Source organism: Peromyscus californicus, unplaced genomic scaffold (assembly GCF_007827085.1).
Source record: "Peromyscus californicus insignis strain IS unplaced genomic scaffold, ASM782708v3 Scaffold_15__1_contigs__length_86483966, whole genome shotgun sequence".
NCBI lineage: Eukaryota > Metazoa > Chordata > Mammalia > Rodentia > Cricetidae > Peromyscus > Peromyscus californicus.
Genome location: NW_026294447.1, coordinates 74,980,711 through 75,052,454, shown reverse-complemented (window position 1 = coordinate 75,052,454; position 71,744 = coordinate 74,980,711). Strand labels below are relative to the sequence as shown.

Genomic DNA, 71,744 nt, shown 5'->3' with positions numbered 1-71,744 from the left:
CAGATGCATTTGCCAGCCACAAGAAACATTATAGGAACATAGCTGGATCTTATTTCATAGTGGTAAGGCCGAAGGTCTTGAGGGTGGAGCCCTGAGGATGCACAGCTGTTAGCCCGCAGCCACAGTATGGGCCAGAAGTAGCCGCCTTCCAGTAGTGCAGGAGCCCCCAAGTTGACCTCAGTGAGGAAACTGGGTAAGTGCACTGGAATTTTACCAGGTACAGTTGAAAGTCCCCTTTTCAATGTAGTGCTTTTCCAAGAAACTATCCTCTGTCATTAGTGGTAATTAACTCCTGAAATAGGCAGGTGTCGGTTTTCCCTTTCGATTTAGCAGGAATTACATCCTCAGGACCAGAGACAGCACAAGAGTGGTTGAATACAACCATTGATGAAAAATGAACGAAAGAAATTCTTAAGATGAAGATGGGATGAACATAGAAGAGGTTCATCTATCAAGCAAAATTATGCCCTTTTACAAAATTATGCCCTTTTACTTTACTTTTGAAAGTCCATATTATAACCTTCTAAACTTACTAAAAACTCACCAAATCCAAAAAGAAGAACTCTAATGGAATATACTCCTTTAAATAGGAAAATAGTAATTTTTGTTTGTTTGTTTTGTTTTTGTTTTTGTTTTGTTTTTCAAGTCCCAGCACTTGGGAGGCAGAGCCAGCTGTATCTCTATGAGTTTGAGGCCAAGTCTGGTCTACAGAGTGAGTACCAGGACAGCCAAGGCTACACAGAGAAACCCTGTCTCAAAAACCAAAAAAAAAAAGGTTTTATCCTATGCATACAGTGGTGCATGGATGTAATCCAAGGACTTGGGAAGTAGCAGTAGGATAATCAGGAGTTCAAGGTCAGCCTGGGCTACAGGAGACCCTGTCTCAAAACAACAATAAAGTTTTATTTATTCATTGCAAGGTTATTTCCCATCTCAGTTCCTTTGCCTGGCATACTCAACTACACATTAAAAAAGTACCCTCTGGCTGCTTTGAATTAATAAGCCATCATTCCTTCCTGCCTTATTTGCTTAGGGTAGGGGAGAGAGGCCTAGTAATGATGTGTCTGAGGTGGCCTTTACTCTGTCAATATGTAAGGCACACCCTCTTCTCCCCCTCTTAAGTACATACTCCAATCCGCTATTTTAAATATGACTCCCTTTCCCCCCAGTCCCTGGAAAAACCTCAGCCTAAAAATAGTTCAGGATCTGGTCATAAGCTAGCTCAATTCTAGGGCTTTGCTGGAAAGTTCCCTAACTGTTCATTGACCAACTGGAGCAAAGATATTGGACCACCTAGTCTTTATAGGCCGTTGCTATTCTGGACAGATTTTATTACCTCTTTTTGGCAAATCTGGAGACTGAATCTAGGACTTTGTGAATGCTAGGCAAGTGAGCCAGACCCTCAGCTTCTCTGGATTATCCCCTTTTCTATAAATAGGGTTGCCAGGGAGAATAAAAGGCACTCATTCAGTTAAGTATGAATTTCAGATGAATGGGGAGTTGTGTTTTAGTATTAGTGTGTCCAGGAACTATTGGGGGGTATACTTTTTAAGTAATTCATCATTGTTCATCCGAAATGGAAGCTCAGCTAGGGTATCCTGTAATTTTTATTTGTCAAATTAACTACTTATAATAGCTGACTTCAGGAAGTGAAGCACCACCACGTTATTTGCCTATATTAAGAGTGTAGAGGGCTGGAGAGATGGCTCAGCTGTTCAAAGCACTGGCTGCTGAGGATCCACAAGCAATTCTCAGCACCCGCATGGCTGCTAACAACCAGCTGTAAATCCAGTTTCAAGAAACTTGATGCCCTCTTCTGGCCTCCACAGGCAATGCATGCAGGCAAAGCACTTATACACATGACCTAAAAATAAATCTTGTTGTTGTGTTTTGAGATAGGGTTTCTCCGGGATTGGGGATTTAGCTCAGTGGTAGAGGGCCTAGCAAGCGCAAGGCCCTGGGTTCTGTCCTCAGCTCTGGGGAAAAAAAAAAAGAGAGATAGGGTTTCTCTGTGTAGCCCTGGCTGTCCTGAAACTCACTCTGTAGACCAGGCTGGCCTCAAACTCAGAGATCTGCCTGCCTCTGCCTCCTGAGTTCTGGGATTAAAGGTGTGCAACACCATGCCCAGTTAGAAACAAATCTTTTTAAAAAAGAATGTAAATGACTGGCTGGTGAGATATTGCAACAGGTAAAGGTACTTGCTACCTGGTGGTTGAAAGATTGACAGCCTGAGTTCAAACCTCAAACCCACATAAAGTTGGCAGGAGAAAGTGACTCCATTAAATTTTCCTCTGATCTCCACTGGTGCGCATGTGCACCCCACCTCCACCATCCATACAGATCTTTGTGAGTTCGAGGCCAGCCTGGTCTACAGAGCGAGATCCAGAAAAGGCACAAAGCTACACAAAGAAACTCTGTCTCGAAAAACCAAAATAATAATAATAATAATAATAATAATAATTTTAAAAAAGAGTTCAAGAATGCATATTTAGTTGCCAGGGCATAATGATGCATGCCTTTAATCGAAGCTCTCAGGAGGCAATGACAAAAAGATCTCTGAGTTCAAGAACAGCCTGGTCTCCAGAGAGAGTTCCAGGACATCCGGGCTACACAGAGAAACCTGACTGGAGGAAAAGAAAGTAGCCTAACACACATCCCTTAGGGCTCACTTCTCAATGTTTCCATAACCTCAAAGACTGACACACTGATCTTTGTAGAGGTACTGAGAAGCCACCATACCCTGCTCTGGTGCTGGGGATTCAACCTAAGACCTCAAGCATGCAAAGCTACACCTCAACTCTGAATGTAATCATGAAAAATTACCATTATACAGGGTTACATAAGATCATTTTTATGCAGATATATGTGAGCTTTTAGAAATTAATGATATATATGTTGTTTTGAGTTTTGGGTATTCTTTTTTGTTTTTGTTTTTTGTTTGTTTTGTTTTGTTTTTGTTTTTTGTATTGTTTTGTTTTTTGGTTTTTTGAGACAGGGTTTCTCTTTGTAGCTTTGGAGCCTGTCCTGAAACTCACTCTGTAGCCAAGGCTGGCCTCGAACTCACAGAGATCCACCTGCCTCTGCCTCCCAAGTGCTGGGTTTAAAGGCATGCTAAGTTTTGGGTGTTCTTGAGACAGGATCTCAGTATGAAACCCAGGCTGACCTTGAAGTGTCACAGATTATAGGATTACAGATGTGAATCAACATGCCTGATGACATACTTATCAAAAAAAAAAAAAAAATGGGCCGGCGGTGGTGGCGCACACCTTTTTTTTTTTTTTAAATGCTGAATGCTGTTTATTGAAGGAAGGAAGAGGTCTTAAATACAGGCTTACAGCACAATGGGAGAACCCCGGAGGGCTACAGATGTTTTACAATCTTGCATCTAAGCTGTTAATGCCCATTATGCAGTATACACAGACAAGGAAATTCCCTTAAGCATTCAGGAGGGTGGAACCCGGCAGGAAATTAGCATAGGGAGGATATCAAGATCAAGGTCAGCAAGCAAGACAACAGTTACCCAAAACGGGGGCCAGGGCCTACAGGTCCCCCTTTTACTAAAAAATGAGCTTCTGACTTAGGTTGCATGGGACGTCAGCAGGTCACCTTACCCATCATGGAGATGCCTGCCCAGGCCACACAGGCGCTCTGCCTTAGGTTGGTGACTGCCCCCCAGGCATTACCCGTCTCTGAATACTCATTATCATACAGGCTCAATCATGTGTGAGCTGCAGAGTTAACTGCTGCCAAAGATCTCAAAGTGGCGCTGGACTTGCAATCTGTGTGTTCGACACAGAAAAGACCAACAGAGGTCCTATCCCACCCATAGCCATTAGGCTAAAGGCAACTGAGCCATTCCCTTCCTTAACAAGCCTTACTGCAAATTGGAGTCCTTGTAAGATGGTATCCCAAAAGCAAATGGAACTTGAGTTTATAAATTTATAATTTTCAAAGGGTGGCCCACACCTTTAATCCCAGCATGGAAGACAAACCCTTCTCTGTGAGCTCCAGGCCAGAGATCTAGGACAGGCACCAAGACTACACAGGGAAAACCTGTCTCAAAAAAACCAAAAAAGAAAAAAGAAAAAGAAAAATAAATAAAAAGAAAAATAACTTCAACTATAATCCTAGAACTACAGAAGTGGAGACAGGAAGACTGTGGCAAGTTCGGGGCCAGTTTTGTACTCTGCACAGTCAGTTTGAGACCAGCCAGGGCCATACAGAGACCATAGCATTTTTTAAAAAATAAATAAACAAAACAGAAAACATACCATAATGGAAATACTTCTAAATATCATTTTTCAAAATATTCTTTGGAACAGCTTTTGAAAAGCAGTTGTTTTCTCACTTGTCAAAATGCCAAGCCTACATTGGAACAGAATTTAAAAATATTGTTTCTTAGTATCTGCAAAGTAGTGTACCACTGACAGCTGCCTTATTATCATTGACAAAGTCAGCAGACTGTTGATGCTTGACTTTTTGTAAAAGCACAAGTTATTTATAGATTCTGACAACTATTTTAATACCCTGACAAGAAGCACCTATCAGAGCCCTGGATCAAACCAATCCCTTCTTGATGAACCAGTCCCCTTGCAGATGACTGTAGTGCAGTGGTTCTCAACTTTCCTGATGCTGCGACCCTTTAATGCAGTTCCTCATGTTGTGGTGACCCCCAACCATAAAATTATTTCATTGTGTTGCTACTTCATAACTAATTTTGCTGCTGTTATGAATTGTAGTGTAAATATCTGATATGTGACCCCCAAATGGGTCTTGACCCACAAGTTGAAAACCACTGCTCTTGTAAAGATGCTGCAGGTGCTGAAGAGGTGGCTCAGAGGTTAAGAGCACACCGTTCTTGCAGAGGACCCAAGTTAAGTTCACAGCACCTATATTGGATGACTCTCAACCCCCTGTAAGTCCAACTCTGGAGGATCCAACACCCTCTTCTGGATTTTGAAGACACTGACATCATGTACACATACCCACATACAGACACACATAACTAAAAAATAAAATCTTCTAAAGAAAAATCCTACTATGTAAGATTTATGTTTCTACAAAAATTACCATCACATCTTGGCCCCACAAAAATATTACTCAGGGAGCAATAGCTCCCATCTGAACCACAAGACTGTTATGTCTTGAAAGACACCAAAATGGCTCAAAACCATCCAGACAAAATAGGGATAAGAGCATCTATCTAGGGCTGGAGAGATGACTCAGAGGTTAAAAGCACTGACTGCTCTTCCAGAGATCCTGAGTTCAATTCCCAGCACCCACATGGTGGCTCACAACCATCTGTAATGAGATCTGGCGCCCTCTTCTGCATAGATCTTTTAAAAAAAGGAACATCTATCTATGTAGTAGATAGCAAAACTGAATTATTTTGTTTTTTTTTTTCCTTAGATTTAAAAACTACTATAATCTGAACATTCCAGAGGCAGACAAAAGAGGATCATAAGTTCAAGACCTATGTGAGACACTGTCTAAAAAATAAATAAATAAATAAATAAATAAATCTTTCAAAGTTACACACATACAAAATTATACACAGATGGAGAAGAGAAATATCTTCCACATTCAAATGACTCATACATCCTGTGGATGTACCCTTCCCACTCTACTGTAAGGTTCACATATTAGAGGATGAGGTGGCTTAGGCCCTGTCTGTGTTACAGAAGAATGTGAGATATACACAGTTAGGGAACTGAAATCAGAAAGGTCAAACTAGAACCCCCCAAATGGCTCCATCACTCATCAGCTGTGTAGTCTTGTGAAAAGTAGGTAACCAGTGAGCTGGCACATTTTAAAGTGGAATGCTATTGTAAAGTGGAGATAAAAACATCTCCTTGGACTGAACTAACATTAAAAAACAAGTTTTCAATGAGTGTGACAGTATATGATAGTAAACACTTGAAATCTCAGGATTTAGGAACTGGAGCCATGAGGATCAGGAGTTCAAAACCAGCCTCAGGTGATTTTGCACACCTTTAATCCCAGCACTTGGGGAGGCAGAGGCAGGTGGATCTCTGTGAGTTGAGGCCATCCTGGTCTACAGAGTGAGTTCCAGGACAGCCTATGGCTACACAGAGAAACCCTGTCTCCAAAAAAGGAAAAAAAAAAGACATTTCTAAAGCTTAATAGATCAAGCACACTTCCAAGCTATTGTCCTCAGCCTTGACCTCCCTGCCATTTCTCAAGGATCATACGGTTGAGACCTGCCTGAATTTCAGGTCTCCCCACTGCAAAATTCTTCTCTAAATACCATCTCATCAAAGAAGCTTCCCATTTGATCTTTTCATTGGCTTGTTCCATTAGTCACCTGCCCCTACTTCCTCTACTATGTTAATACGGTGTATGTTAGTGGCCTTTCTCCCAAAGTTAATAAATATGTTCAAATAATTCTCAATATTAAACAATGTTTAGCACACGTTAATCCCAGCACTAAGGAGGCAGAGAAAGATGGATCTCTATGAGTTTCAGGCCAGCCAGCACTACACAGTGAGACTTTGTGTGTATGTTATGGGGGGAAGATGTTGAGGGAAATGGTGGGGCTGGTGGCTGGAGGGATGGCTCAGCGGTCAGCGGTTAAAAGCACTGTAGATTGTTCTTTGAGAAGACCAGGGCTCCATTCCTAGCGTCCACTTGTTGGCTCACAACTCTCTGTAACTCCAGTCCCAGGACATCTGACAGCGCCCTCTTCTGGCCTCCAAGGGTACCAGGCATGCAGACAAACCAAGTGCTCATACACATAAAATAATTTTTTAAAAAAACCTAAAGATTTAAATAAGATGAAGGAGGAACAATTTTAGTTATTTAGGGAAGAGCATTCTTTTTAAAAGCTACCTTTTTACATTTATCTATTTATTGTGTGTGTGTGTGTGTGTGTGTGTGTGTATGTGTGAGAGCGAGACAGACAACGTGGAGGTAAGCCCCTTGTGGGAGTCAGTTCTCTCTTTCCACATTGTGAGTCCTAGGGGTCTAATCCAGGTCACCAGGTGTGTGGCAAGTGCTCTTACCTGTTCAGTCATCTTGTCAGCCCTGGGATGACCATTGTAAGTAGAGGAAACTTGCACTTATTAGTAAATTAGAGTATCCATCTATAGGTAATGTTATGCCCAGATGGCAGGGACCCCCAAAACCACCACAGAGACCAAATCCCACATGAAAAAGCAGGGAGCCTTTATTTCAAGCTCTGGGGCTTGGTCCCTCTGTCTGTCCAACACAGCGGTGAGAGCAGAGAGCCCTGAGCTCAGGTGGGGCAGAGTTTTTATCATAGCAGAGGTTGAGGTGAGGGGATTTCCAGGGTCCAGGGACCCTGATTGGTTGACAATTGTCTAGGGATATCTGTAAAACAAAAATAGGTGTGTGCTAGACTCAAGGACATCTGGCCACCTTATCTAATGGTTAGAATGTTTGGTGGATCCCTGGGTGGTATCAGTTTAAGGCTTTTCCTGGATCTGGGTGTTGCCTGCCAATAAGCCTGTCACAGAAGCTGTGTCTAGGCCCCTAAGCCTGTCATGGCTGCTGTGTGGTCAAGCTATTGGGGCCCCTTCACAGTAAACACACACTTGCAAACATATATATGGTATTTGCTCCTCCCATGACCTTGGGCTATAGGGCCCGAAGGAGGTGGTGCTTCCTGCAGTTGTAAGTGACCTCTAATGAGGGGTTGGAGAAGGGTCACGTGTCCCTCCTTCCTGCTCCTGCCTGTGAGGTGGATTTGCTCCTGGTCAGATCAGAAGACGACTTCAGCTGTCTACTCCGTTCTGTACTCATGAGTGTATTTCCTCAATTTACCTTAATAAATTTCCCTAATACTTCTTAAACAGACTCCCATGGGTTTATTGCTTTATATATACACATCCATAGACATTACACACACAAAAAGAAGAAGAAGAAATTGAATTAGGAGAGGTTTTTTTTTTCTTGAATATACATAAGAAATTAGAAGAGGAGCTGGGCAGTGGTGGCACGTACCTTTAATTCCAACACTCGGGAGGCAGAGCCAAGCGGACCTTTGTGAGTTCAAGGCCAGCCTGGTCTACAAAGTGAGATCCAGGACAGGCACCAAAACTACACAGAGAAACTCTATCTCAAAAAACCAAAGGAGAAAAAAAAAAGGAAGTTAGAAGAGGAGCCAACAAGCCGGCTCACCAAGTATAGGCACTCTGGCTCAGGATGACCGTGAGTTCAACTCCTGAGACTGTAATGGTGTAAGGGCAGAACCAACTCCTGTGATTTACCCTCCGACCTCCCATGCATGGTGTGGCACTCCCCACTCCCAGGTACACATAAGGTAAACGAACATGTTTAAAAGAAGGAAGTTGCACAGCTGTTCCTGTGCTAGTTTCTGTGGGAAGTAATGAGGCCAAAGGTAGGAAGCCAGAGCGGGTGGATGACTACAAGAAAATAGCATCTTCCAGACACACAGTGGGGGTGGACACATGAAGTCACAGAGACTATGACAGCATGCTGAAGACCAGAGAGTCTTTGATTCCAGAGAAACTTGGGTCCTGGTCCCCATCAGGTAACAGAAATTCAGAGGCCGGAGAGGTGATCCAGTCATTAAGAGCCCCTGCTGTTCCTCCGGAGACCTCGAGTTCTGTTTCTAGCACCCATATTGGACAGCTCACAATCATCTGTAAATGCAGCTCCAGGGGATCCAAGGCTCTTTTCTGGTCTCAGCAGGTGCCTGCACACACACACACACACACACACACACACACACACACACACACACACACACACACGCTCTTTAAAAAAGAAATCCAGGGCTGGAGAGATGGCTCAGAGGTTAAGAGCACCAACAGCTCTTCCAGAGGTCCTGAGTTCAATTCCCAGCACCCACATGGTGGCTCACAACCATCTGTAATGAGATCTGGCACCCTCTTCTGTGTACATAATAAATAAATAAATCTTAAAAAAAAAAAAAGAAATCCAATCCCCATATTATAATTAGGATCAATTGCCCCATTTTCTTCTTGACTACTGGTTCAGGGCTCAAACTGGCTAGGTAGTGTCTCAATTTTTTATTCAAGGGAACTGTTGTGTTTCAGGGCAGAAGCATTTCTCTGTTGGGAACTAAGACAGAGCTGAAGGAGTCAAAGTTGCAGAAATGGAAGTAGACATCATGGAAGTGGCTATTTAGAGACAATTCATTTCCATCTTTAACCCTTGATTCCTGGATCCATGTATTCTGCCTGTGGAGAAGCAGCAACATATATGGAAGAATGTATGTTCTTATTGGACAGTTATGAATTTTATGATAAGAATCCCAGTTGTTCAAGGTGCTCTCTCCCTAGCACTGGCATTGAAGCCATAGCCATTAGTCAGCTAGTTCACCATCCCAGCAGGTTATGGACAATGATGTGTGTGGAAAGATGGATGAATTCCACAGATGCAACACTTTTCCCCACTCTCATCTACCTGTCCTTCCTACTCCCTCCTTCTTTTTCTTCTTCCCCAAAGATGCACTATAATCTCTGCTGAACCTTGAATTTAAGTGTTTTTTGTTGTTTTGTTTTGTTTTGTTGTTTTTTGAGACAGGGTTTCTCTGTGTGTAGCCCTGACTGTCCTGGAACTCACTCTGTAGACCATGCTGGTCTTGAACTCAGAGATCTTCCTGCCTCTGCCTCCTGAGCTCTAGGATTAAAGGCATGTGCCACCACTGCCCTGCATGAATTTAAATATTTTATAAAGCTAAGAACTTTTTCCCCCTTCAGTGCTGGGGATAGTTATAGTGCTTCTGTGAAGGAGAGAAAAGCCACTTTCATTGGCACTGGAAGTTTGTGAAGAGATTTGGTCATCACTGCATCTTAACTCTAAATTGACCTAAGACCCTTGTCCCAAGCTTCAGTGTTACACTGTCAATCAGTGCCTGTGGAATATTCCTTTACACTGTGTGAACATATGTCACTGTGATTGGTTTAATAAAGAAGCTGACTAGCCTATAGCTAGGCAGGATAAGGTTAATTAGGAGAAACAGACTAAGAGAATGCTGGGAAGAAGAAGGAGGAGGAAGTCTGGGGAGTCGTGAGGAGACATGGAGAGGAGATGAACTTGCCATACTGAGAAAAGGTACCAAGCTACATGGCAGAGAGTAGATAAGAAATGTGGGTTAATTTAAAATGTAAGAGTTAGGTAGTAACAAGCCTGAACTATCAGCCAAACATTTATAATTAATATTAAGCCTCTGGTTTGTAGTGGGTAGCCATTCCAGCTTTGATCTGGAAGTTCCAACCCCCATTGAGACTTCAGCAACTGTCACGCCTACAAGGTGGGGCCAAGGGAGGCTCCTGGAGACCCGAGGCACCTGGGTCTGGATGAGTGAGGGCTCTCTCTGTTCCAGGACCTTGGACAGTGAAGGTGGGCCAAGCAGAGCTCCAGAGAACACCACTGGACTGCGATACACCTTCCCCAGACCCCGCGACCTTAATTTGTAAGTTATGCCATTAAATAAATCTCCTTTTAACTACGTGGATTGGCCTTAATAATTTCACCAATACTGGTTATTTGGAAGTGGCTGCCAGGACACAGAGAAACTCCACCTACAAATGGTGCCCAAATGTCTGGAGTATACATCCACATAGGACCCGAGAAAGGTTTAAAAAGTTCTAAACACACAAAAACAGAGCCAAATGTGGCCTCCTACTCTTGATTCTCTCATGCTTGCTGCAGTACAGAGACATATCTCCCAGCAACTGCCTGTGGGATGGAGCCAGCATACGTTAGCACCGTTCATTAAGCCGAGCACTGCCGGTGGCTGACCTAGCAGTTTAAGATTCACCTCATGCAATCCAAGAACAACACAAATGCTCAATAAAGACATATCTAGACGGAAAATAGCCTCTAAATGGGCTACAGTGTGTTTAAAAATACACATAGCTTGGGAGAGAAAAGAAAAAGGGTATGTACAGTCATAGATTAAAAAATAGTTTAAAAATAAACCGGGCGGTAGTGGCACATGCCTTTAATCCCAGCACTTAGGAGGCAGAGGCAGGCAGATCTCTGTGAGTGTGAGGCCAGCCTGGGCTACAGAGTGAGTTCCAGGAAAGACGCCAAAGCTACACAGAGAAACCCTGTCTCGGAAAAAAAAAAAAAAAAAGAAAAAGAAAAAAAAAGTTTAAAAATAATAAAGTTCTTTAAAAAAAAGGAATAAAGTAATAAAAAATAAGCCACGTAAAGATAGGAAATACACAGTCAGGATCCTGTATGCTATTATGTTGTCTTTGAATTTTTTGACTGCTGAATGAGTGATGGCTGCTAAGAGACATTGGATTATGAAAACTATTATATTAAACCAACCTATGTATTTTAAAAATTTCTTGACTCCAAAATAGAAGTCAAAAAGTGTGTTGCTTTGGGGAACAGTTTATGCTCTTATTTCCACAGGAAATGAGAGGCTATGGATTCATTCTAGGTTGATATGGATCAGGTTTGATCAGGGAAGACCCCCCCTGAAATCCTGACTACAGACATAAAGTAATAAACCTAGAAAAACAACAAAACACATAATGTATATTTTACCTACTCAAACATAAAACAAAAAAATTATTGTTGGCTAATTTGTGTATACAACACACAGTCTATACTTGTATTAATATAAAAATGTATGTTATCTTCAAAAGTTAATGTTTTTGCTGGGTGGTGGTGGCAAATACCTTTAATCCCAGCACTTGGGAGGCAGAGCCAGGCAGATTTCTGTAAGTTTGAGGCCAGCCTGGTCTACAGAGTGAGATCCAGGATAGGCACCAAAACTACACAGAGAAACCCTGTCTCGAAAAACCAAAAAAAAAAAAAATTATATATTTTCAGAACAAGGAGATCAGACACCAATGAAAACAGATGACCCAGGTGATTCAGCATCTCAAAATGCCTCTGTTACATTTTCCAAAACAGCTTCAAGGCTGCTGGCTGAGATAGCCCAACCTCACAAAATACTCCAGCCAAGACTTAATCATTATCCTAAATTTTCTCAGGGTCCCTCAAAGATGCTAGCACCTCCAGACAACAGGAAGCAGTCTAGAAAAAAAATTCACATTCCCAAAAGATTAGTTATGGATGTTTGTCATCATTTAAAGTGGGTTGGCTACAAGTTGTTATTAGTCATAGTCAGGAAGAAAGCCAAACAAAGGAGTTAAATTCAAAGATCTCTCTCTAAAGGAAAAAAGGAGGATATGCTATAGAAATGATGAGATAGAAGGGTATATAATTGAATATATTTTAATCCAAAAAGTAACTATTAATGTAAAAACATTTTAGAATGGTATGAATTTTGATTTGTTGACACAAATTTAAAGTTAGTTTTGTTATACTGTATGTATGTTTCTACTCTTATTTGGCGTATTGTGCTTATGCAGCTCATTTAAAAATGTAATGTATAATTAAGAAATACAGATTAATAGCCATCTATAATAATCAAACTTGTAGTCATATTAGGTATGTTTTCAAGGTTAAACAGATATATTTAGATAGATGGTCTTCAAACACTTCAAAGACCTATACAATATGATGTTTTAATATGTTTAATAACCTAAGGCTTTTCAAGACAGTGAGACACGTCTGCTCCTGACAGCACCAATTCACTTCAAAAGAAAATGATGGACACTGAAGAACCTCCATATGGAGTTTGCTTTCTTTATGGTAAAAGCTAGCCATTTGGGAAAAAAAAACTCCCCTTGCCTCAATTCCTGACAGTATACTGTCCAAACTGGACAGGCAGGATGCAACTGCCAAACTTTGCCAAGACAAGGCAGAACAATCCTTTAAAATTCCTGCTTTACAGAAAAGTCTGTCAGATATTCTAGGTCTGTATGCCAAAGATGGATGCCCCAATGTTGCAGAGGAAACTTGGGTGACTATCCAGACATCCAGCTGTTTCTGTCATTTCTATAGTTTTGGAAGTTGTTTGCTCTTCGCTTCCTGTTTACTCAAGTAATATTATATCCTTCTCAGATCTCTGATAGGGTTGAAGACTAGATAATAATAGTTTTCCTTATTGCCAAATTCAGAAAAGAAACTCACAGAAGAGGTGTAAAGTGTATAAGATCGAGAGACATAAAAGGATAGTTTCAGGTTGGTATTACAAGTTAGGATAGAAGTAAATTAGATATATAAATTTAGACTCACAAAGATGAGATAGCTAGTATAATATTTTTCTTAAATTTGCCAAATACAAATGGATTGGATATTGTAACTGTAATTCTTACTTGATAACTGTTTTTGTTGTATATAATTTTACTATGTTAAAGCTATAACCTTTTTTTAAATTTAGACAAATAGGGGGAAATGTGGAATATTTTTTACACTGTATGAATATATGTCACTGTGATTAGTTTAATAAAGAAGCTGACTGATCAATAGGTAGGCAGGATAAGGTTAGGCAGAAGAACTAGACTAAAGAGATGAACTTGCCATACTGAGAAAAGGTACCATGCCACATGGCAGAGAGTAGATAAGAAATATGAGTTAACTTAAAATGTAAGAGTTAGGTAGTTGTTTAACAAGCCTGAGCTATCAACTGAACATTTGTAATTAATATTAAGCCTCTGTGTGGTTATTGGAGGGCAGCTGTCAGGATACAGAGAAACTCCACCTACAAGTGCCCTATTTTTCTCTAGAGAGATTTAGCAAGACTATGAAGTTAACTTACTTTGCTATTCTGAGAAATGTATAAGTCAATTTTGTGTTTGAGCTTTCCAAAAAAAAAAATTCATCTGTAAAGACAAAAATCAGGGATTCTCTTAGAGCTGTCATGAAAATTTTTGTTTTCTTTGACATAAACCAAATACTTAAATCACCTGAATGTTTCATTTCTTCAAGTCTTCAGTGTGTTTAAATGAAGCCACCTTCAATCTGCAGTTGTAGAAAGTATTATTAAAAAATCAAATGTTGCTCCAAAGTACTTCTTTTTATAAACACTTCAATACAGTTGACTAAATGTGAGCAGTTGATTATTTGTGATGCTAGTCTGGTCCATGTCTCATTGATAAGTTACTCAACACCACATTTGAATGTAACAGTACTATGGTACTATGTATAGAAGGCATGAGTGCTTGTATATAAGCATTGGAGAAACCAGGAATTGTTTACAATTCAGGGTTGTTTCCTCAATGGAGGAAACGAATACCTGTTTTCCATCCAGAAGGTTGGGAGTGGATGTTGTTAATGATCTGGTGAGCTTTGCTATCTGTAGAGCTAGGCCTCACCCAAATCCCCTAGAATGTTTATCCTAGACTCTCCCTCCCTAGACTGTTACAGGATATTTGATCACACTGTGAACCCTGAGATTGCACTATTTAGTGGGAAAACCTGCTTTTAGCTATGGTGTGGCTCAGCCCTAGCACACATCTTTAATCTCTGAGCTTTCTGCTTGAATATTGTAAACAGGATTAAATAAAATCAACCATAGGTCAAGAGGTGGAGCAAGCAACCAGTTCACAGGGGAAAAAAAAACATAGAATGTAAAAGGAAGCAGAAGGAAGGAGCATCCAGTTGGAGGAGTTTTATTTCAGAAGATGTAGGAGAAAGCTCTTTTTCTGGTATGACAGTGGAGGAGGAAGCATCTGGGTGCTTTCTCTGCCTTCTGAGCTAGCAGGTTTTCACCCCAACATCTGGCTTTTGAGTCTTTATTGATAAAATCAAACCACAGAGACTCAGTTAAAAACAACACTAGACCTTTATCTTTAGCTTTGTTTTTCAAAACAAAGAACCCATCCTTAGGGGAGATGTCACATGTACTTTATAGCCTGCTGACCTCTATGATAGCTTGGTCAGAGACCACACCAGATCCTAGGCCCCTAAGCTATAGAACCCATCTTCATGGTCACATGTACTTTGCAAAGGAGTTTTAATGTAGTCACACCTTAAGTTTTATTGTGCATGTTGGGTTGGGATGGTTGTTACCAGGAAACTTATTTCCAAAATTATACTTTACTTAAATATATCTAAAATAAGGCACTGGGGAGATGACTCAGTGGTTAAGTGCATTGGCTGCTCTTCCAGGGGACCTGGGTTCAATTTCCAATACCTACATGGCAGCTCACAACTGCTTGTAACTCCAGTTCTAGGGAATCTGGCACTCTCACACAGACATATATGAAAGTAAGACACCAATGCACATAACAAATAAAAATAAATAAATCTTAAAATATGTCTAAAATAAACCACCTGTTGTTAGACTCCAGAAGTTTGATCCAGCCCAGCTAAGTCATGCTGAACCTAGTTTTCCTTCTTACCTCGACCTGGTCATTGCCCTGCCAACAGTAGAGCTTTCAGGGACCCCCAAGTTATGAGTAAGTCAACTTGAAATCTCAATTTAGAATACGGGGTTGGGGGTACAGCTCAGTGGTGGAGTGTTTGTCTAGCAGAAGCAAGGCCGTGGGTTTAATCCCCGTACAGAGAGAAAAGAGTTGCTGAAGATACAATAAAGGAGAACTAAAAGGGAAAAGCCGAGAAAGAGGTAGTCATTGTAAGAAATCAAGGAATAGGTGGAGGTTGGAGAAATGACTCAGTGGTTAAGAGCACTGACTGCTCTTTCCTTTTTGTTTATTTTGTGGGGTTTTTTTTTTTTTTTGAGACAGGGTTTCCTGGATCTCTATCTGTAGATCAGACTGGCCTCAAACTCAGAGATCTTCCTGCCTCTGCCTCCCAAGTGCTGGAATAAAAGGTATGTATAACCACTGCTCCTATAGAGGATCCAAGTTTGGTTCCCAGCAACTATGTTGGGCAGCTGCCAAATGTCTGTAACTCTAGCTCTAGGAGGATCCAACACCTCTGGCCTCTGAGAGCGCCTTCACTCGCATGCACATAATCAGCCACCAACACATACACACAGATAATTAAAAATATTTTTTTTAAAAAAAGAAATAGATGGGAAAATAAAAGGTTAAAGTTGAGACCATTGAGCCGGGTGGTGGTGGTGGTGGCGGCGGCGCAGGCCTTTGCCTTTAATCCCAGCACTCAGGAGGCAGAGGCGGGCGGATCTCTGTGAGTTCCAGGCCAGCCTGGGCTACAGAGTGAGTTCCAGGGAAGGCGCAAAGCTACACAGAGAAACCCTGTCTCGAAAAACCAAAAAAAAAAAAAAAAAAAGTTGAGACCATTGAAACCAAACAACTTGAAAGAGAAGCCTTACACACCAGAAGCCCACATCCAAAAGAGAATGTGATGTTCTATTTATAGTGGTACCCCAGTAGCTCAGAGGAGGGTCCCTGCATTGTTGTGACCCTTAAGATTGACTGCTAGGTGACAGGTGGTGAAAGTATCTCAGAAGGAATATGATGACGGTGCAGGGCTCTGAGCTGGATCCAAGAGCTGAGGTTGGCAGGAAGAGCTGTTGCCTGGGTGACACTAATAGGAACGGGAAGCAACAGGAAGGAGTAAGTCTTGTCTCCCTTCATAATCCCTTTAGATCCTCCAGTGTTGGCAGCACCTGACAGAGCAGGAAGCAAAGGCAGACTGCAGGGATCCCAGTATAGCTCCACACAGCAGACCACAGAGGGTGGCTTTGAAGTGGAGCAATGACTTCTTCATCGTTGGACAACCATTGTTCAGATGACCTACAAAAGTTGAGGAAGAGTGGGCATGCTATGGTACAGGCCTGCGATTTTACCAGACAGGAGGACCGCAAATTTGAAGCCTGCCAGGCTACATAGTCATACTCTCTAAAGGGAAAAAAAAAAATAGAAAATAGAAAAATCATGGAGGGACAGCAATTTAGGACATTTCACATGGTTCTAGCTTGCTTTTTTATTTTTTAAAGACAGTGTTGCTTGTAGTCCAGGCTAGACTGGAGTTCCCTATGTAGCCAAGGATGACCTTGAACCCCTGGTCCTCCTTCCTCCCCAAGCATGTGCCACTGTGCCTGTCTGGACAGGGTCTGTCTTTAATAGCTAGATGAATAGTGGAGAGAGTTACATAAATATGATGTGGAGAGTAGAGAGGAGGCAGTTTCTAGCATAAGGAAGATCTACTGAGGTTGATCAGTTTGAGAAACCTGGAGTTTAATAGAGTGCCATTCAAACTGTATTCTTTTGACTGGCCAATCTGAGAGTAAGCTTTCTATCATTGTGAGAAAATTCCTTATATAATAGTCCATAAGGGAGAAAAGTCTATTTTGCTCTGGGCATGCTGACTCACACCTATAATTCTAGCATGTTGGAAGCTGAGACAGAATGATGACGACTGCTATGAATCTGAGGCCAGCCTGGATTATAAAGTGAGTTCCATGCAAACCTGGGCTACAGAGTAAGATACTATCTCAAAATTAAAACCAACCATCACCATCTCACACAAATTTTGTGATTTCATTTTTCTTTCTTTTCTTCTTCTTCTTCTTCTTCTTCTTCTTCTTCTTCTTCTTCTTCTTCTTCTTCTTCTTCTTCTCCTTCTTTCTTTTCTTTCTTTCTTTCTTTCTTTCTTTCTTTCTTTCTTTCTTTCTTTCTTTCTTTCTTTTTTAACAGGGTTTCTCCATGCAGTCCTGGCTGTCCTAGAACTCACTCTGTAGAGCAGGCTGACCTCAAATTCACAGATACGTGAGTGATACTCCCAAGGCTAGTAGTAGATTTCATTTTTCTTTAGAGCTGAATATTCAATTTCATATATATACCAGATTTTCATTATCCATTCATCTGCTGATAGGCATCTAGGTTCCTGCTCTGGTAAATAGAGCAGCAATAAACGTGGGTGTGCAGCTATCTCAATGAAAGGATATGGTTTCTCTGGGTATAAGTGCTATGGGATATCTTTCTGTACACCATTATATGCTATTCTCATTGGTTAGTAAATAAAGCTGTTTTGGCCTATGGCAAGAAAGTTTACAGCCAGGTGGGAAATCCAAGTGGAGGGACAGAGAGAGAGAGAGAGAGAGAGAGAGAGAGAGAGAGAGAGAGAGAGAGAGAGAGATGCCAGCCACTGCCAGAGGAGCAACAAGATGCCAGCAGACCAGTAATGCCATGGCCACATGGCAACTTATAGATTAATAGAAATGGGTTAAGTTATAAGAGCTAACTAGCAAGAAGCCTGCCATAGGCCATACAATTAGTAATTAATTTAAGCCTCTGATTGATTGTTTTTGTAAGTGGCTGTGGGATCTCAGGGCCTGGCAGGACCAGAGAAACTTCCAGCTACATAAAGTCTAGGAGAGGACCCTCCAAACTGATTTCTATAATGGCTGTATTAATTTTCACTCTCATTAGTGATGAATAAGGGTTCCTCTTTCTCCACATCCTCAACATTGTCAGATTTCTTGATATAGTCATTCTGATTGGGTGTACTGGTATCTCAAAGTAGTTTCAACTCATACTTCGATGACAACTAAGGATGTTAAATAGTTTTAAAAATAGATTGCTTATTCATCCAGGCTAGAGATATATAATTCATTGGTAGAGTACTTGTCTAGTATACACAAGACCCTGGGTTCAATTCCCAGCACTATAAAAAAATTTAAAAGTTACTGGTCATTTGTGAAGGCTTTGTTTTAGTTTTGTTTTTTTTCCAGAGGGGTTCTATGTAGACCTAGTTGTCATGGAACTCACTTTATAGACCAGGTTCTTCGAACTCAGAGATTTGTCTACCTCTACCTCCTGAGGGCTGGGATTAAAAGCATGCACCACCACTGCCTGGCAGTGAGTTTTTTGTTTGTTTAGTTTTTTTTTAACCTATTTAATTTATTAGAACATTTGTTATTCAGCAGTTGTATTTCATTGGTATTTAATTTCTACCATTCTTTATACATTTTTAAAAGATTTATTTATTTATTATATGTATGGTGTTCTGCCAGCATGTATGACTGCAGGCCAGAAGAGGGCACCAGATCTCATTAAAGATGGGTGTGAGCCACCATGTGGTTGCTGGGAATTAAACGCTGGTCCTTTGGAAGAGCAGCCAGTGCTCTTAACTTCTGAGCCATCTCTCCAGCCCTCTTATTAATTCTGGATATCAGCCCTTCATCTGAAATGTAGCTGATAAAGATTTTCTCCCATCCTGTGGGCTGTCTGTTTGTTCTGATGGTTGTTTTCTTCATTGGGAAGAAACTTTATTTTCATGTAGTCCCACCTGTTGATATTTGGGGCTGGTTTCTGTGCTGTTGCAGTTCTGTTCAGAAAGTTCTTGCCTGTCTTGAAGAGCATTCCCTGTACTTTCATTTAATAGCTTCAGCATTTCAGGTTTTTAATTAAAGTCTGTGATCCATCTCAAGTTGAATTTTATACAAAGTGAGAGGTGTTAATCTAATTTCATTGTTTTTCAGGTGGAGATCCAGTTTTTCCAGCATTGTTTGTAAATAGGTTACCCTTTTCTGTTGTTCGAATCTTAGATGTTCTTTTTTTTTTTTATGTGCATTGATGCTTTGCCTGCATGTATGTCTGTGTGAGGGTGTCAGATCTTGGAGTTAAAGGCAATTGTGAGCTGCCATGTGGGCACTGGGAATTGAACTTAGGACCTCTGAAAGAGCAGTCAGCGCTCTTAACCTCTGAGCCATCCCTCCAGCCCCTTAGATGGTCTTTTAATAAAAAACCCAGAGCCAGATATTGGGGTGAAAGTTGAAAGATGAAAAAAGCAGAAAAGCAGCCACTAGTTCTCACTTCTGCGAAATCCTCAGCTTCAAGAGAGTGAATTCCTGTTTCCTCAGGCCTTATATGCCTTTCTCTGCCCAGACATCACTTCCTGGGATTAAAGGCATGTGTGCTTCCCAAGCAAAGGCATCAGATCTCAAGTGCTAGGATTAAACGTGTGTGCCTGGCTCTATTTCTAATCTAGTGGCTGGTTCTGTCCTCTGATCTTCAGGCAAGCTTATTAGAGTACATAGTATATCACCACACTTTTCCAAATGTATGTTTTTGCCTCCTTTGTTAAAAATTAGATAATTTGAGCTTTGTCAGTTTGTTTCTGAGTTCTCTACTCTGTTACATTGGTCTACCTGTTTTTATATCAATAACAGGCTTAGAATGTATACTTTTGTCAACTAATGTTGTCATTTTATTTAATTGTTGCTGCCTTTTAAGCCACAGCTGTCCAAAATGGCAACTGAAATTCTGCAACTTTACCACTACCAGCAGCCGTTAGGCCACAAGGGCTGTAGCTGGAGGGAATTCTATTCCCTCAGGCACTGACTCTTTAAAAGCTATGAAGGGAACTTAACTAAATCTCTCTCCCTCTAAAGAACTCAAGATTCAATGGTTAAGGTAGAATTTGGCTCTTCTGAGAGGCTCAATAGCAAGTAGCTCACCTCCTCTCCTTGCTCTTGTTATCCAAAAATCCCTCATGCTTCTCCTCGCCCCTCCTTAAAAATCCTTCTCCATTTGGCTCCTCCCTACCACTTCCTGTCCTCTAGTTGCTGACTTAGCCTTCTGATCACAGGTGAATTTTATTTACTCAAACACATCTTTGCATCATTAAACAAATGTTTCAGAAAACAAAAGTAACACACCTTAAAATAATTGTCTACAACATTTCCCCCTTTTTGTCTAAACAAAAAAATGAAAGGTTTTGACTTTAATACAATAAGACTGTACACAATAAGAACAATCATCAAGTAAAGATTACATTCACAATGTAATGAATTCCAGTTCATCTGTGTCTGACAAATTAAAAGAAAATATTCCATTATCTATTCTATCTTAAAGAATCTAAAGTTTTATACCTAATTTACTCTCTATCATAATTAAGGAAAACTGCAACTATAACTATTTAGTCTTCAAGCCCATCAAAGACCCCAGAGGGTAATATTAGTTGAGTAAATAAAAAGTGCATTGCAAACAACTTTCAAAGCTCTAGAAAGGACAGAAACATCTGACTGCCTGGACAGTCAACCAAAGTTCCTTTTGCAACCTTGGGGTATCCATCTTCAGCCTACAGGCCTAAAGTTATCAGGCAGACTTCTCAGTGAAGCAGGAAATTTGAAGGACTGTCTTGCCTTGTATTGGCAATGTTCATCAGTTGCTTATTTCTGTGCCCTGCAGAATATCTGACAGACTCTTCTGTGAAGCAGGAATTTTAAAAGACTGTCCTGATTTGTTTTGGCAAAGTTCAACAGTCTTTTTTCTGTGTGTCCTGCATGTCCAGTCTGCACAGCATGTTGTCAACAGTCAAAGGCAAGAACAGTTTCTTTGCCTCGTGGCTAACCTTGCTACAGTGAAAGCAGCCTCCATAAGGAGTTTCTTCAGTTCCCATCATCTCTAAAGCAAATTGGTGCTGCCAAGAGCAAATGTGTCTCATTGTCATGAAAAATTTTAAATTAATAAATTTTAAATGCCATATTCTATAGGTCTTTGAAGTGTTTGAAAACCATTTATCTATGTAAAAAATAAATCTATATGATCTTTAAAGCACACCTTATATATCTACAAATTTGATTGTTATAAATGATTAATTACTAACCTATGTGTCTTGATTACCCTAAGTAGTTCATAATAATAGCTTTCAAAAACTAGAACTTTACCCTACATATCCAAATGAATTGCATAGGTACAATACCTCAAACAAAAATAGAAACATACATACAATATGTTGTAACAAAAATAACCTTAAATTTTTATCAATATACAAAAATCCTCTAAAGAAGAGTAGAAACATATATACAGTGTAACAAAAGTAACTTTTAAATTTGTATCAATATGCTATATTCTCCTAAATTATAACAAACATCCATAACCTACCAAATAACCAAAAACCACCCACAACCCCCAACTCTTGGGAATGTGGGCACAGTTTTCTCTAGACTTCTTCCTGTTGTCTGTGGGCAAAGGCATCTTTTTTTAGGGTCCCACAGAGAAAATTTTGAGATAATGACCAAATCCTGGGAAAACTAGCAGTAACCTTTGCTGACAGATATCACCTGTCAAGATTCAGGAGGTCTCCCTTGATCACCTGATCCATATTATTCCTGAAGGAATTCACAACCTCTTATCTCCTATGGGAACAAAACTCCAAAGTGTTTTTGATTTTCATTTGAAAAATACATTTTTGACTTCTTTTTAAAAGTTAAGCTAGTCCTAAAGTATCTAGGTTGGTTCAGTTTTGCAGTCCTCACAATCCCATGTGTCCTAGCAGCTGTCTTTTGCTCTTCAGCATTCAAAAAAATTGAAAATTAACACAAGTCGGGTGGTGGTGGCACACGCCTTTAATCCCAGCACTCGGGAGGCAGAGGCAGGTGGATCTCTGTGAGTTCAAGGCCAGTCTGGGCTACAGAGTGAGTTCCAGGACAGCCTCCAAAGCTTCACAGAGAAACCCTGTCTTGAAAAACAAAAACAAAAACAAAAACAAAAACAAAAACAAAAACAAAAATCAACACAATACTATACAGGATCCAGAGTCCCTGTGTATCTCCCAACTTACATGGCTTTTTTTCTTTTATATTACTTTTACTCTCTTTAATGACTTTATTATTATTTTTAAACTATTCATTTTTTTTCTATGACTATACCCTTTTCCTTTCCTAAAGCCTACACACATTGTTAAACACGCTGTAACCTGTTTAGAGGTTTTTCCATCTGGATCTCTTTTATTGCGTATCTTCAGTCTTTTTTGACTATGTAAGCAAACCTTTAAACTGCTAACTTACACCTGGATCCTCTGCACGTGGCTCTCAGCTGCCTCCGCCAGCTTCTCATGTCATGAAAACCAAGTGTGAAACTCCTGGCTGGTTCAGAGGTTTGTCTGACCAGGAACTACATTCAACCTTCTTAGAGCTCTAGAATTCCGATGCTTGCACTGTGATAGGCATTTTCACTTAGTTTTTTGTTCCTACTGGCTGCTCAAGGGCTTGCCAGCAGGCAGAAACTCTTTTATTTTTTAATTTCTTTTTCTTTTTTTAAAATTTATTTATTTATTGTGTATACAGTGTTCTGTCTACACATATGCCTGCATGCCAGAAGAGGGTACCAGATCTCATTATAGATGGTTGTGAGTCATCATGTGGTTGCTGGGAATTGAACTCAGGACCTCTGGAAGAGCAGCCAATCAATGCTCTTAACCGCTGAGCCATCTCTCCAGCCCAGGCAGAAACTCTTAAATGAGTCATATGCTTTTTTTTTTCTTTTTTTTTCCCCAAAGCTTTATCAGGCCTGTGGAAATACTGCCCATGTTGGAACACCAAAATGTTGGGGTTGTTTGTTTGTTTGTTTTAATCTTTTGGCTCTTTTGGGGGGCCCCACCACCCAGCTCCCAAATAAATCACACGTGGAGACATAGAGGCTTATTCTTACTTATAAATGTCTAGCTTTAGTTTAACCTGTTGCTTGCCAGCTTTCCTTAACTTCAAATTATCCCGTCTACCTTTTGCCTCTGGTCTTTTCCCGTTCTCTTACTTCTGTAAATCTTACTCTTACTCCGTGGCTTGCTGGGTGGCTGGCCCCTAGAGTCCTCCTCCTTCTCTGGCTACTTCTTCTCCTCCCAGATTTCTCTTTCTATGTGTTCTCTCTGCCTGCCAGCCCTGCCTATCCTTTCTCCTGCCTTGATATTGATCGTCCAGTTCTTTATTAGACCATCGTGTGTTTTAGACAGGCACAGTAGCACAGCTTCACAGAGTTAAACAAATGCAACATAAACAAAAGTAACACGCCTTAAAATAATATTCTACAACAACTAACAGATATATATATATAATATATATATATATATATATATATATATATTATATATATATACATTAAACTAATGTGTGCTAACAGGATTTAGAAAAGAAAGCAAGGAGGGCTACTATTAGGTAGTGAAGGAGGACAATGCAGGTAAAAGACAGGAGCTGTGAAAGAGGACATAAAGCTAAGTGTTGTTTTAGCTTTAACTCTGTCCTGTGTGTGTGTGTGTGTGTGTGTGTGTGTGTGTGTGTGTGTGTGTGTGTGTGTGTGTGTTGGATAGGTTCATAAAAATGTAATTGACAGTGCAAGTGTAAAACTCTAAGTGAACCTCCCTGGCTTTAGAGTGGAAGTTGTGACTTACAGAAGTTCACTGAGATGGATGGAGTTTGGGACAAGGCAATTGTTTATTTAAATCACTATGTTTATCTGGTTGTGTGATGCTTTCATTTGTGATTTCATTACAATAAAGTGATGTTCATATCAAAAAGAGACAGAAAAGTCTCTTTTAGTTCACGGTAACAGACTCTCAGGCTACCATGTCCACTGCCTTTGTGCCTTTGTGAGGTGGTCTCTCATGGCAGAGAGCATGTATCTGAAGAGGCCTGTTTTACAGCTGGGAAAAGGGTGGAAGAGGTGGAATTCTCAATATCCCTTTCTGAGGGATGGCCCCACCTCTTACAGGTTCTACCTTGGCACCAGGCTGAGGATGAAACATTCAATAGATGGGCTTTTGGGAGACATTCTTTTTTTTTTTTTTATTTTTTTTATTTTTTTTAAAGATTTTATTTATTTATTATGTATACATTGTTCTGCCTGCATGTATGTCTGCAGGCCAGAAGAGGGCACCAGATCTCATTACAGATGGTTGTGAGCCACCATGTGGTTGCTGGGAATTGAACTCAGGACCTCTTAACCTCTGAGCCATCTCTCCAGCCCCCGGGAGACATTCTTGATCTAAGTGATAGTGATATCTCTCTCTCTCTCTCTCTCTCTCTCTCTCTCTCTCTCTCTCTCTCTCTCTCTGTGTGTGTGTGTGTGTGTGTGTGTGTGTGTGTGTGTGTGTTAGCTTTGTCAGTTTATTTCTGAGTCCTCTGTTTTTTTTTTTTTTTTTTTGCGTTGGTCTACCTGTTTTATGCCAGATTTATGCTTAGATTGTATTAAGTAAAGTTGTTGGATCCCAGAAAGACTGGTATGCTATGAAAGTGCCAGCTGTGTTTGATATTAGAAATACTGAAGAAAAAACAAAACAGAACACTAATTCCAAGGATGAAAAGCACCAAAAGTCCATCTGATGGCCTCAGAGGTTGTGTGCTTGGTGTGAGCCTTCCAGAACTATAGTGAAGTTGCATTTAGAAAATTCAAGCTAGGACTGGAGAGATGGTTCAGCAGTTAACAGCACTGGCTACTCTTCCAGAAGTCCTGAGTTCAATTCCCAGCACCCATATAGTGGCTCACAACTGTTGGATGTCCTCTTCTGGTATGCAGATATACATGCAATATAAAACACCCATATACATAAACAAATAAATCTTTTTTGTTTTTGTTTTCAGTTTTGGTTTGGTTTTTTTTTTTTTTTTTTTTTTGGTTTTTCGAGACAGGGTTTCTCTGTGTAGCTTTGCGCCTTTCCTGGGACTCACTTGATAGCCCAGGCTGGCCTCGAACTCACAGAGATCCGCCTGGCTCTGCCTCCCAAGTGCTGGGATTAAAGGCGTGCGCCACCACCGCCCGGCTGGTTTGGTTTTTTTGAGACAGGGTTTCTCTGTGTATTCCTGGCCATCCTGGAACTCAGTCTTGTAGAATATGCTGGCCTGGAACTCAGAGATTTTCCTGCCTTTGCCTCCTGAGCACTGGGATCAAAGCTGTGCACTACCACCACCTGCCCAAGTAGATCTTTTTTTTAAAAAAGAAAAAAGAAAATTAGAGCTATTGCTGAGTATGTTCAGGGCAAAAACCCATCTGATTGACTTCCCTGGCATGGATCTTAAATGTGTTGCCAAGACAAAATGTATTCTATGATCAGAAAATAACAGCCCATAATTGAATCTCATATGGATGTCAAGTCAATTGGTGTTTTTTGCTTCATCTGTTCTGTGTTGGTTTTACTAAAAACAAACAAATAAACAACACCATATACTTGAGACCTCCAGCAACAGCAGGTCTGCCAGATCCAGAAGACAATGGAAATCATAAGCCCAGAGGAGCAAATGACTTCAAAGAAGTAGCTAACAAAGTGACTGCAGACAGCAGCGGGGAAGACAGAAGAGGTTTGCAGGATATGTCCTCTGCAGTCGGTTTTCAGGAGAGAAGTAAGTGCTGAAGACGCCCAGGTTTGAACGGGGAAAACTCCTGGTAGTCCTGGAAAAGTTGCTGGTGATGAGGTGGGTGTTCAAGCTTTGGATATTTTAAACGTTTATTTATTGTTGTCTTATGTGTTTGAGTGTTCGATCTACATGTACCTGTGTATATGCATGCAGTACCAGCAAGGGGGCAGAAGAGGGCGTTAGAACCACAGAAGCTGGAGTTCTGAGGCCTGTGAGAGGCAGTGTGGGTGCTGGGCAGTGAATCCGGACCATTTGCAGAACAGCCAGTGCTCTTAACCACTGAGGTCTCTCTTCAATCCCAGGTGCTGGAGTTGAATGAGCTGTAAAATTAGTCCAAGAATCTGTTTAAAATTCAGATTTTGATATTTATTATTTTTAAAGTTTTATTTTTAAATTATGTATATGTGTGTGTGCCTGTATGTGGGTATGGGCACATGAGTGTGGGTGCTGGAGGAGCAACCACTGAGTCATCTCTCCAGTCCTAAAATTCAGATTTTTATAGTGATAAATAAAAATTCACATTTATGGTTTAAAAAAAACGCTACCAAAAGTGAATATTTAAACTAGACTTATTAAAGGGGAAAGAAATTTTAAATGGTAAAATTATGACTCTCATATAGACATGACATGAATATGGCTCAAAGATTTTTTTTTTTTAATTCACTAATGAATGAGGGAACCAGGAGATACGTTACAATGAGTTCAATGGAATGTCCAAAGGCCAGACAAATATACAAACCATTCAGCAATGCTGCAATAAATTTCCCTCCCAGTCTTCCCTTTTCATCTCCTTTCCCCTCCCTCGTCCACCCGCCCCCACTTCCCTTTGGCAGCGTGGGGATTGTATCTAGGGCATCATATGAGGGAAGCCAAGTAAGTTTTCTACCGGTCAGCTACAGCCCCAGAAAGGAAATCAATTTTCTCTGTTGATACAAAATTGGCCTATTGCACAGTGGGCAGAGGGAAGTCATCAGAAACTCATCACATGGAATCTATTTGAATGTCTGGAAATAACTATTTGTATTTATATCAATTTCCCAAGAATGTATAAGTCTTGAGAATTCTTCAACAGCTCAAAGAAGAGTATAGGTCCCATAGAACCTGATAAATGGGGGTAGAGGGGAGGGAGAGTTTTCTACTTTCAAGTAATCTTTTGGCTGCAGCTTCCCCTTGACAATGACCCTGGTGCTGAAGAGGTGGCTCAGTGGGTTAAGAGTACTTGCTGTGAAAACATGAGGACTTGAATTCAAAGCCCCAGCACCGACCTAAACCGGGTATGGTTTCGATTGTAACTCCAACACTGTGGGAGGGAGGTTGAGACAGGAAAAATCACTGGGGTGGGGCTTGCTGGCCAGAAAAGGGTGTTGGAACTAGAGTTTCATGTGTTTATGAGCTGCCATGTGGGTGCTAAAAATTGAACCAGGATCCCCTGCAAGAGCTGCAAATGCTCATAACCACTGAGGCATCTCTCCAGCCCCTACCTTGAAGTTTTATGTGTTTATGTTTAATATACTTTGTGGGGCATGGTTGGGATAGGGTCTTGATTATGTAGCCCTGGTTGGTCTGGAACCTGATATATAAATCAGAGTAGCCTTGAATTTGTGTCGGAGGCCAGCTCCGACCTGCCAAAGGGTTCTTATGGGGAGGAGTGAGGAATGAAGATGTATTAGGTAGAAATATAGACAGAGACAACAAGAAAGACAGAGACACAGGATAGCTTCAGGAGGGCCCTGGGTCGATACCCAGTCACCCCAAGTTTAATCATGATGGGCTTTTTATACATCAGCAAGGGAAGGAGCAAAAGACTGCTCCCTCTCAAGGTCGAGGTATAAAGTACCAACAAGTGTAGACCTTCAAAGCACCTGGTAACCACGCCTTTGGCCAAATCATCCTATTATGCAGCCCTGCTGGGTAAAGCAAGCTCAGACTTTCTGACCTTGAGTAAGGCCTTACTAGGGAGCCTCTACTGGCCCCCACGAATATGTAGTGAAACTCTCACTTCAGCCTCCCCAGTGCTGGGATTATAGGTATGTATGACCGACCATACCTGTCCTTTAAGGGGCATTAACAATTGTTTCAGAAGGAAAAAGAGTTGTATGTGATTCCTCCCTACTCTCTCTCCTTCCCTTCTCCCCTTCCCTTCTCCCCCCACCCCCTTCTCTCTCTCTCTCTCTCTCTCTCTCTCTCTCTCTCTCTCTCTCTCTCTCTCTCTCTCTCTCTCTGTGTTTTAGACATGTCTCTCTCATATAGCTGAGGATGGCTGAACTCCTGGTCTTCCTGCCTCCATCTCCCAAGAGCTTTTATTACAGGCAGGTGACCTGCCACCCAGCTTCAAGCTATCACCTTCAACTGAAGTCTCTTGCAGTGATGTTTCTTCTGCGGTCTACATGTCATCTGTCCACTCTTCACCCTCCAGCTCCAGCAGATCCAGAAATGGCCTTGTGCCCTTTTCTTGCAAAGTTGGATTCAGAATTCTGTATCTATTTAAACTCCTCCAGATAATCCACTAGGACAAAAGCAGGACAGAATGACAGAGACATCACTCAACTTTCTGACAGACCAAACACCTTAAACTAATAGCTCTCCTCTATAGATAGATTCTCCTCCTAAGAAGTTTGGACTCTTGATGATTCTTCTCTGTCTTCCTTCCTTTCTTCCCTCCTTCCCTCTCTTTTATAAACAAAGTCTCTCTGTAATGAGGCCACGCTGGTATGAAACTCACTACTAGTATAACAACCTTGAACTTCTGGTCTTCAGGTTCCCTCCTCCCAGTGCTGCAAGTATAGGCATGTGTCCCTTCTCCTTATATAGAGCCTTAGATTTTCTTGTCTCTTTAGTCACACATCTTCAGCTCAATCCCTCAGCAACTCCCTCAAGAACAAAAGGAATGCTGACTCAACCCATGATTGTTCAGTGGCTTGTGCCTTTGTGTGGTGTGTGAGAGTATATCACCATCAGTCTAAGAGGACTTTATGAAGTTCCAAGATTATTATAGGCATTTTCCCAAAGTTCTCCATCTTCAAAAGAAGATACCCTTTCTCACTTCTAACGTGTGTGTGTGTGTGTGTGTGTGTGTGTGTGTGTGTGTGTGTGTATGTGTGTGTGTCCCCGTCCAATTAGCTCCTAAGCTTCTTTAGTGGACAGAAAAAAACATTATGAAAGTTTATAGAAACAATTCCTCTTCCCCCTTCTTGAGATAGGGTCTTATGTAACCCAGGCTGGCCTCAAATTCATTGCTGTGCCTGGGTTCCATCCCCGCCACTTCATAAAAAGGGTGTGGTAGTACATGCCTGCCTATAATCCTAGCATTTCAGACATGGAAGCTGGAGGGTCAGGAATTCAAGGCTACATATGGAGAGTTGGAGGTCAGATTGTAGTACACAAGACCCTGCCACAACCCCCCTCCCAAACAAACAAACAAACAAACAAAACAAAAAACCCACCAATCCTAAATGAATGGCTTCATATACAGACAATATTGTGGGTTTTATAAAAGAGGATATAAGGGACTGGAGAGATGACTTAGCAGTGAAGAGCACTGGCTGCTCTTCCAGATGACCCAGGTTTGATTACCAAACCCCACACAGTGGCTCACAACCGTCTATAATCCCAGTTCCAGAGGATGGATCTAACTCCCTCTTCTGGCTTCTTCAGGCATGCTTCAAGGTATATGTGGAGACAAAACACTTTAAGAGAGAGAGAGAGAGAGAGAGAGAGAGAGAGAGAGAGAGAGAGAGAGAGAGAGAGAGAGGTTATAAATTATTAATGGCCATAAGATAACATACAATTCTAATGAGGAACACATTCTTTAAACAGTTTTCTTATTTTCCTGCCCAAATATAAGAAAAATAATGTAGAGAAACGCTACCCAGGGTAAAAGAGAAAAATTACACGTCTTATATTGATTTGTGAAAGTTCAGTAGGCTTGTTCCTTCAAAACCAAAAGCAAAAGACAAAAGCGCCATCTCAGAAAGCACCACTTTTCTGAAGACATTAAGTCTTTGCAATTTTAACCCATCCTCAAACAGAGAACCTGGGGAGGTAACCGCTGTCCTAGAGGCTTCCGTACAAAATGGCGCGGCCCATAAGTACACGCCATGGGGAGGCGGGGTTTACATCCTCCTGGCCGGCTACCGGGCCGGAAGTGGCTACGGCATTTATGCATCCGGGTGGGTGCGGCCAGCCCGCCCCGGGGGTTCCAGCCTGTCAGCGTGGGGTGCCGCAGGTGTTCGGGCGAGGCTGGAGGCCGCCGGTAAGTGAAACTCGGGTTGGCGAAGTCGTCCTCTGGGGTTGTGTGCCGGGCAGAGGGCTTTCCAGTGTGGCTCGAGAGGGTCGGGATGCTGGCGGTACCACTTTGCGCGTGGGCGACTGTTGGGCTCCAGCGGTCCCAAGGCGTTGTTGGTCCTGCCCCTCTCCCCGCCCTGAGGCGCGGCCTCCTGGTCCTTAACTCGGTGTGGGCGGTTGAGCCCTCAAGGTTCGGGGAGGACTCACCCCGCCATTGGTCCCCAAGCCTTCCCGGGCCGCCCCTTTCCATCCGCCCGTCTTCCCGTCAGGAGCATCCACCAACCCTTCCAGGCTTCCTGACCCAGTCAGTTAAAAAGCAGCCCTTACCGCCGATCCTCCCGGCTTAGGGGGACCCGCCCCACCTGGGTACCTGCAGGCGCACACAGTGGCCCGGCCATTTGCAGGGAGAGCCACCGCTGGCTTTGGCTTTTCACATCCACGGGGTAGATCAGACTAGAACTTTAAACCTTATTTATTCAAAATTGACATCTGTTCATTAAAATTCAGACAGCCCAAGCTTTTATAAGCTTTTGATATACGATTGGACGCAAGTTCCCTTATATAACATCTCCTTGGAAACACAAAACTGGTTTTACTTTTATTAACTTTTTTGGGGGTGGTGGGGGTGGTGACAGGGTTTCACTGTGTAGTCCTGGCTAGCCTGGAGCTCATATCCGTTTTCCTCCACCTTCCAAGTGCTGGGATTAAAAACTTGTTCCACCACACCCGTCAAGATTTATTTTTGTTTATGTGTGTGTGTGTGTGTGTGTGTATCTCTGTGAGTGTATGCTGCCAAAAAGAGTGTTGATCTTCTGGAGCTCAAGTTTCAGACGGTTTGAGCTGCCTGATGGGAGTGATAGCCAAATTTGGGTCCTCTGGAAAAGCAGCTAGTGCTACTTTATTTATTTATTTATTTAATTGAAAATAGATTTTTTTTTCCCCCTCACATAATATATCCTGATTACGGTTTCTACTCTCTCTATCCCTCCTAATTCCTCCCCACCTCCCTTCCCATCCTGATCCACTCCCTTTCTGTTGCTCATTGGAAACCAAACAGGCTTCTAAGGGATAATAATAAAATATAACAAAATAAAATATAATAAGATAAAACCATCAAATCAAAGTTGGACAAGTCAAACAGAAGAAAGAGACCAAGAGAAAACACAAGAGTCAGCGACCTATTTGTTTAAATACTCAGGAATCCCATAAAAACACTAAACTGGAAGCCATAATATATTTGCAAAGGACCTGGTGTGCACCCCTGTAGGCCCTGTGCATGCTGCCTCAGTCTCTTGTGAGTTCATATGAGCTTTGATCATGTTGATTTAGAGACCTTGTTTCCCTGGTGTCCTTTCTCCCCTCTGGCTCTTACACTCTTTCCACCTCCTCTTCCTCAGGGTTCCCTGAGCCCTGTGAGGGGATTTGATGGAGATATCCCATTTAGAGCTGAGTGTTCCAAGGTCTCATTCTCTGAATAATGTCTGTATTTGTTCCCATCTACTTCAGGAAGAAGTTTCTTTGATGATGGCTGAGCAAGGCACTGATCTATGAGTATAGCAGAATGCCATTAGGAGTCATTTTATTGCCTTTTTTTTTTTTTTTTTTTTTTTTAAGAACAGTAGGATTTAGTTTTACTCAGGCCCTTGAACTTTCTAGTCTCTGGCTTTTGGTCATCCCAAGCAATGTTAGGTATGGGTTTCATTTCATGGAGTGGACCTTACACCAAATCAGATAATGGTTGGTTACTCCCACAAGCTTTGTGCCACTGTCTTGGGTCTCTATTGCTGTGAAGAGACACCATGACCACACAGCAACTCTCTTTTTTTTTTTTGGTTTTCAAGACAGGGTTTCTCTGTGTAGTTTTGCGCCTTTCCTGGAACTCACTTTGTAGACCAGGCTGGCCTCTAACTCACAGAGATCCGCCTGGCTCTGCCTCCCGAGTGCTGGGATTAAAGGCGTGTGCCACCACCGCCCGGCGACCACGGCAACTCTTACAAAGAAAACATTTAATTGGGTGGCTTACAGTTCAAAGGTTCAGTCCATTATCATCATGGTGGGAACCATGGCAGTGTGTAGGCAGATGTGTTGGCTACATCTTGATATGCAGGCCACGGGAAGTTGACTGTGACACTTGGTGGTATCCTGAGCATAGGAAACCTCAAAGCCCACCCCCACAGTGACACACTTCCTCCAACCAGGCCATACCTATCCCAACAATGCCACACCTCCTAATAGTGCCACTCTATGAGATTATGGGGGCCAGTTACATTCAAACTATCACAGACACCATTGCGCTAGCATATCTTGCAGGCAGAGCACCATGGTAGATCAAAGGGTTTGAGGCTGACTTGGTGTTTACATTTCTCTTTTGGTAGCATGCAGTGTACCTTCCTATACCAAAGACACTAGAATTAGGGGTGAAGGTTCTATGTAGGCACCAGTTCACCATCTCCATGTTCAATGAGTTGTGGAGGTGTTGTCTTCAGCAATGGGGCCTTGCTGTCAGTTTGTGAAGAGCAACCTGTAGTCTTGTCAGCAGCCTCAGTTGTTTGGGGTTTCCCATGGATCCCCTTTGGCCAACAACTCAATGAGATGTAACCCAATTCTAGTACTGGAAGCTTCATTGGGTGATGAGATGTCCAGTTGGGACTCTGTCTCCTCCATTATTTGGCCATTTCATTTAGATTGCCTTCATATATATATATGTTTTAGGAAGTTCCTACTGTATTAGGTTTCCATACTACCCCTCAATGACCCTTAATTTTAGCTGTCTCTCCCCATATTCCCTCCCTCTTCCCACTTGACCCTCCTGTCCAGCCCTCACCCATCCATCTACAACTATTCTATTTCCTTTTCCTAATGAGATCTATCTGTCCCATCTAGTCCCTTTATAGCTAATCTTAGTGGTTCTGTGGATTGTAGCTTGGTTATCATTGGCTTAACAGCTAATATCCACATAAAAGTGGATACAGACATATGCAGCAGCAAGTGCTAACTGATGAATCATCTCTCCATTCCATACAGTTATTAATTATACACTATGGATTTTATTTTCATATGTGTATAGTACATATTTATGTGTATTACAATGTTAGAAGAGATAGCAACTGAAAGGCATTGATTATTATCTAGATTAGAAAGTGTGGTAGAAAAGAAGTTTAAAATAAAGAAGAAATTAAAAATTATTAAATTTGGTCAAGTTTGTTTTCAAAACACTTTAAAAATATTTATTTGCAGTTCATATATGTGTAAATATTTAAACAAAACATTCTTTTTGAATACCTTTCCCCCATTTGTATCTTTACTTTAAAAAAATTGTTTATTGGTTTGTTTTTTGAGACAAGGTCCCACTGTGTAGTCCTGGATGGCCTGGAACTCATAGAGATGCCTCTGCCTCCTGGGGATTAAAGGCCAGAACCACCGTGTGTGTGTGTGTGTGTGTGTGTGTGTGTGTGTGTGTGTGTGTGTTTTGTGCACATGCCTGCAAATACCAGAAGAGAATATTAGATTCCCCTGGAGTTGGATTTACAGGCAGTTGTGAACACCTGATATGGCTGCTGGAAATCGAACTTGGGTCATCTGAAAGAGCAACAGGTGCGCTTAACCACTGAGCATCTCTCCATCCCTAAGGCTGCGGTCACAAAGCTTCACAAACTGGATGGCTTAAAATAATGGAAATTGGCTGGGCATGGTGGTGCATGCCTTTAATCCCAGCACTCGGGAGGCAGAGCCAGGTGGATCTGTGAGTTCCAGGACAGCCTGGTCTACAGAGCGAGATCCAGGACAGGCACCAAAGCTACGCAGAGAAACTCTGTCTTGAAAACCAAAAAAAAAAAAAAAAAAGAAAGAAAGAAAGAAAAAAGGAAATTGGTTCTACAGTTCGGGAGACTAGAGGTCTCTGGAGGACTATTCTGTCTCCTTGGTGGGGAGTTGGGGATAGGAGGATTCTTCCTTGCCTTTTAGCTTCTAGGAATAAAGATCCTTGGCTTTCTTTGGTTTGCTTGACTTTAGTATCCACCTCCATCTTCTCCTGACTTCTTCCCCGTGTATCTGTCACATTTGGGTCTCCCTTTGTCTTGTCTTTTTTTTTCTTTTCTTTTCTGTAGGATACCAGTCACACTGGATTAAGGCTGAGTCTACATCAGTATGACCTCATTTTATCTTTTTCTCTTTTTGAGACAGGGTTTCTCTAGCTTTTGTTGTCCTGGAACTCACTGTGTAGATTAGGCTGTCTTTGAACTCACAGAGATCCACCTGCCTCTGCCTCCCAAGGCATGCACCATCACCTGCCTCAACTTCATCTTGATAATATATGGAAGGCCCTAATTCCTAAGAAGGGCACAGGCATGGGTTCTGAGAGTAGAACTTCAGCATACCTTTTTGGAAGACACAGCTCAACTCATAACCTGTAGCTAGGCTGTTTTATGTGTCTCTCAGTTAATAGGCTTTGGGATGATTTCCACTTTGAGGGTGTTACAGATAGCACTGCTCGGCACTGTCTGTGGATGTGTGTTCATTTCCCTTCCATGTGGTTGTAATGGAGCTGTGAGGCCTGTGGTGTCTTTATGCTTAGCTGTTGAAGACCTGCCGGGCTGTTCTCCAAAGCAGCTGCACCATTTGGCATTCCCACTGACAGTGTGTGAGAGTTTCTCATTTCTCCACAGTATTGCCAGTTCTTCTTAGCTGCCTTTTTGAGAGCCACAGTAGTGGTTTTGAAGCATTATGTCATTGTGGTTTTGATTTGCATTTTCCCTGAGAGCTAATGATGTTAAGGAGCTTTTCATGTGCTATTTGGCCATTGCTCAATTGTCTTTCAGATCTCTATTCATAGTCTTAATCATGTTTTTTAATTAGTTCATTTGTCTTTTATTATTGAGTTGTAAAAGTTTATATTTTAAACACATGCCTTTAACAAATACGTGACTTGCAAGTATTTTCTCCAGTTCTTCAGGCTCTGTTTGGGATGTCTTGGTAGCCAATTTATTTTTTAAAAAGATGAATTCATCTTTGAGTATTTTTAGAAAAACAGTTACTGTAGTTTAGATGTGGCCTCTCCTAAAGGTCCATGTGGTAAAGGATTGGGCCCCAATGTGGCACTATTGGGAGATGGTGTGACCTGTGGAAGATGGGGTCTTATGGGAGTCCTTAGGTCATTTGAGATATGGGAAGATAATCTGGGGACCCCAGCTCCTTTATGTAGTTGGTATTTTTACTCTTTGCACTTTTAGGGGGCCTACCACCCAGTTCCCAAATAAATATATGGAGGATTATTCTTTCTTGTGAATGCCTGGACTTAGCTTGGCTTATTTCTAGCCAGCTTTTCTTAACTTAAATTATCCCATCTATCTTTTGCCTCTGGGCTTTTTATCTTTCTCTATTCTATATACCTTTTTTTACTCTTACTCTGTGGCTTGCTGTGTAGCTGGGTGGATGGCCCCTGATGTCCTTCTCTCCTTCTTTTTCTTGCTCCTCACCAATCCTCTCTTCCCATATTTCTCCTCCTATTTATTCTCTCTGCTTGCCACCTATCCTTTCTCCTGCCTACCCATTGGCCATTCAGCTCTTTATTAAACCTATTGGGTGTTTTAGACAGGCACAGTAACAAACACAACTTCACAGAGTTAAATAAATACAGCATAAAAGAATGCAACACATCTTTGCATCATTAAACAAATGTTCCACAGCATAAACAAATGTCCCTCTATCTACCTGTCTGTCTATCTATCTATTTTTTTTTTCTTTTTTGAGACAGGGTTTCTCTGTGTAGCTTTGCTCCTTCCTGGATCTCGCTCTAGACCAGACTGGCCTCGAACTCACAAAGATCCGCCTGGCTCTGCCTCCCGAGTGCGCCACCACCGCCCAGCTCTATCTATCTATTTATTGAGACAGGATCTTTCTCCCTAGACCAAGCTGGTCTGGAATTTGGTAGGTAACTCAAGCTAGCTTTAAACTTGCTGTCCTCTCTCAGTCTTAATATTTGTGGGATAACAGGTCTGTGCTATTATGTCCAGCTTCTGTGAACTATTCTTACTGGCTTTCAAGTTTTGTTTTAGTTCTAGGCCCTGTCTTCCCCAGAAGCTCTACATGTTTGCTGTGTTAGAAACACATGGACTCCGTATGTCACTTCCATGGTGACACTGCTTTAACAGAGTTCCCCGGTTCTGAATTAGTCTTAATTTAGATCCTTGGCTCTGGATTTTCCTTTTAATGAGAATTATATGAGCTTGGTCCCTACATCTTCATAAGTACAAACTTGAGTATCTGTCCTCTCCTTAGCGATTTTTAATAACTTCAGCCTGGCATGAACTAGTGTATGAACACTTTTAGGTCTCTGTTTATAGTCAAGGGCACCCCTCATCAAAACTACACAGAGAAACACTGGCTGGAAAACCAACAACAACAAAAAGAGAGTCCTAGGCAGTTGTCAGAGCGCAGGTGAAATTGTGGAAGCAAGAATGGAAATAGAAATGGAATAACAAAGTATAAGGATAAGGTCATCCCTAGTTATGTAAGTTCAAGGTCAGCCTGGGCTACATGAGACCCTGTCTTAAAAAAATAAAAGCATAAAAATGGAAAAATCAAAATACTGTTTTGTGTCAAAATTTGTATCAGTTATTTTAGTTTGTGGGTACAGAGATTTGGACTTTAGAGAAAACTTTTTTTGTATTTAATTTTATATTTTATATGAAAATGTATTTTTGACACTTATCTTGCAGGTTGTGGGATTAGTGAAATGCTACCTTAAGCAGTAAAAGGTTGAAGATGTCTAGACAGAATTCAGTGGCTTGGACAGTGACCACCCTTCTGGGTGTGGCCGTGGGGGGATTTGTCCTGTGGAAAGGCATCCAGCGCAGATGGAGTAAGACAAGCAGAGAGACGCAGCAGCAGCAGCAGCAGCAGCAGCAACATCCACAGCATCAGCAGCAACCACAGCAGCAGCCACAGCAGCAGCAGCAGCACCAGTACCAAGTGCCTGGTAGGAGGGAGTGGCCCCCTCCAGAAGATGCCCTGAGAGCACCCAGAGCCTCGTGGGAGGAGAGGATACTCCAGGCAGAGGTGGTGACAGTATCTCAGGAGGCAGAGTGGAATCATATCCAGCCCTTCCTTAGGAGAGAGCTGGAAGATTTCCCAGTACTTGGAATTGACTGTGAATGGGTAAGTTAAAAGGCAGTGACTGACAAAGAATCTCATTAGTTTTCCTAATTCGGGACATGGGTGGTCAAGAATAGAATAAGCTGAAAGTAGACTTACTCTGTTCTTGATTTGCTTGTAAGTATACTTTAGCAGATGATGCTGATGTCCTCGGGATAGGGGTGACCTTACAATTGTTACTCTCGTGTTAGGTGGGCTTTAAAAAAAAAAAAAAAAAAAGTCAGTTTCACTTTTACTGATTATTCTCCAAACTGGACAAGATAATTAGCTTCTCCAAGTCTGTTTACTTATTTGTAATAGCAATGTATGGGCACCTACTTCCAGTGACTTCTAAGTAATCAAGTAGATAATTCCTATAAAGGCTTCAGTACAGTTTTAATATACAGCAAGTGCTCATCAAATACCAGCTACTAACTAGGTGTGGTGGTGCACACCTGTAACCTTATCACCCTGGGAGGCCGAGGCAAGGGGATCACAGCAAGTTTGAGGCTACCCTGGGCTGGCTATATTGTGAATTTGAGGCCATCCTGGGTTACAAAATAAGACCCTGTCTTCAAACAAACAAACAAACAAACAAACAAACAAATAAAACCTAGCACCACAACTACCTACCTATTTTAGCTTTTGTTTTCAGAGACAGGTTCTAGGCTAACCTTGAACTTGATATGTAACTGAGAATAACCTTGAGCTTTTGTTTCTCCTACCTTTACCTAAGTACTAGTATCAAAGGTGGTGTACACCCCCCCACCCCCCCCACCCCCGCTTTGTTAGTACTTTAAAAAAAAAGATTATTTGTGTGTGTGTGTGCGTGTGCGTGTATGCCACCATATCCTCTGTATGCTGTACTGTGGGTTGGACCCAGGGCTTTACATGCTAGGCAAGTGATCTACCAACTGAGCTACAGTCCTAGGTCCTCTGACATTTTTATTGAGGATTGCTTTTCTAATGTTTGTGTTTTTGTGGTTTGTTTATGCATATTTGTATGTGTGTGGGTACATGTGTGCCATGGGATATATGTGAAGGTCAGAGGACAACTCTGGAGATATGGAAGGCTTGATTCTGGCCTAAAGGATTTAGAACCTTGCAGGAGGAGAAGACATACAGACCAAGCTCATATACATAGAAATGACATGGCAAATACCAAAGTGTCACAAGTGCTGGAGGAGGGATATTTCACTTGATCTTAGCCAAAAGGCCGAGAAGCGATGAGGAGGGATATTTCATACTTGAGGCAACCAAGAGTGTGATATATTGTTTGTAATCTAGGAAATAAAGCTTGCCTGAAGATCAGAGTTAGCCACAGAGTTAGCCATAGAGGTCAGGCAGTGGTGGCACACACCTTTAATCTTAGCACTCAGGAGGCAGAGGCAGGGATCCATCTGGATTTCTGTGAGTTCAAGGCCACACTGGACTACATGAGATCAATCTAGTCTAAAGGAGAAACTGAGCCAGGCAGTGGTGGCACACACCTTTAATTCCAGCACTTGGGATCACAGACCTTTAATCCCAGTACTAGGAAGATTGAGACAGGAAGTGTTATGGCTGGGCAGAGAAAGGAGTATAAGGTGGGAGGAGACAGGAACTCTCTTTCAGGCTGAGGAGTTGGTGGTGGCTGTGGCTTGCTCTGTTTCTCTGCTCTTTCAGCTTTCATCCTGATATCTGGCTCCAGGTTTTTATTATAAGACCATTTAGAGTTCATGCAACAGATGACTAAATACTAACCTGTATTTCTTAATTATCCTAAATAGTTTATATTAATAGCTTTCAAGGACTAGAACTTTACATTACATTTTTAAATTAGCTGCATAGGTACAATACTTTACAGTATGTTCTAACAAAAATAACCTTAAATTTGTATCAATACAAAAATACCTTAAACAAGAGTAGAAACATATATAGAGTATGTTATAGCAAAAATAACCTTAAATTTGTATCAATATACAAAAATTCATACCAATATAAAATATTTGAGGTTAATAGTTGTTTTTTAGTTTAAAAGTAGATTCAATAATCTACCCTTTTATGCTATCATTCCTATATCCCCTCTATTTTCTTTTCAGGAAGAGGTTTATGAATCTAACCTCCTCTGCTTAGTTTTTTTCCCTGATCATGACCAGTAAGAACTTGCAGCCAACCCCCCTAAACGATAACAAACATCCATGTAATTGGAGGTGGAGTTTCTCTGTCCCAACCTCCCGATCCCAAATAATCACACAAAAGATTATATTAATTATAAATGTTTGGCTGATGGCTCAGGCTTATTACTAACTAGCTCTTACATTTAAGTTAACCCATTTCTATTAATCTTTGTATCACAACATGGCCTGTGATTCACTGGCATCTTGCTCCTTCAGCGGCTGCTGGTGTCTGCCCCGACTCCACCCATCTTCATCTCCATTTTCAGTTTGATAGTACCACCTAACCTTATTCTGCCTCACCATTACCCAAACAGCTTTATTTATCAACCAATGAGAGCAACACATACTCACAGTGTATAGAAAGACTATCCTACAGCACATCCATAACCCACCAAATGACCAAAAACCACCCACCCCAACTCTTGAGAATGTGGTATCATGTTCTTTTTTGTTGTTATTTTGTTTTTTTGAGACAGGGTTTCTTTGTGTAGCCTTGGCTATCCTAGAACTAGACCAGGCTGGCCTCGAACTCACAGAGATCTACCTGCCTCTGCCTCCCAAGTTGGCATCATGTTCTTAAAATTACTTCCTGCTATCTGGGGACTATGGCATCTTCAGGGACCCTGAGAAAATGAGATAATAGTCAAGTCCTGGGAGAACAAGCTGTATTATTGTTTGTTTAGTCTCTGTGTGATGGGAAAGTGCAGAACTTATCTGAAGTCCTGACTGGAGTAGTCTGAGGCTGAACCATCTCAGCTAGCTGCTTTGAAGATGTTCTGGATGCAGATTTTTGAGGAAACTGCAACAGAGGCATTCTGAGAGGCTGGATCACCTGGGCTACTTGTTTTCATTAGTGTCTGGTCCTTTTTTTCTGACAACATACAATCTTTTAAAGGTTATATACATATCTTCATTAACACAAGTATGGGATGTGCGGTGGGCACAAATCAGCTAAAGATGATTCTCTGTTCTGTGTTTGAGCAGGTAAAAGGCATCTATCAACTTTATAAGTCCATTTGGACAGAGTAACTAAACTGTAATATAAATATCCATCCATGTTCCATGAAAGGATAGCATGTAATAATAAGTCATGAGGATTCTGTAGCCTACAAGATTTATCATGTTTCATCCAGTCTCAGAGCTGCTCCCATGTAGAGGTATTAGCTTATATGTCACCTGTCTTGTAGTTTTTCTTGTTTTTTTTTTTCCTTCATGTCTGTAGCCAGGATTTTCAAGAGGTCTCCCAGGGTCAAATCTGATCTTTATTTATTTATCCATAGCTTTTTGTTTCCTGTGGGAACAAAGGCATAACCTCTACCCTAACACAACACATTTTCTGACTTCCAATCTAAAGTTAAGACATTCTTAAAATATATAGGCTGGTTTAATTCAGCAGTTTTTTCCACAATCCAGTATCTCTCAGCAGCTGTTGGGTTTTGCTCATTAGCATTTAAAAAAATTCAAAGTCAACAAAGCACCATACAGGATCCAGACGCCCTATGTATTTCCTAACCTTATGTGGCTTATTCTTTTTATATTACTTTATTATTTTCAAACTATTTATTTATTTTCTATAAATGTCTTTACCCATTTTCTTTTCTTTCTTTGGCACCTAAGCACATTTTCAAGCATATTGTACCTATTCAGAGGTTTTCTCAGTCTGGACCTGACCTTTCTTTTGTGTCTCTGTAGTATTTCTCCGACCACATGAGCCAAACCTTAAATGACTAGGCAGTAGGTAAGCTACCCACTGTGTGGCTCACTTAGCATTGCTGGGAGCCGGCTCCACCCCCTTTGTGTTGATGAGAGCTGAGCCTCTTGCCTCTGGGGCGGGGGGGGGGGGGGGGGGGGGGGGGGGGGGGGGCGGCAGAGGTGTATCTAGCCTCCCCAACTCTGGGGAGTTTCTGGGCCTGTGCTGTGGCAGACTTTTCAAACTAGTCTCCTGCTGATAGGCTGCTGTTCAAATGCTCTGCTACCTAGTAGGGCCTCTTAAAGGAGCCTTGACTCTGTACACCATGAGCAGTGGGTCAAATCCAGGACTTTTCTCAGCTTTCTCAAACCCTGTGTTTTAATATATGGGCTGAGCCTCCACATTGAATGCCAAATGCAGTTGGACTTTCTTTGGACTGCTAGCCCCCAAATAATGACATGGAGACTTATTAGTTGTGAAAACTTGACCTTTAGCTTAGACGTCTTCCCAACTATTTCTTATAACTTAAATTTATCTGTTTCTATTAATCTATGTTCTGCCACATGATTCTTTACCTCTCCTCCATTCTATGTCCAACTCCCTCTGTGTCTCGCTGGCATCTCCTCCAAGCCTAGATTCTAACCCTGAGTTTCTCTCTCTCTCCGGAAGTCCTGCCTGTTCTCTCCTGCCTGGCTATTGGCCATTCAGCTCTTTATTAAACCAATCAGAAGGTGCCTTGGCAAAGACACATCTTCACGGTGTACAAAAGGATTATCCCACAACAGGCATGTCTAGTACTTTTACCTCTTGTGCCATCTCCCTAGCTCCTGTTAACTGGTTTGTTTGTTTGTTTCTTTGTTTTTGTTTTGGTTTTTGAGACTGGGTTTCACAGTAGCCTATGCAAGCCCCAAACTCTAGATCCCCATCTCCACTTCTGAGTATTAGGATTGTATACTCCTCTATTCCTAGCTCCTTTTAAAAAATAAATTTATATTTTATTTTTAAATTTAATTTATTTATGTAATTTTTTTAGGTATGAGTGCTCTGTCTGCATGCATGCCAGAGAGGGCACCAGATCTCATTACAGATGGTTGTGAGCCACCATGTGGTTGCTTGGAATTGAACTCAGGACCTCTGAAAGAGCAGCCAGTGCTCTTAATCACTGAGCCATCTCTCCAGCCCCAAAATTTATATTATTTTGTGTGTGTGTGTGTGTGTGTGTGTGTGCGCGCGCGCGTGCGCGTGTCCCCGTGTGTGTGCAGGTGCCAGCAGCAGTCTGAAGAGGGCGTTGGAGCCTCTGGAACTAGAGTTATATGCAGTTGTGAGCAGTCCCACTTGGGTGCTGGTAGCACAACTTGGGTCTGTGCAGGAGCAGCAAGTGCCCTTAAACACGGAGTCATCTCTCCCATCCCTATTCCTGACTCTTGAAGTCATTCTTGCTTTTGTGTGTTGCTTGGCTCTTTTGAGACAGAATGTTCTTTATAGTCATGATTGGCCTGGTACTTACTACATTGTTAAGGCTGGTCTGGAACCTGTCGCAGTCCCCCTGCTTCAGCCTCCTGAGTATGGGATGACAGTCACACACACTGTGCCTAACCCTTATGCCAAATTTTTTACAAGTTATTTTTGGTACTCATTGATAATAAGATACCCATTGTTCTGAAAATATCTTTTTTTAAGTCTTGTAAAAATATTTCCTCTGAGTGTAGAATTTTAGCTTTGCCATTTTTAAGACTGTATTTCATTGTCTTCTGGTTTCCATTGTTGCTATTGAAGGTAATCATCACTATTTTATTGATTCTTTGTAGGTGATCTGATTTTTTCTATAACTCTGAAGATGTGCTGAGTCTAGATTCAGCTTGGGAAGAAAGCAGTCAGATATGAGAACAATTTCTTATCATTTTAAAGTTTTCTTTTAGTATACTTATACTATTTATTTCCTTCTTTATGTTGTGTGTGTGTGCTTGTGTGCACGCATGTGCATGTGTGGGGTAGGAAGGGAGACACATAGTTTTTCATTATGTAGCCCCAGTTGGTTTGGAACTTGCTGTGTACATCAGGTTGTCCTCACACTCCTAGAGATCTACCTGCCTGTACCTCCCAAGTGCTGGGATCAGAGGTGAGTTTCACCATACATGGCACCAATTTTCTTCTGAGGATGTGTAAATAGCTCCCATTGGTAAAGCAGTGTCTAAGAAGAAAGTCTAAGGTTTTGGTGAGTTAAATCATGGCTGTGCTGAACAGTAAGGTAGAATTTAAGGGCAAAGACATTTTGTTTTTAGTAGTAATTTCTTGTGTGGTTGACTATTTTCTCTTGGTAATCTTGATTGCCTCAAGTATGAAATATTTCTTCTCCCAGTACTTGTGACTGAAGCCAGAAGTTTCTCCAGTCCTGCCTGGCCCTGAAGTTCAGACGAATCTCGCCCACTCAAGTCCTGCAGGCACTTGGTCCCAAGTAAACACACAGAGGCTTATATTATTTACAAACTGTATGACCTATGGGTCAGACTTCTTGTTAGCTAGCTCTTATAACTTAATTCAACCCATATCTATTAATCTATATGTTGCTATGTGGCTGTGGTATTACCGATCTGCTGGCATCTTGTTGCTCCTTGGGCTATGGGCTGGTGTCTCTTCACTCTGCCTTTCTCCTCTCACTATCTCCCTTGAATTTTCCCACCTGGCTCCATCCTGCCTCGCCATAGGCCAATGCAGCTTTATTTATTAGCCAACCGGAGCAATACATATTCACAGTATACAGGAAGATATCCCACAGTATGTGACACTGTGCTTGATAAATACCTTTGCTTTTACCATATCACATGTGTAAGAGCTTGTCCTATATGTCTCTTCTTCCTCAAAGGTTCTAAGTTCTTTAGGCCAGGACCATGCCAGCCATAAATGTAGGCAGTGTGTGAGCCTCACACATAGTCATATTGTCCCCACTGCTGAAATGATTGGCAGATCATTCTGTGTTGTGAGTAGTGTTGTGGGATGTGTCCTGTTGCATGTCTTGTGCTGTTGGATGCCCAGCAGCATCTGCCTCCTGCCTGCTAGGTGCCTTTATACTCCCTTCTTCCACTGTGATGACCTAAGAGTTCTCCAGACTTAAATTTCCCATCAGGGGCAAAATCATTCTCCCCTCAGAACTACTGTTGTAGACACTGGGAACTGTGAGTGATAATGTCGGCTTTGCCATTATCCTGTCATATTTGGTAAGCTGTTCCACCTATAGGCTGAAAGTTTCTTTTCATGAAAAGTGAGAAGAAATTTATTGGGTAGTTCATCTGTTTTGTGGATTGCTTTTGGAATCCTTTTTAAACTCTTGAAAGTAGGAACAAATTTTGTAATATGTTTTTCTAGGGATACCATTAATTCAGTATTTTCTCAAACTTACCTTTGTGCTGTTTCTTTCTTTGATAAACTTCATTTGTGACTTTGTCCCACCAGGATCTGTTATACTGGCAGAACTGTGCTCTGCACTATTTGTTTTGTGTTTTTGAAAAAGGTTCCCAATATATATAGCTTTGGCTGTCTTGGTTCAATATGCAGATCAGGCTGGCCTCAAACTCATAGATTGCTATTGGTGAAATTATTAAGGCCACTCCACGTAGTTAAAAGGAAAGTTTATTAGTGGCATAACTTACAAATGAAGGGATAGGTAGGTTGCAGGGTCTGGGGGAGGTGTATCGCAGTCCAGCAGTGTTCTCTGGAGCTCTGCTCTGTCAACCTCCACCACCCAGGGTCCAGCAACAGAGAGAGCTGGCCCATCTGGATCTTGGGTCTTCCGGGTCCTCCCTTGGCCCCACCTTGTAGGCGTGACAGTTACCAAAGCCTCAATGGGGGTTGGAACTTCCAGATCAAAGCTGGAATGGCTACCCACTACAGATTGCTGCATGCTGGGATTAAAAGCAAATGCTACCATGCCCGGCCTCTACTTCCTTTTGAAACTAGCCTCTTGAAGCAGTGCTGATAAGGCAGGTGAGGGCAGTTACGAGCATGTGCAGTAGAGCGTTCAGGTATGATGCCATTTAGCACTCTGCTCTTAGCCTTTTAAACCCAGCATATTTCCTCTGACTGCTGTCTCAGAGCTCCTGAGACTATCAGCTGGTGACTGGTTGTGGACTGATCAGGTTTCAGGGCCTGGAGTTGGCCCTGTGAAGCTTCTTCAGACTGCTGCTTTAGAAGGCCTTATATCTGTTCAAACAGGCTCTCCTTGCATTTAGCCTCCAATCCATTCTGCTGCTCCCTTTGGGAAGCTAAGGACATAGCTCTTAAATTGGGTTTTTAGCCAGAGATTCCTTTTGTCCTGCTGCTGTGCAAGGATGTGAACTGTGCTCTGTCGTGTTCTTTTGCAGGTGAATTTGGAAGGCAAAGCCAGTCCTTTGTCGCTTCTACAAATGGCTTCCCCGAGTGGCTTCTGTGCATTGATTCGCTTGCCCAGGCTGATCTATGGAGGCAAAACACTACCAAGAACGCTTTTGGACATACTGGCAGATGGCACCATCTTGAAAGTAGGAGTGGGATGCTCAGAAGATGCCAACAAGCTTCTCCAGGATTATGGACTCATTGTAAGGGGGTGTCTAGACCTCCGCTACCTAGCCGTGAAGCAGGGGTATGGTTTGTATGCATGCCAGGATGCCTGTAGCTGTGGGGCAAACATTGTACATGAGCTGCAGTTGCTGGGGATCGAGAATGAAGCAGTTAGAATTCGTTAGAAACCTAAAGGCTTTGAAAATGCGTACTGAACGTGTAGGAAGACATACCAATGTCTGAGAAAAGCTTGGTTGGCTAAAATTTCTTTTTTGATAAACCTCTAATCCCTTGTAAAGGAGAGGTTTTGAACCAGTGGTCCCCTGGCTAAGTTGGAGCTGTTGGGTTTGTTTACTTTTTTCCATGTGAAATGTGTTTTCAATGCAGAAGACTAAATATAAGAGCCCGTATTTGTGGCTTCTTTTCAGAGACCAGATGACCTGACCTCAGGGTTCTGAGGGGGTGACAGTGGGCCAGGTCTGGGCTTTCCCTTTGTGATTCATGTACTCAATTTAACTTCCCAAGTCTTCAGCACTCCTATGGTAAACCCGACTTCTGGTCAGCATTTGTGTTTACAAACAAGCCTTAGGCACAAATAATGGTCAGCCTTGTCCTTGACTTAAAGAGAAAGGCTTCCCTTCTTAACCTTTTCTTCTGTAGAAACTATTTCACTCCATCATTCAGGGGTCACACTTAATTCCTCAGGTCCATGCACGGTCCTCATTATTTATCCATTATTATTTACTTTATTATTTATCCATTATTTATTTACTTACTTAAAATATATTTATTTAGTTTATGTGTATGAGTGTTTTGCCTGCCTGTATGTTTACGTCTGTGGAGGCCTGAAGAGAACATCAGATCCCCTTGAACTGGAGTTACAGAGGGGTGTGAGCCATTATGTGGGTACTGGGAACTGGACCTGGGTCCTCTGCAAGAGCATTGAATACTCTTAACTGTTGAACCATCTCTCCAGAAACCACAGTCCTCATTTACACTCTGTGCATTTGGAGACACTTAAATGAATGTATGTAAATTGAAAGTGCATTGAGTTCTCTGAGGCTGAGGCAGGAGGGTATGAGTTTGAGGCCAGCCTGGGCTAGATCATGAGCACCTGTCTCAAAACATCCTAAAGGAGAATTAGGCCAAAGATGAATATTATCATGAAACGATAATATACAATTTGTAGTTAGAAATAAGAATGAAAGTGTGTGTGTGTGTGTGTGTTTGGGTGCACACACACATACATGTTGCAGGAGGTCACTGTGAAGTGTCTTCTTCAATTATTCTTCATTAGATTTTGTTGTTGAGACAGGGTGTCACCACTCAAGACCAGGCTGGCCTTGAACTCACAGAGACATGCCTATCTTTGCCTCCTGAGTGCTGAGATTAAAGACATGTACCACCATTGCCAGGCCTTCATTTTATTTTTTGAGACAGAGTCTCTCACTCGATCTGGAGCTCACAGACTTGACTAGTCTGGCTGTCACGGGGATATCAGGTGCATTCTGCCACAGCCGGCCTTTTTACATGGGGTCTGGGAGGTCAAACTCAGTCCATATGCTTGCATGGTAAGCCCTTTACTGATTGAGTCTAATCTTCAGAACAAGGATGAAACTTTCTTCAGACCTTTCGTTTATGTTTTTGTACTGAGAATTGAGCTTCAGGACTTGAATAAATTAGGCAAGTGCTATATCATTAGTTGTATTTCTAGCCCAAGAGCCTTCATTTTAAATGAAGTTTTATTATAATTAATGAAATTATTGACATTCCCCAGCTCCAATTTTATTTTATATTTTATTTCATTTCATTGCTGGAGATTGACCCTAGGGTCTTGTACTTGCTATGCATGTACTTCCCTACTGAACTACACTCCAGGCCCCACTTTTGTGGTTTTTAATAGAACTAAAGAAAGTTTAGTATTTCCTTCCCATTCTTAATTTCATGAATTTAACCAAGAGCTGTTTATTTTATTCAAGCGTGCCTGGCCTTTTTGTGTTTTTGGTCTCAGGCAATGAGACGTGACTGGTTGACTGCTTGTTTGGGGAGGGAAGGCTTCCTGTTCTTCCTCATCGCTGGAGCCTTTGCCTGCCAGCTTGCTGCTCCGTGACTTGCAGATGCTCACTCTGGACTAGTGTCATATGTTGTCTGTTTTCATTTTCCTTGTTGTTACTGTTTTGGTATCAGGGATTGAATCCAGGGCCTTGTACATGCTAGGCAGATATTCCATCACTTAGTTTTTAGTGTTTTTGTTGTTTTTAGTGGTGCTGGAGATTGATCCCAGGGCTCCATGTGTGCTGGGCAAGTGCTGTATGAACTAACCTGGATCCATATCCCTTGCCTACTCTTTACTTTTTAAAAAAGTCTTTGTCCACTAGGACTTTTTTTTTTGGGGGGGCAAGGTCTCTCTATGTTCTCTTGCTAGCATGGAACTTACTATATAGAGCAGCCTGGCCTCAAACTCGCAGAGATACTCTCTGGTCCACTGATGTTTTCTTAATTCCACATGTATTTTCTTGGTTAGTCTTGATTTTCCAAGATCAACAATGAAATCCTTTTTGTTACCCAACAATTTTTTAAATGATTTATTTATATTTATTTTATGTACACGAGTGTTCATTTGTGCAGTGCCTGAGGAGGCCAGAGAAGGTATCAAATTCCCTGGAACTGGAGTTACAGATGGTTGCAAGCTGCCACGTGGGTGCTGGGAACCAACTCTGGGTCCTTTGCAAGACCAGCAGGTGCACTTAACCTCTGAGCCATCTCTCCAGCACCCTGCAGCAGTTCTAATCGTGAAGTTTGGAAGAGCAGAAACAATGGCTGGTTTTTATACTCTCACACCCTGATATAGCTTTGTCATTCTTACTCATATATTAAAAGTAAGGCATGAGTACCATTGAAGGACATTTAGTCTGTTTACAGTTCTTCTTGCTACAGATAGTGCTGCAGTGAATATCCACTTAAGTATCTTTGTCCTTTGGATAAACTCCCAGGAAAGGAAATGCTAGATCAGAGAATTTTTATATTTGAGTTTTTGATAGTTATTTATTATTAAACTGTTTTTCATAATGATCGTAAAGATGTCCAGTTCACAAATTTTATGAACCTAATTGATTTTTATGCTCCATTGATATTAGATGTACTTGTTTAAAAAAACAAAACAAAAACCATTGTAAGTCTGATAGGAAATCAGCATTTCTTTGATTTCTTGTGCTTATTTGTCCTCTGTTTATTAGTCATTTAAAATTTTTTCCTATTCATACCATTTGCCCATTTTTGATACATGCTTTATTTATTTCTTGTAGAAACAATATACTCTGTAATGGGCTAAGCCTGAAATCTCTTGCTGAGACTATTTTGAACTTTCCACTTGACAAGTCCCTTCTACTTCGTTGCAGCAACTGGGATGCTGAGAATCTTACTGAAGACCAGGTACTTGTTATCAGAGTAGTTGACTCTAATCTTCAATATGAGCATTGGGTAGAGAGACCTTAAAGTGGACTTTACTGTCAGGTTAGTCTCAAGACAGTAACGTTCACGCTGCTTCAATAAAACATTGAGAGTCCTATTGCATTTTAGTTTTGAATGTGCCGAACACTTGAGAAAATACAAATGCGTAAACATTTTTAAAAGTGCTATAAATCTCAGCATAAGAAACAGTAAGCAGTTCTCTAGCTTTCTCACCCCATTCCTTCTTTTTCTCTTCCTTCTCAGAGACGTCTACTTTAATTTCTTTCTGGTAATTACCATTATACTTCTAGATTACATGCATGTATCATTCTTTCTTATTTGAGCATAGTATGTTTTGACTTTGTCTTAATTAAGGTTTTTATTGCTATGAAGAGACACCATGACCATGACAACTCTTATAAAGGAAACATTTAATTGGGGTGGCTCACTTACAGTTTCAGAGGGTCAGTCCATTATCATCATGATGGGGAGCATGGCTGCATGCAGGCTGATGTGCTGGAGTAGTAGCTGAGAGTCCTACTTCTTGCAGGCATCAGGAAGTGAAGACACTGGGTAGTACCCTGAGCATAGGAAATCTCAAAGCCTGACCCCACAGTGACACACTTCCTCCAACAAGGTCATATTCACTCCAACAAAGCCACACCTCCTAATAGTGCCACTCCCTATGAGATTATGAGGGTCGATTACATTCAAACTACCACAGACTTTTATTTTTTTTTGGCTTTTCAAAACAGTGTTTCTCTGTGTAGCCTTGGCTGTCCTGGAACTCACTGTAGACTAGGCTGGCCTTGAACTCAGAGATCCACCTGCCTCTGCCTCCTGAGTGCAGATTAAAGACATGTACCACCACTGCCCAGCCATGTTTTGACTTCTCATACAGAAGTTATGACTTAGGGCTCTTCCAGTTCCTAGGTCCCGAGCAAAAATTTGTTGCCTATCTCACTTCCCCAATATAAATAGATAGTCCATTTTCATCAGGAACAACACTTTGTTCTCCCACGATATATTTGTATTTTTGTTTGCTTAGTGTTCTGTATACTATTTGCTTAACCCCAGCCTGTTTAGCAGAACTGTGGCTCTCGGCTGCCTCAGATTGAGTAACTAAACATATTTCCTGTGGTTCTGTCCCTACAGCCCTCTGCTGCCCCCCTGTGGCTCAGCCCTCTACTGCCCCCCCCCCACGTGGCTCAGCCTTCTACTGCCCCCCTGTGGCTCAGCCCTCTACTGCCCCCCTATGGCCTTCTGCTGTCCCCCTTTGTCCCTTTGCTGTCCTTCTACAGTCTACTGCTTCCCTGTTGAGGTCAGGAATGTTGGCTCTCCAGACATGCTGCCCACCACATGCTGAGCATTGCTTCTATCAATCTGTGGCTTGTGGCTCCCGCCACCTCTCTTCTTATAGATCCTGTGGTGTCTAAATCTCATGTCTTTTCCTTTTCTTACCCTGCATGTCTGAAAGGATAAGTGATTTCTCTCTTTTAGCCAATGGTGTGGCTATTAGCAGTTTAGGGCAGAAGCCATTTTCTTTCAGAACTTTGAAGGCCCTGCTCTTTGTGTTCCCGCTTCTGACATTAAAGAGTGTGGCTATTCTTTCTGGAAGTTCTCTGTCCTTCCTTGTTTGAAATGTTGATGACAAGCATGAGTAGAGGCCATGTCTGACTCACGGTGGTAGAATTTAGTGAACCCTTTCTGTCTGGATGCTCCTGTTTTCCAGTTAAGGAAAGAATCCTCAGATCATTCTCTTTGAAAATTTCCTATTCTCCTTTCTTGTTTTTAGAACTTACTCTTTTTGGATTATTGGATCCCCAAATCGATCCTCTAATTTTCTTTTTCTTGAGACAGAGTCTCGTGTTGTCCTGTCTCTGTTTCCATCTTGGGGTAGCTGTGCTGGATTCATGCTCCTGCATCTGGCTTTTTACACAGGTTCTGAGGTTGGAACTTAGGCAGCCAGGCTGGCACAGCTAATACTTTTACCTACAACCCATCTCTTGAGCCCTGAGTACACACAGTTAAAATAGCTTGTAGAAGTAACCAACTGTCTTATTAAATAAGAAACACAGAGCCAATATAGAGATAAAAGCCAAGAGGTCAGAGCAATAGCTAAGAGCTAAAAACCTTACCCTTCTCCAGACCAAGAAGACTGAACTACACAGACAGTTAGGAGTAAGCAAAAGATAGAGGATTTATTTAATGAAAGCAAAAGAAACTCTTGGTAGCCACACGGTGGGGTGTACAGAAGGGAGTCACTGTTCTGAACTGAGAGCAAAGAAGGTAATTGCAGTTGGCTTGCAAATTGGGAGGGAAAGTGGGGACCAGTTAGGGAGAACTCGCTGAGGATGAGGACCTGACTTGCTGTGTGTCAGGGGACAAGTCTGGTTTTGGAGGTCTGTCAGGGAACAGTCTTGGCTCTTGGAGTTGTGCACCCATGTTATGGTAACTGAGAGACTTTCTCAGCTGGGGGCTCCTTGTCTGTGTCTGACTCATTTAGGGGTTTGTCTGTCTCTTGTCTCTATATCAGGATGCTGAGGCAGGAGGCTCACTGCAGTTTGTGGCCAAGCTGGTCTACAAAGAGACCCTGACTCAGGAAACAGAGAGAATGAATATGAATGAATAGGAGACTATGAATTATGCTAGGTGAGAAAAGCCAGCCACAGAGATGATATAGTGTGTGATTCCGTTTCCACGAAACATCCAAAATAGGTTGCTTCAGTGGGGGACAGAGAACTGCTAGAGGAGATAAGGTTTCTTTGTAGATTGGTCAGTGTCCTGAAATTGATTCTCTTTCGTAATTGCTTAGCTTTGTCAGGATGCTAAAATAATTTAACTAAATTTTACCTGAGTGTATTGAATGGCACATGGCTTAGAGTTCAGTAAAGATAACATGTAAAAAATAGTTTATTGGCAGTGGTATCAGCATGTGTGATTCTTACTTAATTTTTTTTCTGACAGAGGATTGAACCCAGTGTCTTGTGTGTACTAGGCAAGCAGTTTACTGAGCTTAGCACCATTTATGATACTTAATTAGATACTGAATCAGGAATCCTAATTTGTAAAAGACTAATATTATTAGGACCATTGGAGACAGTAGAGCTATGCATCTACTAATGTTCTTGTGTTGTGCCAGCATTAAAGTTCTTAAGTGTTATGATTATTCAGGAGAATTCCTTGGTCTTAGGAAACACATGCTCACATATTTAGAGGTGAAGTATCTTTTTTTATTACATTTGTGTTTATTGTATGTGTTTCCAGATGGCACAGTGTGCTTGTGGAGGTCAGAGGACAACTTGAGGGAGTCAGTTCTCTCCTACCATGTGGGTCCTGGGGATTGAACTTGGGTAGTTAGGCTTGGCTGCAAGCACCTTTACCCATTGATCCCCTCTCACTGGCCCAAGGTGAAGTGTCTTCATAAGTGTAACTTAACTTTAATATGCATCTAGCAAAAAAATGTGTGATATTTGTATTGTAAAGAATTAAAGCCAGGTGTGGTGGTGTACACCTTTAATCCCAGCACTCAGGAAACAGAGGTAAATTGATCTTTGTGAGTTTGAGGACACACTGGTCTACATAGCAAGTTCCAGGACAGCCAGGGCTACATAGTGAGACCCAGTCTCAAAATAAATAAAAATGAGCATAAAGCAGTTACTGACAGTTATGAGTGGCTGTTCTCTTGGCCTTTCTGTGGCTTGAAAACTTTCAAAATAAGAAGTTAGTGGGGAAAGTTAATTGTTGCCACAGTTGAAGCCAAATTTATGATCCTCATTGCTATGGAAATTGAGACTTTTCAAAAGTTATTGTTGGTTAATAATTCTTCTTTATTTTTGAGAGTTAATAATTCTTAATTGGGGCCAGCAAGATGACTCAGTGGATAATAATACTTGCCACTAAGCCTGAAAACCTTAATTCAATCCCTAGGATCCACTTGTTAGAAGGAGAGAATTGACTCCAGCAAGTTGTCCTTTGACTTACACATACACACACACACACACACACACACACACACACACACACACACACACACACACACTATAGCACATGCAGCTGTACATACACATAAATAAACAAATGTAACAAAATATTTAACAATGCTGTTTTTTTCTAATTATAAGCATAATGGTTAAGAGTTCAGAGAATAGGGGGCCGGAGAGATGGCCCAGCAGCTAAGAGTACTGCTGCTCTTCCAGAGAACCCAGATTCTATTCCCCAAACATGTGACCCACAAGCACTTGGAACTCTGTGCTAGGAGATCCAGTACCCTCTTCTCGCCTCCGTGGGCACCAGTCACACATACATACATTTGGGCAAATACTCATAAATAAAATAAAAACAAGTAAACAAAGCTGGGTGGTGGTGGTACATGTCTTTAATCCCAGCACTCGGGGGGCAGAGGCAGGTTGATCTCTGTGAGTTCGAGGCCAGCCTGGTCTACAGAGTGAGTTCCAGGACAGTCAGCACTACACAGAGAAACCCTATCTCAAAAATAAACAAACAAACAAACAAATAAATAAATAAATAAAATACATATCAACTTGCCTGTACAAGAGGGCTGAGAAATTACTTCTTCCTGCCTCAGAATAGTAAAAATTTAAACCACAGGAGCTGGAGAGATAGCTCAGGGTTAAGAACACTACCTGCTCTTCCAGACAGGATCTTACTGTGTAGTCCTAGCTGACCTGGAATTGTATGTAGACCAGGCTAGTCTCAAACTGACAGAGATCTGCTTGTCTTTGCTGGGATTAAAGGCATGTGCCACCAAACTTGGCTGTTTGGGTTTTGTTTTTTTTTTTTTTTTCCTTTTCAGTGGTGGTAAGTGAATTTTTTTTTTTTTTTTTTTTTTTTTTTTTGTTTGTTTTGTTTTGTTTTTTTTGAGATAGGGTTTTCTGTGTAGCTTTGCGCCTTTTCCTGGAACTCACTTGGTAGTACAGGCTGGCCTCGAACTCACAGAGATCCGCCTGGCTCTGCCTCCCAAGTGCTGGGATTAAAGGCGTGCACCACCACCACCTGGCGTGAAATGGTTTTATTAAGATTAATTTCTAGATTCAGTTTCCAAAGTGCTGGGATTAAAGGCAAAATGCCTGAGAGAGAGTAGGGGTTGTTTGAATCCAGGGTTTTATACTACTAAGCAAATGCTAGCCTGAGTGGTGTTCCAAGGCACTTGTAATTGACTTTGAAGGTACTCTCTGTGGCTTGTCTTCTGCATCCCACTAACCTCTGACTTTTCTCTTCAGGTGACTTATGCTGCCAGGGATGCGCAGATTTCAGTGGCTCTCTTTCTCCATCTTCTTGGATACCCTTTCTCTAGAAATTCCTGTGAGGAGGGAAACAGTGACCAAATCAGCTGTCGGAAAGTCTTGGAGAAATGCAGGGATATGGTAGACATCCCATTCCGAAGCAAGGGACTCGGCCGATTGTGTGAAGAGGTTAATGGGGATGTACTGGAATCTCACCAGAGGTCAAGATACAGGAAGACTAAGCCCAATGGAATGGTGCCAGGCAACAATGCAGGGAGAGACCCCAGGAAGAATAAAAGAAAGCCCCTGGGGGTGGGCTACTCTGCCAGGTAACCCTTATGTTCCCTGCTGATGAAGAGCAGAGACTCTCCAGGGCTAATGAGCCTTTCCCTACTTTAGTGACAGCTGGACTATTTGTCAGTTGGAATAGACATGAAGAGAACTTTCCTTAGCTCTGTCACTGACCGTAGTGCCACCTTAGGCCTGTATCTACCTATCAAAGAGATTGAGGGCTGTAGAGACGGCTTGCCGGGTAGAGGCACTTGCTGCCAAACCTAATGACCTGCCTTCGGTCTTCAGGACCCACATGGTGGGAGGAGAGAAGTGACTCCCAAAGTTGTCCTCTGACCTCCACGTGCACAGTGTGTGTGCCTCTCCCCCGAATACATACGTGATAATGATGTATTTAAGGGGATATAATTTCATCCCTTGCTTGAGAATGCTGTGAGCATGAATAACAGGGAGTCTTCATGCTTACCAGGAGAAATGCTTCAGATTTCTTGTTCATTTAGAGTGTTTCCAGTTCCACGCCAACTCCGCTGTGTACTAGTGAGTCTCCTGTGCGACTGACACCTCCTGAGGAGGATAAGTAGTGAGTGCTTTTGAGCGGAAGAGCGATCCCTGGAGCATGGCACCTTAGGAATGAGAAGAGTCAGTTGAAGGAAGCATTGCATGTGAGCCAGGAATCAACCCACATGGCCCCCATTGCTTCATCTTGAACTTTCACAATTTTATTTACTGTTTAATTCACTTGGCACTTTATTGGTGCTCTGTTCCTGTTTTCACTCACAGCAGAGCTCTGTGAACAACTCCCACATCACTCGCCAGTGTCAGTCCAGAAGTGTAAAAGCTAGAGCATTAACAGTTCATTTGTAGCTCGGCTTCCTAGCCAGTGCCTAGTGAGGACTGACTGGTTTCCTGCCTGTTTTTCCATAGGTAGTGTGTTTGATTCCGGCATTGAAAATAGTTTGAATCACTCAGAAGAGAGTGTGGGAAGGAAGGTCTTGGGTAGCTTGACCAACAGCTTTCAGTATGAGGTTTCTCTTCCCTGCAGGAAGTCGCCTCTCTATGATAACTGCTTTCTCCAAGCCCCTGACGGACAGCCCCTGTGCACCTGTGACCGGAGGAAAGCCCAGTGGTACCTGGACAAAGGCATTGGAGGTGTGAGACTCATCTGCCATGTTCACCTATAATCAGGGTCTTGATGTGAGTGGGGTGTGGAAAAGAGTGAATGGGGGAAGGCAAAGAGACCTTGAGATGTGTGGGACTAGGTAGTCATAACCCAGAGTTCTCTGCGAGAACTCTACAAATATAGTTAAGGAGTGCTTCCTGGTAGCAGAGAGGGAGCAGCCCAGCACTCATGTGTTTTCTTTTTCCCAAGAGCTGGTGAGTAAAGAACCTTTTGTGGTCAGGCTACAGTTTGAACCTGCAGGAAGACCTGAATCCCCAGGAGATTATTACTTGATGGTCAAGGAGAACCTGTGTGTTGTATGTGGCAAGACAGATACCTACATCCGGTGAGTATAATGTTAGACTAAGCTTTCTCCTGTGGAAATTGCCTGTGTAGGGAGATCGTGAAGCTATACCCCTGTATCTGTCCCTGAAGCTCTCAAGCTTTCTGAGTCTTAGTATTGTGTATAGAGTTTCTCAAGGCTGTTCTTTCACATTAGGGTTCCCACAGTGAACATGAGGCTGACCACTGGGCTTAAGTACCTGTGCTTGGACTTTCTCCATGGCCCCTGTGCAGTAATTCTCTTCTTTTTCTTCCTTCCCAACTTCCCTCCCTCCTTGCTTCCCCATTCCCCCTCTTCTTCCCACCATTCCTGGTGTGTTTTGTTGTTGTTATTTTCTTCTTTTTTAAAATCTTAATTTCTTTCAGACATCACTTTTCTCATTCAGACAGAATATTTCTTTCTCCTTTCTTTCCTTTTCTTTCCTTTTTCTTTTCTTTCTTTCCTTTTTTTCTAAGACACAATTTCTCTGTGTAGCCTTGGCTATCCCAGAACTTCCTCTGTAGACCAGGCTGGCCTTGAACTCAGAGATCCACCTACCTCTGCCTCCTGAGACAGAATATTTCTATGTAGCCTTGAATGTGGTTATCCTCCTGACTTAGCCTTCCAAGTGCTGGAATTACAGGCATGTGCCACCATGCTACTCTTTAATAATTCCCTTTCCTCATTTCTTTCTCCATGAAGTGGAACAACTGTTCACTGAGAGGTTTTCCTGAGAACTTAGTTCTACTTAGAGAATGGTGACAGCCTTGGTGAGACAGGAGGTGGTGTCAGAGTGAGGGAGTCCTCAGATAAAGGTTGACTCAGCCTACCGGACTTTTTGAGAGTTCCTGTGAGGTATGACAAGCCCTTACAATACCATTTCATTTCTCTGAGACTCTCCTTTCTAGGAACACAGTGGTTGTTACTAGCCTCTGCCATTGGAGCCTGAGAGCAGGGAGGCTGTGGTTATTTTACGGAGAGAGGACCCTAGAAGCACAGGTAGATGAGGCAGGCAGAGGGGCCGGAGAGTGACTCGGGTAGTGTTGCCTTCATGTGACCTCCATTGAGTTGTGCTGCCCAAACCTTCCCAGTCATGTTCAGGCCCAGGTTAGACTCCGAGTAGCTCATCTGCAGGCTCCATATGTGCTCTGTATCATAAGCTAATGAGCACTGCTTTTGGGGTGGGCTCCTTCCAGGAAAAATATCATTCCACACGAGTACCGCAAGCATTTCCCCATTGAGATGAAGGACCACAACTCCCATGATGTGCTGTTGCTCTGCACCTCCTGCCATGCCATCTCCAACTACTATGACAACCATCTGAAGCAGCAGCTGGCCAAGGAGTTCCAGGCTCCCATTGGCTCAGAGGAGGGCTTACGCCTGCTGGAAGATCTCGAGCGTAGGCAAGTGCGTTCTGGAGCCAGAGCCCTGCTCAACGCCGAGAGCCTGCCTGCCCATCGGAGAGAAGAGCTGCTTCATGCACTCAGGGAGTTTTATAACACAGATATTGTTACAGAGGAGATGCTTCAAGAGGCCGCCAGCCTGGAGACCAGGTACAGCTTACTGTTCTAGTCAGAGAAAGGATAGGGCATGACCCAGTGACCGCAGCCTTCACGGTGGCATGAAAATGCTTGTCACAATCCCAGTGCTTATTAATCTAGTATCTCTTTGTATAAGATACCATGGGGTCGACTCAAACAGTCTGAGAATGTTGTTTTCATAAGAGACGGTGAGATGGCTCAGCTGGTTAAGGTGCTTGCTGCCATGTAGATGAGATTCTAAATGGTCTTAGTAAATAAGAAACACGGAGCCAAAATTTTGAGGTAAAGCCTGAGAGATCAGAGCAAGAGCCACGACTCTCTTCCACTCACTGCTGTTGCTTCCCCAGAGAGAGAGACCTTCTTCCTGTGTCCTGTCTTCTTATTGCCTTTCTGTTCTGCCTTCTCATTGGCTCTAAACCCAACCACATGACTTCCTCATCACTACCTGTCTATACAGACCTCCAGGTCTCTATGGTTGGTACTGGGATTAAAGGCATGTGTCACTATCCTTGGCTATGTCCTTGAACACACAGAGACTCTGCCTGCCATGTGATTAGATTAAGGGCTTGTGCTACCACTGCCAGACTTCTGCTTAATGGCTATGACCTCTGATCTCCAGGCAACTTTATTATTAACATACAAATAAAATCACATTTCAGCACAAATAAAATATCACCATACTGGCAAGCCTGACAGCTTTGCTCAGATCCCTAGGACCTGCATGGTAGATTGGGAGAATGCAAAATAATTCTCAAAAGTTGTCCTCTGACCTCCACACATGTTCTAAGGCACACACACACACAGGCACACACACACACACACAGGCGCACACACACACACACACACACACACACACACACACACACCCCTAAATAAGATGTGATTTTTTTTTTAAATGAGAGATTTGCCAGTTGTGAGGTATCAGTTGTTGGGTGTAGTTAGGTCTCATGTATTCTTCTATAGAGGTAAATCCTAAAATCAGCACATAAGATGAATGTAATAGCCAATTAATACCCTGAAATCTCTAAATTACCACGAAGCAGATTATGGCCTACTCACTATGGCCTCGAACTCACAGAGATTCTCCTTCCTTTGCCTCCCAAGTTCTGGGATTAAAGGTATGCACTGCCATGCCTGGCTGACCATAGACTTTTTTAATAAGCAGGTCCCTGAGTTAGATGATAGATTGAGACTGAGAACAAGTTGTTTGGAGACAGATTGAAAATGTATGGGGCTGGGCATGCTGGTACTCCGGAGTTAGAAGCAGGTAGATCTGTGTGAGTTCAAGGCCAGCCTGGTTTACATATCAAGCTCCAGGACAGCCAGGTCTATATAGAGACACCCTGTCTCAAAAAACAAACAAGATAGAAAAAAGAAGTGGAAAGCTGATGAGGAAAATAATAAAACCCCTGCAAATATTGGGAGAGCCCAAAGTTGCTCATCTGGTGGGGGCTTGGATGGAGGACTGGGAATATAGATATTGAGGGGAAAGAAGCTTGAGAGCAAGGTGCCCTTTTGAGAAAGGTGGCCTTTACCCCTTGGAGGAGGTGGAGGAAAGCTTTGTTCACATAGTATTAGCAGTTTTTATGCTTTCCTGTCTAGCTGCGGGCTAGGCAGGGCTTCATTTTCTGCAGTACACCATTTGCACAGCGGAGCAGCCATAGGAACATCTCACTGTGACCGAAACACTCCCTGCCAATGTGGCCTGACTTTTTTTTTTTTTTTTTTTTTTGGTGAGGAAGAAGGCACTAAAGATGTGGACCACCTCGAGTTTTACACCCAGGGTTGGCAGTATTCTGAGAAGCCAGACTATGTGGGCTGATTTCACAGCCTTATTTTAATATTGAGTATGGTTTAGCATAAATAATTAATGACTTACAGAGAAGTAAGCTATTTTCTGAGTAGCTTTGGTCCAACAAATACAAGATCAACATTCCTTACCCATCACCAGCCAGGCAGTAGGTTTCCCTCAAGGGCTGATGGTATGTGGTCTTCCTGTCAGTGTGACTCAAAACTCCAAGAGCCTTCAGTATGAGCCTTATGTATGCTAAATATTAAGATGTGAGGAAAAAGATATTTTGAAAACATTAAAGCAATGTGTCTTTGGGGGTCTGTCTCTTATCTGCCCGTGAGACTGCCCTGTGTTTTTTTAGCTCAGATCTTCTGCAACTTCATGTTTTGGCAGGATATACAATGAGAGCTATATTCCTCATGGGCTGAAGGTGGTACAGCGTCACACCGAGGGTGGGCTGCGCTCCCTCATGCAGCTGGAGAGCCGCTGGCGCCAGCACTTCCTGGACTCCATGCAGCCTAAGCACCTGCCCCAGCAGTGGTCAGTGGACCACAACCATCAGAAGCTGCTCCGAAAGTATGGCGACGACCTTCCCATCAAGCTGTCGTGATTGCCGCTTCCTGCAGGTCAGGACAGGCAGGAAGCTGGAGCCAAGGTCAAAATTACCTCCTACTGTTGAATGTCATTGGGGGAAGCCCAGATGACTGGCTCAGAATGCTAAGCTATACTAACCCCAGGTACTTCTGATGGAGCAGGGCTGTTTTAAGGGGACCCTATGGTTTGGAATTTTAATTGAGGAGTCTATTCTTTCTCCTTTCTCTCCTGGTTTTGTATGCAAGGAGAGCTCCATCTTTATTCTCTCACTCTGCTTTTCCTGTTAAGAGGGAAAGTGAAGACTTCTCTCTGGAGTGACTTGGCAGGCCCTGGGAAAATGTCTGATTCTCTCCCCTCTCCACTGCATTGCTTTCTCTGGGGCAGGGAGGAAACTTTCTTCTGGAGTTGAAGTGACCCAGAGTCAGATTCATATTCCCAGTTCAACCTCATGACTTAATCTTTCTTGCTCTCCATATTCATTTGTTTGGGGTCCGTCCCAACTGGTACTAGGATTTATCTTACATGCTTGAAAACGTCCCCACTTGTGCACACAGGACCAAAACCCCGCTTGCTGCCCCGAGCGGGCGTCTTCCCTCTCACAGGGGAAGTCCTTTTCTGGGAAGGAGTTTTCAGCTGGGTGGGGCCAGCAAGTAGACACTGTTTCCTAGGAGAGCTCTTCTGCATTGCTCAGCCTCTCCTCCGCTGGCTGTCTACTTGTTGGTACCTCCTGTCCTGCTTCTGAGGATCCTCACTTCTCAGAGTCAGTGCCCAGTCCTTTCAGTGTTCATGTTCTACTGCATTTGCAATACTGACCTCTCCATAGCACTTAATCCCCTCCCAGAGCCATCTGGCCAGGTCATAGGGTGAGGACTTCACCTCCCCTGGAGCCTGGGACACCGAGATTAACTGGTACATTTGAAGTTTAAAAGGGTAACGTTTCATCTTTCAAAATGTTAGACTACTACTTTGAGTATGAAATCGATTTATTAGCAATTAGTATTTTTTCTAAACTATTAGGAAAACTTTCTTATTTTATAAGATCTTAACAAGCTTGAAAAAAATTTTATGGCCAGAATCCAACAAGAGTTCTATTTTGGAATTGTACCCAAGTTGGTTATAACTGATCTGACATTGATAAATAAAATGACCTCAAAGCTCAAGGCTTGCTGATTGTGAATGGGAAACTCTTCTTCTGACGTCATAAGTCAGCAAGTGTTCTTGGGGGAGTTGCACTTGCTGGCAGGGTCCCTGCCTCATTACAATCGTGTGATGCTTCCACGTGGATGTACCACACACACTGTACCACAAGCCCTTGGGCTGGCTTTGCAGTCCACAAATGTGTGTGCTGCACTCTGGCCCCTCTGCCCTACATTCCCACTTCTCCTCTCACAGACATTCTGGGATCAAGACTAGACATCTTAAAAACGACTAGTACCAGCTCCTCTGGGATCTGTGTTTAATACAGTGGATTATCACAATGCCCACCTCCTGGCTGGGGGAACTCAGAACAGTTTTGAAAAGCCCAGAGATGAAACAGGAAGACAGCTTGCTTCTTGGTCATGGCACTTGCCAGGCTTCCCACAAGATGGCACTAGTGCATAGATTTGTTTTTATATCCATTCTTGAGAAGTAAGCAACTTTTATACGTGGTCACTGAATGTAACTTGTGATCTGTGTTTCCAAATATTTGTAGCGAAGTTTGAGTCACTTCCATAGCTTTATAAGAGCAGGCTCTCCAGTGGGCTCCCCTGCGAGGCCCAGTGCAAGAGCACCAGCGGCACATAGAGGAGAAAGCCAGTCAGCGGCACACAGGTCCTTTCCCATCCCAGAAGAGTGTTGCCTTCTAGATTGAAATCTATATTCTGAGGCCGCCGTGAAATTTGGAGCCTTTTCCTAAGAGTGAAAGTTGTCATCTTTTTAAAAATTTTTTAAGACAAGGTTTCTCTGTTTAGTCCTGGCTGTCCTGGAACTCCCTCTGAAGACCAGGCTGGCCTCAAACACAGAGATCTGCGTGCTTCTGCCTCCCGAGTGCTGGGAGCCATCACTGCCCAGCGAAAGTTGCCATCTTAAATGAGAAATTTCAGGGTAAATCTATTTTTCTGATATAAAGTACATGAAGCCGGGTGCGGGTGGCTCTTTTCTGTAGTCTCTGTATGCAGGAGGAAGAAGCAGAAGGAGGTTGAATTCAAGGCTAGCTTGGATTACCTGATGAGTACATACTCATTAGAGAAGAGCCTAAAGAAAGAATAACAATCAAGGCTGGAGAGATGGCTGAGAAGTAAGAGCACTGGCTGCTCTTCTAGAGGTCCCGAGTTCAATTCCCAGCACCCACATGGTGGCTCACAACCATCTGTAATGAGATCTAGTGCCCTCTTCTGGCATGCACTCAGAACACTGAATACATAATAAATAAATTTAAAAAAAAAGAATTAACAATCATCCATCTTCCTTCTGTCTAGAGCAGAGCTAAGCTTTGGTGATATGGTTAAGAATTTTCATCCAGATATAGTGGTGTACACCTTTAATCCCAGCACTGGGAGGCAGAGGCAGGTGGATCTGAGTTCAAGGCCAGCCTGGTCTACATAGTGAGTTCCAGGACAACCAGAGCTATATCAAGAGACTCTGTCTCAAAAGAAAAAAAAAAAAAAAGAAATTTTCACTATTTCAAAATACATATTATCACTGGGCAATGGTGGCTCACACCTTTAATCCCAGCACTTGGGAGGCAGAGGCAGGTGGATCTTTGTGAGTTCAAGGCCAGCCTGGTCTACAGAGTGAGTTCTAGGACAGCCAGGGCTACACAGAGAAACCCTGTCTTGAAAAAACCAACCCCCCCCCCAAAACAACAACAACAAGGTATATAATATTTAACAGAATGGGTGTGTGTGTGTATGTGTGTGTGTCTGTCTGTGTGTGTGTGTGTGTGTGTGTGTGTGCATCCTAATTTTTTCCCCATTCGCTGACATGGCATCACAAGTAATTTACTCTGTCTTTGAAAATAAAGTTCTACCCAAGTGTGCTGATTCATGCCTGTAACGCCAGCCCTTAAAGTGGAGGCAGGAAGATCAGAAATTTAGGGTTATCTTCAGCTACATAGTGAATTTAAGGCCAGCCTGAGCTACATGTGCCCTTGTCTCAGAACAGAACGCAACAACAGAAAACCAATGAAAATCAATGTTAGCGTATTTCTGGTGGCTCTCCTTCCTCTGGTTATACAGCCCCATACTCTGTTGTTTCTTCGAATCCTTCATTACCAATTATGTGAAGATGAGCTTTCTTGTGTATTTCTTACTCTGTCCTTGATAATTTCTTTAGGACAGAACTCTAGAAACTGAATTGGGGGTGTCACTGTGGCAGTGAGTACTAATTAATATCAGCATAGAAGTAGAGCGCACACTAAGGGAATTCATCTTTTTGACCCCTAAGCTCCAAGTGTCCTGAACATTGAGCTTCTGTTAGTTGGAACGGTCCCTTCGTGCCCTGGCTGTCGTGTTGGTGGCTTTGGGCCACTTCTCTGCTTCATTTGCTTTTTGTTTTTTTTTTTTTTTTTTTTTTTTTTTTGTATTTTTGTTTTAGTTTTTGGAGACAGGGTTTCTCTGTGTAGCCCTGGCTGTTCTGGGACTCGATTTGTAGACCAGACTGGCCTTGACCTCACAGAGATCCTCTTGCCTCTGCCTCTGAGTGTGGGGATTAAAGGTGTGCGCCCCCACTCCTGCCTATTTCTCTGCTTCCTTTTGTCTACTGTTCTTCTTTGCCATGCCCCCATCTCCACCTCTGTAGTCAGTGGTTTATTTAAATTTATTTATTGGAAGTGGTTTATTTAAATTCTTTGAAATGTAAATTTTTTCAATTAAAAACAACTTTATTAAAATAAGGTTATGGACAGGATTTTTTAAAAATAGATTTATGCTTAATAACTTGTCGTTCTAGAGTGAATGAAGCATGCATTGGGGATTTGCTGCCACTTAAGAGTGCAGCCCTAAGTTACTTATTCTTACCCAGGTCACGGAGAGATCAGATGACAAATGTGTTTTGTTGAACTAAAGCCGTCTTAATCCCCCATTCTCAGCTCTTAGAAACCCAGCAGGAAAAGAGCGCTTGGCTTTAGCTTCTTATTTGGCCTCTTTAATGGTTGAATTCTTGATTTCCGTTGCCTCGGGTTTTTTTTATTCCTTCATTTATCCTTTATTTCATCTCATCATTAGGTCTCATTTTCAGGTCTCATTAAAATGTATTTTAAATTTTGTGTGTGAGGTGTCTGTATGTGTATGGGTTCGTGGGTGCCAGGGTGGATGTGTAGAGGTGGAAGGACAACTTCAGGAATAAGTTCTCTCCTTCCACCCTGTGAGTGCCTGGGGTCAGGTGCGGGTCAGCAGGCTTGTTGGTAAGTGCCTTTACCCACTGAACCTTCTCATGGCTTGTTGAGGGGCCGCTCCCCCAAGAATGGGAGTGGGCAGGTGGAGCTGGGGAGACTTTTTTTCCCTAAGATTCGTTAGTTTATGATTATTATATTACTAACTGTGATACATTACTCTCTGTGATGTATCCTCCCCCACCCCTGGTCTTTTGTTTTTTCAAAAAAATATAGTGGTCATTTTTAGACCTTTTAAAAAACTCAGAATCAGTTTTTCTTGGGAGAAATGGGCAAAGGAGGATAGAAAGGGGTGGTTCTTGTTATGACTAACAGAGCATGAATGGTATAAAGACACATAAGCTTTTATTTTGGAATCTAGCTTCCTCTTCTGACAAGTTCCCCTGTGCTAGACTCAGTACCCATTCCAGTCCTGGAGCACAGTGATGGTGCATGCAGGCATACAACCAGTGTGACCCACAGAGTCTACAGTACCCTTCCCAGCCTCCTGTGAGGAGATGCAGGAGTGACTTCCTCGGAGGCCAGGATGTCATTTGAGATGATAGGAAATGCCCTGATCGTATTTCCTTGTTCAGTTTATCTGTGGCCATCTCTGATTGGTGGCCCCTCAGCACTGGACCAAATGGATCATTGTTTTGGAGATAATTAAAATCTGACTTCCAGCCGGGCAGTGGTGGCACACGCCTTTAATCCCAGCACTTGGGGGGCAGAGCCAGGTGGATTGTTGTGAGTTTGAGGCCAGCCTGGTCTATAGAATGAGTTCCAGGACAGCTAGGACTGTTTCACAGAGAAATACTGTCTCAAAAAAACCGAAAAAAAAAAAAAAGATCTGACTTCCTTAGTATAGGACTAGGGGAATGCCTGTATAACCTAGTCTGTGCTACCTGGGTTGTGGCTTTACTCAGGTATATGTTGCCATCAAGGCCGCTCTGTGTTTTGATGGGTGCTAGTTAAGCTCATGTCCTCCAGACTAACCTGGAGCATTTGCTCGCCTTCCCACCATTGTTATTAATCCTGGAATTTCTCTCCCTCACTGAGAAGGTAGCTTGCTGCCTTTCTCTTAACATCATCCTTGCTATGGGCCCACGGTGAGGCAGAGTATCATGGCAGAGAGGGCGTGGTGAAAAGACCTGCTTTCCTCACGGTAGCTGGGAACTAGAGATGGATGGGAAGAGGCCGGAGCAGGTGTGACCTCAGTTTGACACCAGTCAGAATGCAAAGAAAACGGTGTAATGTGGTGGGGATGACAGTGTTCATTGTCAGTTAATCAGTCACCTGGGAAGAGTCTCACTGAGAGAATGTCTAGATCAGGTGGGCCTGTGGGGATGGCTCTGACTGTGTTAATCAATGTGGGAAGGACAAAGCCCACTACGGGCAGCACCATTCCCCGGGTCTGCAATCCCAGACTATTTAAGGATGAAGAAAGGTAAGGTCAGCCCTGGGAAGGACAAAGCCCACTACGGGCAGCACCATTCCCCGGGTCTGCAATCCCAGACTATTTAAGGATGAAGAAAGGTAAGGTCAGCACACATAGCATCTTGTACACATTCCCTCTGCTTGGACTCTAGATATAAGCAGTTGCTTTTAGTTCCTGTTTGACATCCCCACAATAATGGTCTGTGTCCTGGGATTATAAGCCAAATAAACCCTATCTCCCTTTTAAAAATCTGCTGAACTTGGAGTCAGCATTATTACAAGCACAACGGTGATTCGGGATATTTTGAGTTGGAGAGACTTCTTATATTTTGCTTCTCAGAGATCTCCCTTCTCAGGCTACAACATGACGAGGCACAGTTGGCATTCTGACTCCTCATGTCACCAGGGTATCCATTAAGTGCTGGATAAGAATCAGGAATTTGAGCTGGAGATACAGCTCAGAAGAGTGCTTGCTAGTGTGCAACAAGACTGTGGGTTCATTCCCCAGCATAGGAAAATGAAAACCCACCAGACTTCACTATTGAAAATACCAGTATTTTAAAAACAAATACAAACAAAGGGATGCCAAAACCAAACAAGATTATCCACAAGTAGTAGATAGCTCATGTCTGTATTTTTGGAACCTGGGACGCTGAGGCAGGAGAATCACTATGTGTTTGAGATCAGCTTGGGCTCCAGGGTAACACCTTGTCTCAGAAAAACAAAAGGGGTCTGGAGAGATGGCTCAGTGGTTAAGAGCACTGCCTGCTCTTCCAGAAGACCTGGTTCCATTTCCATCATCTACATGGTAGCTCACACTGGAACTCTAGTTCCAGGAGATCTAGTGGCCTATTCTGGCTTCTGTGAGCACCAGGCACACAAGTGGTACATAGACATATATGTAGATAAAACACCAATACACATAAAAATTTTGAAAGTTTAAAACAAAAAATAAAACAGAAAACATAACAAAACCACAATAATAAAAAAAAATTGAACTTAGCAGTAAGACAAAGGGCCTGAGATAGGAGATTTAACCATATGTGGTATTGCAGGTGGTGGGCCTGAGTAGGTCCACTCATAGACTTAACTTTGTATTTTGCTTTTTCTTATACCCAGTTTATCATACAATAGAGGTTCAGAGAGGAGTGGGCTGATGACCTTATCACCTGTAGGCCTTTGTACTAAACACTTAACTTTCTATACTGATAAAATATATATTAATGTGTCAAATGAGAGTCCTCTAAGTCCAAGCATTCTGTAGTACATCCCACCAATTTTTGGGGGAGGGGCCAGGATTTCACAACTTAGCACTGGCTGGCCAGTAATTCCCTTTGTAGACTAGGCTAGCCTTAGACTCAGAGATCTGCCTGCTTCTGCCTCCCGAGTGTTGGGATTAAGGGTATGCCCCACTCTACCTGGCTAGAATTGGGCACTTTTAAAGGAACACATTAAACCAATAAGTAAAAATGGTCTCTGGTTTTGTTGTTGTTTGTTTTTTTAGTGAGTGTTGAGAACCCATGAGGCATCCACAATGTTAACATCTTGTCCATCCATGAGCCCTAGTTGTGAGTAGCTCATAGGGAGCCTGGGAAGAGTCCCTGGCTGTGGGCTTTGTACAACCCTGGTTCTCCAGTGACTTTGTCCTACCCACCTTTGCTCATACTTGGGCATCAGCTAGACAGACATGTATAAAGGTAATGTTTGCATTATTAGCTGTGCAAAGATTCTTCTATGAGTGTCATTCCTTCTGACCTGGCAGAAAGTACATTTCCTAATCCATCCCCGGGCCTCATTTCAGTCCCAAAGAGTATGTTGGCTTTCTTTGTGTAACACAGATTTGTACCAATGTGCACAGTTTGAAACTCTTCTCACAAGCTCCTAGAAAGATACAAGCCTTGAGTTTCTACCAAAATGGAGTCATTATGTTGCTCCAGGAAAAAGTGACCAGCTGGCCAAAAAGAAGAATCGAGTGCATTTTTCTGCCCTCTTCTATAGAGGGTCTCTTACTGCATCTAAAATGCTGACATATCCTGTTATATCCCATAGAGCCACTGAAAGCCCTGGTCTGGCTCTGTGTCTCTCAAATCAAGATAGCAGCATTTGGCCCTGGAGTTCTGTAAACCTGAGTTGTAGAACATATGGCTTCCCCAAGCTCTTGGATAAAATGAGCAGGACCAAAGCTGGCTCAGAAAAGGAACAACCTCAGACGATGACTGGGGGTTAGTATTTCTTTTTAAAACGTTATACAAGTGCAGAGCGTGACCTTGGCCAAGATTTTGCCTCATCCTCTCGGCATTTCAGCATGGAGTTGCGTTTCAGCTGAGGAATGTTTAACCAAAAGCACATGCTGTGGTGGCCAGTTCCAAGGAGCGAGTTTTGCAAAAGCGCAAAGAGCATTGTTCTCTCAAAACAGCAGCGTTCCCCGAACCACCCAGCACACCTCAAACTGGTGATGTTTCGGCTCATCTGTACATGGATGGAGCTGGGGTCTGTTAATACCATATTGGAGTGCAGTGTGGTTCTCCCATAGCGGAAACATACATCTTAAGAATACAGCTGGATGGATTTTGTCAGGTGTGTATGCCCATATAACTGTCAAGGGCTAGAATTTAAATCTGCCATAGCCTATGTCTATAACCCCAGCATTTGGAAGGCTAAGGCAGGAGGATCCATGCACATCAAGGCCACCCCAGTCTACAAAGCAAGTTCCAAGCCAGCCAGGACTAGCAAGACCCTCTCTTAAAAGAATCTGAACTAGTACTAAGGACTGGCAGCATAACTCAGGGAAGGAGGACTTGCCTAGCATGCGGGGGGGCCCTGGGCTCAGGCCCTAGTCTGGTTTTTAAAAGGGGGTGGGAGGGCGGAGTTTCAGCTGTCTTTATGTTATATACTTCTAAAGACTGGAGGGTTGTGTATTTACTAAACCGAGCAAACTCAAGCAATGTGCTAAAGATTGGGTATTCAGAATCTCAGCGTTTCTCCACATTTAGGGATTACAGCAAAACCTCATGAAGTTTGATTTCAGTAAGTTAACTTAAAAACAGGTGCTGTGTGTGCCTAGAATTTTCTTTTCTTCTTTTAAATGTGTATGGGTGTTTAGCCTGCGTGTGTGTTTGTGTGCCCTGTGTATGCCTTTTGCCTGCCTGCAGAGGATAGAAGAGAGCTTCGGGTCCCTTGGACTAGGAGTTACAAAGGGTTGTGAGCCACCATGTGGGTGTTGGGAATGGAACCCAGGTTCTGGAAGAACAGTCAATGCTCTTAACCACTGACCCATCTCCTCAGCCCCTCTTTGTTCTGTATGTTTGAAATTTCCCACTACAGATTCAGAATTCCTTAGTATCTCCTGAAGCACGTCCACTTGCATTTCTGCTAAGCAGTGCTTAGCTGCCTCTAAAAACAAGGTACAGGTGAGTCTGTAGACAGAACCCCTCTCCCTGCCTTTAAAACCAGACATTCTGATGTGAAATTTACAAATACAAGCTGGGATAACTACTCCCCTTCCCAAGTCATCCTTCTCTTTGAACATAGGGTTGACCTACAATTTATTTTGAAAAGCCAATGTCTCTGGCATGGAGACTTTGATTTGAACAATAAGGTTTAAGCACATAAATCTCACATAGCCTTATGGAGTAGTATTCCCACCACTCATGGCCAGAGAGCCAGGGAAGTGGTGTGTGTGTGTGTGTGTGTGTGTGTGTGTGTGTGTGTGTGTGTGCGTGTACTCTCTTTTCCCACCTCCCCCAGGAGGGAAAGGAGCAAGCATGGCTTTGTATGGCCACTTCTGCATCCTAACTGTCTTTTGTACTTCCTCTGTGGCAGGTGGCTAGGGGGTCAACTCTCCCAAGTCGACACTTCCAAAGACTCACACAGTCCAGGGAAGGGAGTGGCATGGCTGGCATCTTCCCACTCCAGACCCATTTGGCTTCCTGAGCCCTTTTATTCTTGTCCTTTTACATCTCTCCTCTGTGTAACCGCCCGGATCCCTCCATCCTCCAGATCATCCCCGCTGCTGGGCTGCTCCTCTGAGCGTACCCTCACATAACGTCCCTCACATCTGAGCAGCGTCTGCCTTCTGACAAGCTTGAAGAAAGTCTTTGAGGCCTTGAGGCCGTGTTCAAAATGCTAACAGTGGAGTGACCTGGTGACTTAGGGGGTGCAGTGGTGTGAAAGAAGGGGTCATTGGAGATAGGGTGGGCTCTTCCCACTCAGCCTGTGATGTGTGCTGGACTGGTTCCCTCAGCCTTTGGCTGCAGCCTTTTCTGGGCAGGGAGATGGAATGAGGCAAAGTGCCTGGTCTGTTTTAAATAGATTCTGCTTGCTGCAGCCAATAAGCACAACAGCTTGGAAGGCGAGTGACCCTTCCCAAGAGATTTATGTCGCGCCAACGCTCTTGCCTCCAGCGCCACTCCAAAGCCTTCGGCCCTCCTCTCTGACCTGACTCCACTGATGTGAGCCAGCCTCTCTGGATGGTTTCTCCCCAGGCTTGTCTGGCTTTCGTGTTTGTTACACTTTTATTGGCTTTTGTGCTCTGTCTTTCCCCGGAGCTGTTTTTCCTGTGTTCTCTATCTTTCCATCACTCGTGGTCTGTGTCTGCTCTGCCACATACTCATCTCCATCTGCTGCCGCCTGTCTGATGGTCACGGATTTTTGTCCTCTTGCCCCCCCACTTTCCATAGCCTCCTGGGGGGCAACCTAGGCCCTCTGGGGCTCGTATGCAGTTGGTGGGACAGAAGAGTCCACCCACTGCAGCAAGAGGCCCTGGGGCCAGTGGGTGAAGGCTTTTGTCAGTGCCCCATCACCAGGATACTGCAGATAGAGTATAGAAGCTAGGCCAGGTTCTGAAGGCCACTTACAAGACAGAAGTAACTTAAGGTGTCCCCTAGATTCCTAGTAAGAAATTCATGGAGGGAAGCTGACAGTTTTCACTTACAGTGGGTGAGTGACAGTGGGGATAGAGTTAAGGTGGAATTACCCACCGTGAGCATTCTCAGCTGTGGGCCAGTGACGGCTCCAGACCGGGAAACGGACCACAGTGATGGCAGCTGGTTCTTGGCCATGTGCCAGTGCAATATGAGGCATTAAACCGGAGTAGGGCAGAGGAAGGTAAGGGACGGAAAAGTGATGGCCAGTGCCCATCCAAGACTATAGTCAGAAAAGGAGAAAGGAGGAGGAGGAGGCTGGGCGAGGGCTCAAGGACACTAGGAAAGCTGATGGGGAGCTGGTACAGGGGGAGAGAAAGCCGGCATAGGACTTGGCCTGAGATGCAATGGCCCTGTCAGGTGGAGGCAACCGGTATGGGGTGAGGCCAGGGAAAATAGGCCCCTTGACTCTTCCTCCCTATTCGTCCCTAGCTCTGTTATCTCTTTTTCTTTTATATGTCTGTCTTCATGTTGCATCATCAGAAAACAACAAAGGGCACCCTGCCTTTGAGAGGGAATAGTGGGCCGGAAGCACCCCTCCCTTGCTGGCTCTGGTTGGTCCACTGCTTGTTGGAGCTGTGGAGAAGCAGCCCCTTGCTAGAGCACCTCAGTGGAGTCCCTGTGCAGCTCAGTAGCCCGGCGGAGTGCCTGAAGCCGAGTAGCCAGCAGCAGTGTGTGTCCATCGGACTTCTCCAGGCCGCCCCAGCTGGAGAGTGGGGTGGTCCAGCAGTGATGGGGCTGGGCTCCTGTTCGCCAGGAGCTGAGCTGTGCGAAGGCCTACGGTGGAGGAAAGGAAAGAAGAGATTTACTCTTACCTTACAAAGTGGTTTTAGGTAGAGGGATAATGTTAAAAAACAAAACAGAAAGGCACAAAGCGCTGTACAGTGAGAGACTTGCTTCCATTCCTGTTCCCAGGTTCCCGCCTCAGAACCATCCTGAACA

The 71,744-nt window shown here is 42.8% G+C and overlaps 1 protein-coding gene and 1 long non-coding RNA gene across 2 annotated transcripts; one reads left to right on the top strand and one right to left on the bottom strand.

Annotated features, from left to right (window-relative positions):
• Positions 1–27,614: 27,614 nt before the first annotated feature.
• LOC128111160 (uncharacterized) lies at positions 27,615–31,126 on the bottom strand. The gene is made up of 2 exons (XR_008218507.1): positions 30,512–31,126; positions 27,615–29,586 (listed from the first exon to the last, which is right to left on the bottom strand). It is a non-coding gene; the product is annotated as an uncharacterized LOC128111160 (long non-coding RNA).
• On the top strand, positions 29,675–61,252 carry Exd2 (exonuclease 3'-5' domain containing 2). Its single transcript, XM_052739445.1, has 9 exons — positions 29,675–30,152; positions 36,901–37,339; positions 45,523–45,779; positions 49,003–49,129; positions 54,391–54,722; positions 55,727–55,833; positions 56,054–56,189; positions 57,362–57,718; positions 59,892–61,252. Exons 2-9 carry the CDS (start codon positions 36,947–36,949, stop codon positions 60,106–60,108), a joined length of 1,926 nt encoding a protein of 641 aa, XP_052595405.1. The 5' UTR covers positions 29,675–30,152; positions 36,901–36,946; the 3' UTR covers positions 60,109–61,252.
• Positions 61,253–71,744: the final 10,492 nt, after the last annotated feature.

Bases quoted from the DNA above. Each gene is read 5' to 3' on its own strand.
- Exd2 (XM_052739445.1), top strand. From the start codon at position 36,947: ATGTCTAGACAGAATTCAGTGGCTTGGACAGTGACCACCCTTCTGGGT. The intron at 45,780-49,002 runs GTATGGTTTGTA...TATTTCTTGTAG, and splicing joins TACCTAGCCGTGAAGCAGGG to AAACAATATACTCTGTAATG. The intron at 56,190-57,361 runs GTGAGTATAATG...GGCTCCTTCCAG, and splicing joins AAGACAGATACCTACATCCG to GAAAAATATCATTCCACACG.